The 72,089-nt window shown below is 40.7% G+C and overlaps 1 long non-coding RNA gene across 1 annotated transcript; it reads left to right on the top strand.

Annotated features, from left to right (window-relative positions):
• Window positions 1–26,431: 26,431 nt before the first annotated feature.
• LOC124289049 lies at window positions 26,432–44,123 on the top strand. Its single transcript, XR_006901576.1, has 3 exons — window positions 26,432–26,579; window positions 27,109–27,279; window positions 44,014–44,123. It is a non-coding gene; the product is annotated as an uncharacterized LOC124289049 (long non-coding RNA).
• Window positions 44,124–72,089: the final 27,966 nt, after the last annotated feature.

Here is a 72,089-nt window from a genome sequence, read left to right as displayed (position 1 = left end):
AAAGTAAGTATTACTTTAATTAACAGTTAATTTACTTTGCCACATGTTAAATGTTATGTCCAAGACCAATCACGTGTAATGTTGTAATTCAAGATGCTGCTGACCATGGCAGTTTCCTGTGTGGTGTCGATGCAGCTAATGTCAAACTGTCTTAAAAGGACTTTCATCTTTGATTGAGGTATCAATGAAACTTGAAGATGACATCCACGCTCATATTTCCATGAATAATGACTATTGTGTACATGAGAGTTGCAGAAACACATATACAGCAAATAAGAACATTTCCAAAGCTATCAAAACTCAGTCAGCTGCCATATGTCAAACAACCACAAGGGTTTTGCAAACACTGGACACAAATGTTTGATACTCGCTGTTTAATCTGTGCTGACGAAATTGGTCGTCGTTATTCAAGCCAGTCCTCTGCAGTAAGCAGTATTGAATATGTTCACAAGATTGGAAAAACCCCAAGCATCTTACAAAGTACACCGTTACAGGATTGTTATCAGAGATCTGAGCAGAAGGCAACAGAAATCAAAGCTAGGATTGCAACGGCAGGTGACATACGTGCTGTTGAGGCTAATTACCACAGAACATGTATGCAGAAGTTCTTGCTAGGACGTGGTAGAAGTGACACTTATACAAGACAAGAAGACACAGCTTTCATCATTATGCAGCTTGTTATCCTTTCCTTTAAAATACATCAGTGTACAGTCCAAACACAACTGATTTTAAATATTTTCTGACTTCTCTTAATAACATGCCCTGTACACATCCACTTTTAATCGAAACTGCAATATGAGCTTGCTTCTGGTCAATACCACAGCGGCACCTTCTTTTGTTGATTGCCGAGCCAGGCTGAGATCACTGGTAACAGGGTGGCGAATGCTGCAGCTAAAGCAGCACTCAACAAATCTGTGACACCACTTCTGATGCTTTACAGTGATTATAAACCTGTAATTAGTATGTATAAATAGATTACATGCAAAAAATCCTACATGTATATCAGTTACACCTACTTGGGTTGTCAGTCCGGATCTGAAGAGTTCATCATGCGACGATGTCGTACCTTCCTATGGTTTCTGACCTCGCTTTCGCTCGGTCAGATACCACAGGAAGGACACTCGTTTCGCATAATTCGTATGTAATGAGACCTCGTGTAGTATTCTCTATGTACGTTAGCGACAAATTTTATAATATAACATCATAAAGTATTTAGTATGAACCATTTTAGTCACGATATGTCTGAAATATTGTCAAAGTGACTTTAAATTTCAACTCGCTCACTCACTTTCAACAGAACAGTCAATTCACCATACAGCATTTGCAGAGCACTCTAGCATCCTATCTGGCAGAAGATGTGAAATCTTACAGCATCAAACATCTGAAGCGCCGACTCCTGGAACACTTGGGTGCAAAGGAAAGTTGCAAAGTTGATGGATGAGCAAATGTTGTTACTTCTGCTGACAGAGCAGCAACTATTCTGCAAAATTCCTATCATGAAGATGACATTGCCAAAGATGATACGTTGCAACAAGCCAGAAAATTGGGATGTCATATTAGAAAAACTTTGGAAGGCCTCAAGAAACCAGATTTGTTTTATCCTTCACCTGAAGACACTGACACACTTGAAAATGAGATACCTGATACATTGTATTTGTCAGAAGTCTGATGCGAAAGGTCACTACAGAAACTGTCTTGGAAAAACAACGACTGGAAGGTACTTTTCTTTGTCATGCGTTAATGCAAACGTCGGCTCTAAACCCGTATCTATCACCTCTGATGCTCCCCACAGGCCTTTTCATCCACCAAACAACAATATCTAGAGTACTGCTTAATATTTTGTCAAATCTTGGCTTTTCTCTGTCTGATTAGCAAGTAATGCACTTTGAGAAATCAGCTGTCGTGAGCAAATCTGTTGAGGATCTTCAACCTGGAATCGAGACAAAAGACTGACAACTTTGATTACAATGGAGACACTGTTACTGGACACAATTCAACTCATGTCATGGGTATTATTGCTTGACAAACCCCTGCTTCCAAACAAACAATAATTGTTCACAGCAAGAAGAAATCATATCATCTACTTAAGTTGCGTCTTCTGGTGACTTTGGTGATATAATACAGCCCTACAGACAATCTTAGAAGAACGTCTTATCCACAATAGTGTTCCGGCAACTTGAACCGGTTGAAGTTGCTTCTTTGGAAGTGTATATAAAGTTAGACACTTTATGGAAGCTGTCAAATGACCGAGCTGGCAAGGTTTCATGGCAGAAATCACAGATGGTGAATTTTTGTGCTCTTCAATTGTGTACCATCCAATGATACATCTAAATCCTCAAACAATTGAGGCTGCATCATAGCACTGGTTTTCAATGATAAACAGAGGTGGAGAAAATTCAGAGCTTGGAAACACTGCCACAGACCTGATTGCTGATGGTAGAGTCAACGTGGACAGCGTGATCGGAATTGGTAACTCCGCTCAAAACTTTGGAGATGTCACATTAAAGAAAAACAACCAAGCTGTTACATTTGAAAGACGGTGAAAAAATTCATATGTCTTCTGCTGAGATGTACCAACGTATGTTGACGATTGCTTATGTTTCCGGACCTCCACCTTCATCTGTATTCAGATTTGAGCTTGCAGCTGTCTCACCAGCTCTGTTCCATGAAGATGGCCACTGAATTTGTGAGCGTGTCAAATTATGTGCAGAACTTAACAAGTCACCTGATTCACGTCAGTCTCATGATTTTTGTCTGCTTTCATCCGTATGATTGTCTTTGGTTAATGTATTGCAGATGTCATGGCAGTTGACTTTAATCACAACTTGTATCCTACTTGTTGGATTTCAGACTCGGGCCTTCGATCTGACTACTAATCTACCCCGACATCCCTTGGTGTAGAAGAAGTGATTGACTGAGTTTAGTGCTTCGCCGCACACAGCAATATTCCAGCTATAAGGCGGCGGTCTGTAAATAATCGAGTCTGGACCAGACAATCCAGTGATCAACAGCTTGAGGAATTGGGATATGAAGACATGTGCCAAAAAAGTGAGCAAGCATGACCACCCTATCTTGTTAGTCGCCTCTTACGACAAGCCTGATCTAATAAATACATTTCTAACTCGCATCCTCTAGGGTGTAGAATGAAATTTCGCTGGAGCAGCGAATAAGCTTTTTGATGCAGAAGAATATTTATTATTTTCGTCCTATGAAACAAACTGAAATACTTGCACCAGAACATTGTATGAAATCTGAAGGACAGGGTTTCCATTCAACAGTGGGCCTATTGTTCTTAGAAGAGGTTGTTAAAGGGCAAGTTTACACGAAAATGAACCTTTTGTCTTGCCCTTTTTCATCATAAAAAGTGTTTGCCAAGTAGTTTTATAGCCAAAACAGTACAGATATCAGAAGTAACTAATTTATTTTTTGCGTTATATCGATTCATATTTTCCACCTTAACCGAGAGTTCTATGTCCACAATAATCACAATGGTTTGAAATGACGTCATTGGTGTCCACTTGATAAACGAATCATGTTCGACCTTATTAGACCCATTTTACGTGGTGCAGGTATAGGTGAGGCTCTTGTGTCTCGATGCGCAGACTACTGTTTTAATCCACCTGTTGCATGACCCTATCTGGCTATGTGGTCAGTTCCACACTGTGATGACGTTGCAGTCTATCTTTCCAACAGTATCTTCTTTCACCCAAACTGAAACGTATATGCACTACATCTACAGCTGGCCATCGGTGAATATGAAGGCATTCTACGTTTGTTACTTAAATCCTACCTAAATCGTTCAGTATATGTCCCTCTTCAACCCTCACTTTGATGTCGAAACCATATCCAAATGCATCACGAAGATAATTGCAATTCGCAGTTTTGAATTCTGTTTGAAATTCGTTTTTCTATGATATCATCGGATTTTATAGTCTAATAGTTTTAATCTAAATGTCGAAAAAAAACCAAATCACCCATGCTCGTTCTGAAACATCGTCGATGAACCAGGAATCGCTGAGAATGTTGTGGAAAATACGTAAACACGAACATTGAAGTGAACTTTCAGCCAGAGTGTTCATAAAATCACGTCACACGTACTGTATGTCGATATGTTATGTTTCGCCCATTACATCACAACTATGATTCAAATCTACCTTCCTTATATAAATCCCTGAATTCCTTAGACGGTTCAAAATAAAATGATAAATGGCCTTTGTCACCAATACCAAGTGTCTCAGTGAAATCTGAGCTAAATATATCAGATGCCGCGCGGGGAATGGACCACTTCTTTAAAATGTAAACAAAGCCCATATCAGATTTTACACTGAGTATCATTTTCTCATACTGCGAGAGATCCGTTCGTCTACTCGTTACATACACTTCCTCACGCATGTATCGTAGCAAGAGATAGTTAAATAAAAATAGGTGTATTCCAATTATTTCCCACATTCAACCCAATATATTACAGTTTCCGTAAGCGTGACGCCATGACTGACGCAAACTCACGCACAACGATGACGGTACTTCTCCTCATTTCCGACTATTTCCCGTGGTCACAATGAAAACAAAATAAAATAACAACCAGCAGATTGTCAGAATGTGTCGGACTACTTAATTACATGTCACATTTATGCATATACAGTGATGTGCCATAATTATGTCATAAAATGGTGGGTGGTCAAATTAAAAAGCTTGGTCCGCTACAAAATGATGGGAGATCAAATTTCACAGGGTACGTTTTCAGGGGTCACAGGTAATGTAGGGGGAGTAACTCTCGTCGTCTGCTTAATGTAAACAAGTTCAAGGGCAACTTCTCAAAATGGGGAAGAGAAGGAAAAGCTTGTCAGAGGAGGTCAGGAAATCGTCATTCTTGAGATGAATTTAGCTGGATTTAATCAGGCAGACATTGCAGATGCCGTCCAGAGGGATCAAAGCACCATTTTCAAGTTTTTAAAGAGATTTTAAGTGGAAAATAATGAAGAGAACATGCCCAGACGTGGTAGGCCCCCTGTTTTGACATATATGGGAGACAGGACACTTTTGAGAACTGTCAAAAACAACAGAAGAAGATCACTTGGGGATATTACATGTATATTGTAAATGAGGCATTACCAACTAAAGTACCCTTGCGATATATAACTTCGATCACATAAGCAATAAGCTAACATTTGCGGAAAACTAACTGATAAATACCATGCACGGGTATCTTACCTTCATAGAGGTTTATTCAAGGTTTCAATGTCCAAAATTGATACTAATCAATTGTGCGAATCTCGCACGGTGTGTCCGCCATTATGGAGGTCAAATCAGTGTTACTGGAAGTAACGTCACATAACTTCGATCATCTGATTGGCTGGGTTGCAACCTTCGCGGCTCTTGTTAAAAAAAATTAAAAATGTGAAATAACAAGTTTCCCAACAGAACGGCAAATAAGTAATGAAAAGTCACAAATATATATACATGTCTGAACACTCTTCGATCTGGTCGTGAAAGGCACCACAATTCTGAGTGTCGCTGCACAGAACGAACTGGGGTACAGTAACGAAGATGTACCCAGTGTTGACACGTAGTGTGTGTACACTGTGCCCAGGGAGTAAAAAGAAAGAGAGACACCATCTCGAGGTGCATCGTGTACAAATTTCTTGCATTTACAGCATGTCTGTCGACCACAGCGCTCAGAACTTTTCCTTTTTTAGTTTGCACAGATTTCTTTGAGAGTACATCTTCCTTGTCTTTGAAGAATTCCTCTGCATTTGCCTCATCTCGTTACCTAGATCCTTGCTTGTTGATTCCACTGACTTCATTGGGAGACATCCCAGAATCACTAACTGGCGACTTAAAAACAGGAGACTGCGCAAAGTTGATCGTAGCAGTCGTAAAGTTTGTCAAAGGGATATATACCACACTTCCTTAATGAAGACTGCAAGTTTGCTGGTGTTAGTGCAAGATTATATGCTCTACATCCCAGTTTACACACAGAAAACTTGTCAACAGAGCTTGATGCATGGTCCCTCATATGTTTGTGGCGCAGATTGTTATAAATCTGGGCAAAGTGTCCAAAGCAACCAACATCCATAGGTTGTAATACATGGGACGTATGTGCCGGCAATACAAACAGGATTATGTGATTATCACGTGCCCAGTTGATCAGAGGAAGAGATACGTGTGACTTATGGCCATCATATAGTACAAGTAGTGGGTAATCTGCAGATGCGGCGACAGCATGTTTCAAGAAATGGTCCGTCCTGTAGGTACTGCTGGAAAATCTCGCTTTTTGACCAACCCGAATCACTAACGGTGCCTGTTGATCCAGGTGTACATCCTGTCATCAGTTGAAGACAAAGTATGGTGGAATGGATTGTCCAGAAGCACTTCCGCAACCAATAACGGTAGTTGTACTTGATCGAGGGGATACAACTGCAACTGGTGTAGACTGGCTGGATGAAATGACTGATGGAGGAGAGTGGTTCTCGACAAGACCTTTCTCGTCAACATTGAAGATACGATGAGGGCTGTTCTTCAAGTTATATTTATTCATAATGTGTCCAAGCTCATCGAAGTAATGTGTTCAGATGTTGCTTTCGCCCGCTGTAGTTCGAGTGAACGTGGTTTCTTCACACGTAGGTCAGGCCATCTCTTCATGAAACTGTAAAACCACTGAAGTGATAGGGGCTTGTCGTCATGTGACTTCTTTCCCAGATGAATGGCAAGATCTGTAGCTAGAGTGGTAACTTCAGCTCGAGTGTACCCATATCCAAAGTTGGTCATAGCATCAATATGTGACACCAATCCCTGTTCCTCTTCCAAAGACAAAAGCGGGTCCCGTCCAGTTGTACAACAGTCAATCGAAATATTGCCATTTATACGACCATGAAGTATTGCAAAGGGAACACAGAATGTACTGGCAGCTTTCCTGATAGCTATGCATCCAAAACGGCAGTGTAGGCCTTATCAAGTGCTTCAGACAAATATTGCCTATATTGACCTCTCCCAGTCTTTTCTCCATTAACCAGAACCTGTAAAATAAACTTATACCAACCTGCATTCCTCGCGTGAAACGTATGAACTTTATGTAAAATAGGATTAGCGATGGCCCTACTGGGCTTCCATAGTTTTGAAATTCGGCAAGAGCTTCCGGACCCAGGTCACGTGACTTTTACAGTGACGAGATAAACAAAGCAAACGATTGGTCTCACACAGATTTACTTCATGTCATTACGTAATTTTTTACATTTTATATGGGTCGGAAAAGGTACAGTAGTGATCTATGATTGGTTATGTATAACTTGTAGTATATTAGCAATAACTTGCGTTGGTTAACTTGACACGAAGCATATTTCGGTCCAGGCGAACAAAATCGGTGTCGGCAGAAGATCAAAGCGCCAGGTAACGTCATATCTCGTCAGGTATCGCGAGAATAAGCATTCAAAATTGCCGATCGAAGATATGTTACGATCGAAGTTATATGATCACACAATAAGTAAGAGGACTGTTCAAAGACATCCCAACAAGCTGAATTACTGGAAAAGATTAGTGAGGAAGAAATTGACAGTAAGTGTTTTGAACAGATACAAGAGTATGCCATGGTGTAGGACACATTTTCCTTGGAAAACTCAAACTAATTGGTCCAAACTGATATTTAGTGATGAGAGTCAAATTGTTCTTGGGAAAAATAACAAAATTTCTGTTTGGAGAATGCCTGGTGAGGAGTACAGACCATATTGTGTTGGCAGCAGGTGCCCTGATTTTCAGCAAAGGGGAGGACTATCTGTGATGATTTGGGGGTGCATTTCCTGCCATGAAGCTGGTACACTAGTCCAAGTTGATGGTAATATCAACAGTGAGAAGTATGTAACTATTTTGGACGAAATTCTGTGTCCTGTCATTGCCAAACACTTCACATATGGTGATTATCTTTTCCAAGATGACAATGCCCCATGCCATGAGTCTCGTTTTACAAAAGATTGGAAAACTACGAATGAGATCAAATGTTTATCATGGCCATTGCAATCACCAGCCTTGAACATCATAGACAATCTCTGGTTGCTGATCAATATCAGGCTACAGAGACTTTCACACACCATCAAATCAAAGGAGGAACATTTTCAGCAGATTATCAGGATTTGGCAGTCAATACCTCTGCATCATATTCAGGCGCTATACTCATCTATTCCAAGAAGAATAAGAGCTGTGAGGATAAATAAAGGTCACATCACAAAGTATTAGTCATCTAAAGTTTATTTTAGGGGTAAGTAAGGTTTAATTTCTACTTTTCTGTGACCCTCTATTATTTTTGCCCCTAAACATGGCGGCCATTTTATGACATTATTATCGCACATCACTGTACGTTGCTTGAAACAACGAAATTTTTCTTCCAAATACCCTGCGTACTCTTGTCGGTGAACACGCCATTTTGAGAAAGTCGCTTCCAAAATAGTGATGTCATATGTACGTCAACATTGTTATACAAATTTGGTATTTCCTTTGAGGTGAGGTTATGAATGAAAATACACACGATCTTTCTTGCTGTTTACATTTTCAGTTCTAATGCTTCGTTCGTATTTTTACATACTATTTTTCACGTGATTAATGTAGTATGAATATCTTTTGCTTTGGAGACCAGTCTAAATCAATTGACACCAATGACGTTATAATCAAAGGGCAGTAACTCTGGCCTGTTTAGCTCTGCAAACAAAAGTCTCATAATGGCATAACATTTCAGCACTTATACTGAGGAGTGTACTTTCATTGTAAGAATGTTTTTAGTGTATGTTTTTAAACATACTAATTATTATTATTAACTAATTAAAAAATTTCATTTTGTTTCACATAAGAATAACCTTGATTTATACGTGTACACTTCCCCTTTAAACATGCCCAGGATATAGTCAAAAAGGACGAATCGGATTGCAAGTTAGGTTGAACCAGGATCGGTGAATGGGTACCCGGTGGAATGAGATAGTCTGTAACTTGTCTAGCGCCTCACAGGCAGCTTGGTTTGTAGTGCACACTGGCCCATTGGTACTAACGTTAGTGCTTTGAACATACACCTTGTGTGGAAGCTAGCGCAATACAAGTACGCACATTATTATTATTCAAGCAAGGTAAACCACAAGTTGGCATCACAGTAAACATTAATTTAAAACACTAACCTCTTTGAGACTGGTTCCTCCTTTGTTTCGTGTGCTGTTTAATCTTGTCAGTACAATGTAAAAGGTTAATTTACTCAGTCACTCACGAGTGTGTGGTTCTGTGGCGAGTGAGCTTCAGTACGTGTCACGAGTGTATTTATGCCCAGTCAGTTGGCACCGCAGCTATCGTCACAGTGAATTAGAATGTCTTGAAATAAAGGTAATATAATCATGGAATGACGCCTATTCGATGTGGACAAAAAGTCAATATAGATTTTGCTCTCCGTTAATGCATTCGAGAATATATATAATTAAAACATCATAAACGAGTAATAATTGTGTCTTTTATGTCCATTCAGTAGCACAAAAACCTCAAACCATGACATTAAAGTGTGTTTTCTCTTTCGTCATAGGGCGGTAGGGTAGTCTCGCGGTTAAAGCGTTCGCTCGTCACGCCCAAGCGAGGTTTCGACAACATCAAGGGTACAATGCTAGAGGCCAACCTCCGTTGTTACCAGCCATGACATTGCTGAATTGTTATACTGATTTTATTATTTTTATTTATTATAGGATATTTCTATAGCGCACATAAATCCGGCGTAAAATTACCCATACTCACTCTCGCACTCTAGATCAGGATACCGTTGTACAAAGCGATTAAGCGCTAAGGTGATCGTAATTCCCATATCATAACATAGATTTACGACTGGCGTAACGCTAAAGTTGCTTTGTACAACGGCACCCTGTTATCATAGATATACCGAAAACATTACTTTTCAGCATAACATCTGTAAGTTTACAACCGTCGATGCTCCCTGTGGAATGAGAGAGTGCACGAAGCAATGCAGGTGTTACATGTTTACCAATGTTGTGAAGGCCAGGATCACAGGTATGGCGTTAGTCGTGAAGATCCGTGTTATGACTGATCTTCAGTAACCCTTGCTTGTTGTAAGAGGCGACTAACGGGATCGGGTGGTCAGGATCGCTGACTTGGTTGACACATGTCATCGTAACCAAATTGGATCCTAGTCGTATCCCATACTGTTGATCACTGGATTGTCTGGTCCAGACTCGATTATTTACAGACAGCCCTCCTGTAGCTGGAATATGCTGAGTGCAGCGTTAAACAATAACCAACCAATCAACCGTTGGTCCTCCCTGCCTGTGCCTGCCTTCGTTAACGAATGTCTCATTTTTTAACCTTTAATTATTCACGTTGAAGCAGCACAGAATGTTTATTTTATCTGGAAGTGGAAACTGGGACTGACACGGCATGTTTCAGTATGTATATATAAATTAAACGCCAAATAAAACGGGAATTTGTCCCACGTCCTAAAACACCGTGTGTTTATAATTTACACAATGTTCAGGTTATGAGCACGTGTTTATCAGCTGAACAGTGGTTTAGTTTCTGAACGATACTGGTGTTTACAATGTAATCACATAATCCCGCATAACGAACGTCTCACCTTTTATAAACGCCAAAACGTATTTATATCATCACTTGTGCTGAATAAATAAACATCTTGCGATAATACACAACTAACGAAATACTAACAAGGTACATGTACGTGTATATGTGAGAGAGGGAGAGTGCTTGTAGACATTCTTGGTCAATTTTTATCCCTCTTGCGGTAAATATACCTCATAAAAAGGTTTGCCATGGTGAAGTTAGGTATGACGTCACATCTGACGAAGTATGACGAAGGTTGATGCAGATGTAAAGTAAGTGGAGGGAAATATTGTGGACATAATCATTTCGTATGAATGTATGAGTGAGTGAGTGAGTGAGTTTAGTTTTACGCCGCACCAAACAATATTCCAGCTATATGGCGGCGGTCTGTAAATAATCGAGTCTGGACCAGACAATCCAGTGGTCAACAACATGAGCATCGATCTGCGCAACTGGGAACCGAAGACATGTGTCAACCAAGTCAGTGAGCCTGACCACCCGATCCCGTTAGTCGCATCGTGCGACAAGCATGGGTTCCTGAAGATCAATATTCTAACCCGGACCTTTACAGGTCGTATGAATGTATGAATATTGCAAACACAATGACTTAGCTGTGAAACATAAGATCTTCTATTCAAATGGTAACAGCACAGACTCTCGTGTCTTTGCGAGGATTAAAGACTTTTAAAAAAATATAAAAGAGTTGAGATGAACCCTGACTCGAAATGCCTCCCATGCAATGCAATAAATCATGACAAGGCTAGACAGTTCGGTGTAGCCCAACAGCCTGTTTAGCCGTTCGCTACGCTACCACCGCATGCAGTCGATTAAAACTTAATGTAAATATAATCATGGATGCTTGACCTATCGATCACCACTCATGACACCTACCAATTCTTTATTGTTATTTCTGCAAGCCGACTGAGAGCTAAATTTGACCCTCAACTGAGCAAGTCTTGTCACAAATGGATGATGATTGGTCCGCACAAAACGAGTGTGTGGTGGAAACAAGCCCTCTGATTGGTCGACGCTTGTAAATCTGCCTATTCTTTATAAAGTCGCGGGAATTTTGAATTTCATCGCCTGCTTGACTTGGAAATGTAAGAATTTGATTTCCACTAATAGCTTCATAAAAGAATGCATCAGCTGTAAATGGCTCCTTAACAAGCATAAACCAATAAGATAGACTTTATATAGAGCCAAATGAGCCTTATTTAAAATACATGACATCAAACTAGTTTTTAAAATTTTGTGATAATCTACAGTGTCCACGACGACAGGATTTAATACTGTTGAAATATATTTGTCATTGATGGACATTGTTGTCTCCTCACGATATGGCTGAAATACTGCCGATGTGACGATAAATCACTTACTTCTTCAAAACAGGTCTGCATTAAATTATTTAAACGATATATTGCTAGATTACGTTCTAATCCCTCCATCCTGCTTATGGTTCTGTTTCTAAGCCCCTCTCTGCAGAATTATTTTAAAAGAAACCAAAACTGGCTACCCCAATTCCGATTTAACTTAAACCCCACAATATATTGTGGATGCAAACATTGATTTTGATGTCATTTCCCCAACCAGCTTCTGTCATTTGATCCTTGGCAGCTTAGCAAACCAGAAGTACAAGTTAAAACGTCTGATACAAACCAATTAATATATAAGCAGGAATACGTACAGTAAAGAAGTAAATACAATTATCAACGATCAATATTTACCAGTGGATCTAAGGATGGTGACAAAGTAGCTAGTGCCACCGTCACTGGGTCAAAACAATTATCATCTAGAAAATAGATAAATCTTTACCGATGAATCCAATTCCATCATTACCGCCTTGTTGTTCATTCAAAGACAGTGTGTATGTAGGCAATTTATAGTATTTTCAAGTTCTCTTTCATGTCTGCCGTCATTGAATATTTTGTCATCAACTCATCCACTTATTTCAGAAATGTTACAGCCAAACAATGATCTTTCAACTGGCCAATATGATATAGATTTTTGTTGGTTACCCAGTACTGTTGGCATAGCGGGTAACACAGTGGCTGGTGCAACCGCAGAAGCCGCTCTCAACAAATCTGTGACACTGGTTCTTATCCCATACAGTGATTATAGACCAGTCATTAGATGTAGGAAGGAGGCATAAATATATTACACCAACTATCCGTTACACCTAATTAGGTTATCAGTCCAGATTTGAATATGTCATACGGTGACGATGTTGCATTGGTCACACACACACACACACACACACACACACACACACACACACACACACACACACACACACACACACACACACACACACACACACACACACACACACACACACACACACACATTTAAATAATGAGTATTCATTAACAGGTGACAACCCCCCGTTTCGTATGCTAAAAGAATCACTGTCAAACATGTACTGCTTGATTTATGCTTCAAAAGGGATAAATATTCGAAAACATTATCTATGAAGGACCCTGTAGTGATGAATTTTGATGTGCATTGTAATTAGTAAGTGAATGTTAATTTGTTAGAATGAATATATACCTTTGACTGTTAGTGGCAATACCTTCAAAGGGGTAAGTTGCATAAAATAATTGTCCCATAAGAGGGTATGTAAGTCCCATTTAACTAAAGTAATGTTTATCCTTCGTGATTGTAATAGTAGAATGTATGTTCTTTTAATGGATGGATCATTCGCACAAAATTGCCATTGCCTCAAGGGAAGATGTAAATTCAGCTAGGGTCCATGCAGGTAGCCAAAGTACTGTAAAGTACTGTACGTCCCAATGGTTCCTAGTATGGTGATCTACCTTAAAGTGCTGGCGATCTATAGTCTGTTTCCATATTTCATGGTCCCAAGTATAAATAAATTGTTGAAAATACATGCTAGTTTAAACCTCTTACCTGTGATATTGTTCTTTGTCAACAATGTGTGTACTATAACTAACCTATTATTACCGTATAATCTGGTTTAGTCGCGATATAGCAGACATCTTCACGATGTGACTATAAATTTTAACTCACTCACTTTTGTTCTGTTCTGTTCAGATCTATTTACATTCTCATGTCAATGTCCCTATCTTCCAGTCTGGTGAAACACTAAAAATACCTCTAAAACGTTTTCCTGGTCCAAACGATTTTCTGTTTTACCATTCCAACTAACCAAATGATGTGCGTTTTTTCAAAGAAAATGAGGTGGAATATTTCCAAATGAGAAGTTGAAAACTAATTTGGTGTAGTTTTTCACGTGCGTTCCAACAGGAACAGAAAACTATTGGCAATGCATTCGGATTTTAGCTAAACAGTCTGGTTTCTTAGAAGAATGTGCCATCTTCTTTGAGAGTTGGAGTGGGTTTTTTTTTTGTTTTTGTTTAGTGGTCTGTAAATATTCGAATCTGGACCAGACAATCCAGTGATCAATGGCATGAGTATCGATCGCAGTTAGGATACGATGACGTGTGTCAACCAAGTCAGCAAGCCTGACCCTCAATCCCGTTATAGTCTCTTAACCGGATCTTCACGGGTTGAGAGTTGGAATACTTTAGGATAAGAAATATGAAGTAATAAAGAAGTTGCATATCCATATATGTTATCCTGGCTTCCAAAACCCGCACAAACAAAATACAAAGGAAAAAAACCATTCAAAGTCGGTGGGGATATTTTTTAGTATATATTCGGTCATTACTTTAAGAAGAACTGTTAAAGGGCGGATGAGCGAAGCCGTACATGCCCTTTTTCAAAACACCACTTTTTCAGAGCATCTAGGGATCAATTATGTTTGGGAAGAAACACCCGAGACAAAATAATCCCCATATGGGATACTATTACGTCAAGACAACGCCTAAATATTATCGACTAAATGTCATATAGCTTTTAATTGTAATGTCTTCCGACACTGTACGTAACTATATCATTCTCAGTGGTATTAATTTATATATAAAACATACATACGTTTTATGTACATTTATTCTACCTTGCAACTTTCTGTAGGTAAAACGTTATCCCGTTACGATAGGACACATCAATATATCGATGAACTGTTCTTGGTGTAGAAAGGTGATGGTCTTTAGAGTATTGTATATATCAGTAAGTATACTGATACAAAAAACGCGCTCGAAGAGAGAAATCGAAAACGTTAACGCACTCTGGTGAATAAACACGATAACAAAAGATCGTTCGTTTATGTATGATCAATTATCTGTCCTTTGCATTTGCAGTCAAGGATTTATAGATCAGATTACAATTACTGTATACTTTGGCTGTAACGAAAGATCATTAAATTCTTCGTTTAGATATCGATTTTAATATCGATTTTACTCGATATCTAAACGAAGAATTTAATGAGCATCGACATTCATAAAAAGATCCTTAAAGAGTGAGAGAGTTTAGTTTTTACACAATGTTCCAGCTGTATGGCACCGGTCTGTAAAAATAATCGAGCAGACCAGACAATCCAGTGATCAACAGCATGGGCATCGATCTACTCAATTGGGATACGATGAAATATGTCAACCAAGTCAGCAAGCCTGACCATCCGAACTTCGTTAGTCACCTGATACGACGAGCATGGGTTACTGAAGATCAATTCTAACCCGGATCTTCACGGGTTAGATCCTTAGCCAGGATGAATGAGAATAGATATCCTTAGCCACTTCTAGGTTTCATTATAACAATGACCGCACACACGCACACGCACGCACGCACGCACGCGCGCACTCACACACACACACAAACGATAAACGAGGAACCTTTCTTTCTTGGAAAAACAATCATATTTTATCATAGAACCAAATCACATACTCACTCGTACTGAAATGATCCTGTGTTGTGTACGCACGTGCAGTAACCCCTCAAAACTTGGAGACCAAAAACCTTCAATCGGCTGCATTCCCCAATCACCCGGATCTGTATGCGTTTTAAAACGCAGTTTAAAAATGTCGACGTTAAAATGTAGTTCTTTAATATCGATGTTTTAATGTATTGCCAATGCCTGTGCAGAAATCAAACAATGGTTTGAAGGAAACACCGGTAACAAACCTGTTAACAAAAATATAAAAATATAAAAATTAAAATAGGTACGCTCAGACATGTTTACACAATAACACCTTACTCGCTTATTTAAGTCAGGTATTTGAAGTTTGTACATAGGATAAATAGCAAGGCAGTTGACGTGGGTACAGGTAAACAAAAGCGCACCACGCAAGGCTTAGTGCAAAACCAGTCACTAAAATTATGACGTGCTGTTGATAACACTGATATGAAATCTTTAACCACCATGTATTGAATACATGTAAGTGGCTGTTAATGTTACCAGTGTTAAGGAAAATGTGATATCGATTGAATAGTTCAGAAACTTGCTGATATGTTTATTGCCACAAATATTTAGCGTACGTGAATTACCACAGATATGTTTTGGAGATAAAATCGATTTTATACTTGCAACATTGACTAGTCAACAATGACCACAGTTGAGCGCAGATAACGGAAAGAAAGGAATAACATTGTGATCTACACAAAGAACGTGATGACATGATTACCTTAAACGTTGCAGTGATATAAGTGACGCCACATTGCAGACAATGGGAAACAAACTCCCAGGGTAATGATAACAATGGTGAATTAATATTATGCTCCAGTCATCTGCGTACATGTCGAAAATCTGCAAATTCGTCGTTTTTAATATATATTTCTTTGAAAAATAAGATAAGTCGAACAAAAGCATCCATCATATTCGATACATGTCAAGCTCTCGCACCAGAACCAGAACCTCTGTAACTAAATGGAGTAAACAGAATGGTCTGTGAAAGAAACCATTAGCGGGTTCGCTTTAGCTGATTGAAGTTCATATATTACTTGACTGGATACCAACGTTAAGAAGACAATCTCAGAAGACTGGGTTTAAAACTGTAGGTGTATATAAGTGACGTGCACTTCAACAAAATTATGATTTTCATGAGATCCCACTCACGACGCTGAAGAATATCAGCGATGCTTTGTCAATTCGTACACTATCATATGTCAAAACCAAACCACATCTGTACTTTCTGTTCTACGTTCTACTAGCACTGTCCCTCTTAACCTTCCACACACACACACACACACACGCACACACGGTAGCATGATCACATATTATTACTTATAATACTTGAAATATACTCATGCCAATAATGGTTGTCACCCCCTTCAATTTTTTTTATTGGAGATGGGGTGGGTGTGTGGCGTGTGAGTGAGTCAGACAATGTGGTCACAAGGATGCGACATGTCAGACAATGTTGTCACAAAGACGTGACAAGTCAGACAATGTTGTCACAAAGACGTGACATGTCAGACAGAGTTGTCACAAAGACGTGACAAGTCAGACAAAGACGTGACAAGTCGAACAATGTTGTCACAAAGACGTGACAAGTCAGACAAAGTTGTCACAAAGACGTGACAAGTCAGACAAAGTTGTCACAAAGACGTGACAAGTCAGACAATGTTGTCACAAAGACGTGACAAGTCAGACAAAGTTGTCACAAAGACGTGACAAGCCAGACAAAGTTGTCACAAAGATGTGACAAGTCAGACAATGTTGTCACAAAGACGTGACAAGCCAGACAAAGTTGTCACAAAGACGTGACAAGTCAGACAATGTTGTCACAAAGACGTGACAAGTCAGACAAAGTTGTCACAAAGACGTGACAAGTCAGACAATGTTGTCACAAAGACGTGACAAGCCAGACAAAGTTGTCACAAAGATGTGACAAGTCAGACAAAGTTGTCACTGGGTCAACAAAGACATCAACTAGCAGAACCAGATTGTAAAACTGTTTTAACAGCTCAAACGAAATCATAACTCGGGAAAAGCAAGATAACTAGCTGCTAATAGGCACACCAGTCTGAAACTAACCCTGTCGTGAGCTTGTGGGTGGTTGATGACACGAATATATTCCAGATTTTCAGTCAATAAAACATTTTCGTTTTAAGTGAGTAAGTACATGCCATATAACTGATCGTTATGAAATATTTTCCCATCACATTAGCTTAATCGACACAATATGTGATAATAGATTGTCTTCTTAACGTTGGTATCCAGTCAAGTAATATATGAACTCAATCAACTAAAGCGAACCCGCTAATTGTTTCTTTCTCAGACCATTTTGTTTACTCCATTTAGTAACAGAGGTTCTGGCGCCATTCAGATTCCAGCCTATCCCAATATTGGACGGAATCCATTTACTGGACTAATTCGTCAAGATGAGGCTGTGATTCGGCGATGTCGTATGGGACATAGTTACAGTACACATTCCTTTTTATTGAAAGGAGAAGATCAATCACAACGCATCTCTTGCCATAGACTCATTTCAATCAAGCACATTTTGATTGAATGAGTTGATCTTTTTAAATATTAGACAACGTTTTCGTGTTGACGTTCCTACTTTATGTGAACCTTTTAGAAATGTTTCTAACCACTTGATTTAAACGGATTTAAAAGAAATCAAACTATGAAAAATATAGAATGTTATATGAGAGATCATATATTTAAATGATGAGGATTCGCAATCTTAATTTCACATTATTTTATTTACTTTTTAGCTTAAAGTGAAATTCATTGGTGCGGTTTTACTGCAAACAGACTATAATACCGGATCATTAAATTGCTAGTAGAAGTAACTGAAACGCACATATAATACCCACAAAAGTAAAAACAAAAACGCATAAACGCAGTACATCTTCCTCCTTCTGATTGTGGGAATGAGTGTGTGTGTGTGAGAGAGTGAATGGGTGTGTGAGTGAGTGAGTAAGTGAGTGAGTGAGTGTGTGTGTGTATGTGTGTGTATTTCAAGTTTATATGAAAATTATTTTTTAACAATTCGCTCCTGTGATCTAAGGGGCTGTGAAAGCTGTCCTGAAAGAAAGGATCTACAATGAAATATCGACTGAGATCATATCGCTGGAAAGAAGCAAGAATAAGATACCTATTTCTATACTTCTTTGACCATCGTCTCCGAAATAATCAACTATATCATTTACATAATATGAAAACAGAAATGGTGACAACTGGCATCCCTTCCTAACGCCTAAACTCTGCACAACCACCACTCAAAGATTCACAGGATTGAAATTAAGAAAAGAAACAACATGTTGTTATAACGCAAAAGTTCTACCTTTGATATTAGCGACTCAGAGTTTAGATAACAAACTACTTTAAAGTCTGCTCTGGTAAAAAGCTATAATGCTCTGTTCATTAGTTCAATGAAACTGTTAAAAACAACATTTGAAAATATTTCACTTGAAGCCTCTAGAAGCGTAATCGTTCTTCAGTTTAACGGAGAATTAATGTTTGGGTTTTTTATGAAGAATTGTTATTACTCCAAGTGTGCAAGGTTCGGCGTATATGGTAGTGGGTAAACTAGCGTTCAAAATCTTTCTCAACATTCTGCATAATAAGTGGGAGGATTCTTCAAGAAAGACTCTGCTAAATCAGTGTGTATGGTTTTACGCCGCTTTTATCAATATTCTAGCAACATCACAGCGGGGAACACCTGAAATGGGCTTCACACAATGTACCATGAGGGTAATGCAACCCTAAACTTAAGCGTGTTCAGCGGAAGCTTTAACCATTAAGGTTCCCCACCGCCCCTCAGCAAAATGGAGGCCCTTTACCATTATACATGCATCTCAACATCCTTGATCGAACCAGTTGTCCGCATTGGGGTACCGTATCGTGAAAAACCAGATGAGGATGATGATTTGGAGATTTTACGTGCCCTTTTCGACATGACGCGTATTTCGCAAACGGGATACTTTGGTGTCGACTGTGACCCCCCTGTAATTGTAGTGGAGTTACATCACGGTGGGTCAGCTTAACGAGGGGAAATCCCGAAGTGTTGCTGGTGTCAATCGTATACAACTTTGGTGAAACCGTGAACAGTGGTATAGAGGTAATCATAACAGCCTTGGGGGGCGGTGGGGTAGCCTAGTGGGAAAAGCGTTCGCTCGTCACGCCGAAGGCCCGGGTTCGATTCCCCACATGGGTACAATGTGTGAAGCCCATTTCTGGTGTCCCCCGCCGTAAAACTAAAAACTCACTGACTCGCTCATAAAAGCCGCGGACTGGGAATCGATCTGGTTACTCAAGGTTCGCAAGTCCGCACTGCGAATTGCTCACTTTGACAGAACAGTAAGTTGGTTGGTTGTTGTTCAGCCGTATTACAGCTATATGGCGCCGGTCTGTTAATAACCGAGTCTGGACCAGACAATTCAGTGATCAACAGCATGGGCATCGATCTACGCAGTTGGGAACCGATGACATGTGTCAACCAAGTCAGTGAGCCAGACCACCCGGTCCTGTTAATCACCTCTTACGATAAGCTTGGGTTACTGAAGACCAATTTATCTTCTCGGGTAGATAGAACAGTAAGACTGACATTCATTAGAAGACTAGCTCGAGTGTCAGTAAGGAGTGAGTGAGCTAGTGAATGAGTGAGTTTAGTTTTACGCCGCTTTTAGCAATATTCCAACAGTATCACGACGGTGGACACCGGAAATGGGCATGACACATTGTATCCATCACTCTCCTACCCAGAGTTCCATGCGGCAAGCCAGCATAGTACCTCTGCCACAGGCCAGAAAAATGTGACGATTCGTCACATCTAGCAATGTCCATTCAATATAATGTACAGATTTCTTTACTCTTTTATTTTTGACGAGTCTACACATCTAACTAAACATCTTTAATAGAATGGTTTAGTTTCACTGAGAAAATATCCAAAAACAGGTAACACTATTTCGATTTGCGTAGCGATCCTTTGTTTACATAGGTTGTACGGCTCCACGTGCTGTCATCGAACCCGTTGGAGGGCAAACGATGCAGCCAGTTTGATATCTAAATATGTACTGTCATAGACTTAACTGTCGCAGTTGTGGAAGAATATATTTGTAACAATGTAAAACACTATGAAGAGAGCGCCGAAAAACTTTCGTGAGTCCTGTCTCTTCTTCTTATTAATATGCGCGTTTGATTACAAACAAGAGAAAAGTCTGGTCACGTGATATGCAAATTAGCCTGTGGCAGTGATGTTATGTTAAGTCATCGCTGTGCCGGAGTGTGTGTATCCATGTGGGGAATCGAACCCGGGTCTTCGGCCTGACGAGCGAACGCTTTAACTACCAGGCTACCACCCCCACCCCCCCTCCCAGTGTTGAATGTTAATACGTTCTCTTGATTTTGTGAAGAGTTATCCCCCCTTTGTTTACTTGCTAGCAGACGACATTTTCAGTGATCCTCAGTATGGATGATTTAGAAAAGAGGAAGTTGATTTTAGAGTGTTATAACAAGGACATCAGATCAGCTAAAGTGATTTCAAGTAGAACAGGCATCCCTTTATCCACTGTTTATCGTGTTTTGAAAAATATTGCAAATTGATATAGCACTGAGCACCAGGGAGGCGCAGGTAGGCCCAGAAAATTGACTGTCGGTGACAGGAGGCGGCTTGGTATTCTTGTTTCTAAAAACAAACGAAGGAGTTTAGAAAACGTAAGGCTGGATATGATTGATAAAGGAACTGTGGCTGTCTGTAAGGAGACAATTAGAACTGAGCTGCATGCAATGGGTTGGCAGAAAAGTCGAGGAATTCCATCACCGATCATGAAACCTGAACGGAAGGAGCGAAGGTTGAACTGGTGCTTACAGCGTAGAAATTTAAACTGGAACAATGTGATTTTCTCAGATGAAAGTTCTGTGTGGCTGTTTCCTAATACACTGAAATTCTGGACCAAACAAACTGAAAAACCTTTGTATCAGCGCCCAAAGTACAGTCCGAAATTTAACGTGTGGTGTGGCATATCTGTGTGAGGGGCAACTCCCCTCTGTGTATTTGAAGGAAATATGAACAGTAAGCGGTCCACAGATATTCTCGAGGGACATTTACTTCCATCTGCTCACGTGTTCTATGGAAAGTTTTGGATTTTCCAGCAGGACAACGACCCAAAACATCGTTCAAAGCATTCACAGGCCTGGTTTCGGACCCAAAATATGACATTAGTAGATTTGCCAAGCTATAGCCCTGACCTAAATCCAACAGAAAATGTTTGGGGACTTATTAAGGAAAGTGTCAATAAGAAAAATCTGACAAATATTGCTGAAATGAAAGAAGAGGTGGTCCGATATTGGGGCAGCATGGACCACGACTTTCTAACTTCTTTGATCAGTAGTATGCCCCGCCCCATCGAAGCCTGCATTGCTGCCCATGGTGACTTGACAAAATACTAACTGTTCACCTGTCTTTGAATCTGGAGTTATGTTCTGCTAATATTCACATTTAATACGTGAGTAATGAGTGAAAAAAATAATAAATTACAATCTTAAATTCTCAATAATTCTGGTTGTACTGTATATCGCATCATATACGACATATCAGATTATTTATAGTGCTACGTCTGACATATCATGTTGTATATTGCATCATATCCTACATATCATATTGTAAATTGCATCACATCACATCTGGCATACCATGTTGTATGTTGCGCCACAGCTGATCTGTATTTGATTTAAAGGACCAAATTTACATGCTGATACGGCTTTCCTTCAGTGTTCTGATAGTTCATGCTAACAGTTAATCTTTGACCGACCGTCTGGTTAACAGACATGAACAGGTCTGACCTCTGTTGGAGTATATTTCTTTGGAGACTGAGAGTGTTAGCTGTTCTCCTCTTTCTTAAAGGTGAAAAGCCTGGAAATCTCTCTTGTTGTAATTCTGACTTTCGTTACCATATACAGACAGTTTATCTGTAAATATATCCATAACAGCGTTAATGAAGACAATGTATTGAAGTAACGTGAACACAGCTATATTGACATTAATGTACCAAGATATTAGGGGTCACGAGGTCAGCGTAAATGTTGGATTCGCCAACTTAACGAGCGTATCTTGTCATGGCTAGGAACAGCTCTGCATAGCGAGTTGATATGCTTGGCCAAAATGTCACAGGTTAATTTCGTATGAGAAGGGCTTTTCCCTTTTAGTTTCATAAACTCAAAATTAGACTCAAGTCGCAGATGTTGGAGAGGTAGTTCCCACGAACTCTGTCATGTCCTGGCATATCCCATACACTGTGGTATTCTTCGTTGTCATCAGCAGGTCCTTCCAGACAGCACCAATCACAAGACGTACGCTTCTCTTTCAACGTCAGGATCTTGATGGATGGCTTATACACGATTCGAATGCTGTCCGTCCTTCGTCCAGTGTAGGTGACTGCGCTGGTATTTGCTCTGAAGACAACGACTGTTTATCTGTATCCTATAAACCGATGTCAGGGAAGTGCGTTTTCTACCAGAGGTTGGTTTCAGCTTCTGATGACTTCTCAATATCTGCTCCTGTTAACGTTTATGGTAAGTACATTACAGCATTTGTATTAAATATTTCATGACTACACAGACTCAACATTCTCTTTTTCTTCTCTGCATTTCGTTTTTGAAATGTGTACAGCGATGTTTTGCACGAACATGTCTTGGAAAGGAAATTAAAAGCGGAATGCGCATCACAGTTATGACAAGTATGTGCAGTGACAATGAATATAAAAGGTCAAACCTCTGTCAACATTTTGTCATCCGTTTTTCAACGTATTTGAAGTGGGGAAGTGCCGAGACAAGGGGCATAACTGCCAAATGGGCCAAAAGGGAGTCGCCTACACATAATGTTAAAAAAACATTAGTAAACTTTGTGGCTGTTTGAAATTGTGCGCTTTGCGCCATTGTCGATTCATCTCAAAATGTGGCTATACACCGCTAATTGCTTTGTTACGCACTGCTCAACTGATTGTTGCTAATCGTGACATCGCCATACGCTGTCTTGAATGTCAGTCTGAAGTTGCATGTTTTTTCCCTCGTACACCAGACCACTGTGCCTCGTTTGGGGTCGGTACAGCCGCCTCAATTCAAACCAAAATCATCCGTAATATATAAGAGTGAGGGTCGATACATCAGGGTCGATTTTCATGGTTATCGATCACTTGATTGTCAGGCTGTAATTATTTACTTGTTTAGGCAAAGTGTTAGAATGGCGGTGCCCCCTGTAGGGAAGGATATACATACCCCTTCACAAACACCTGGTGTCATCACTTATTGTCAGTATTCCAGTCATGAAATTTCATAGTTATTTTGCTCTTCACAGAATCTAAAGATTCTCAAGACTATATTTACAGATCGAAACAGATCATTTTAGCAGCGTTATGGTATCTAATAGACTTATAAGGTCATCGTCAGTTTTAATGACTGGAGACGGGTATCCATCACAGACGTGCAGGATTTTACAGGTGTTATACTTTAAAGTGCTGGCTGACATAACATTGATCTAGCCTCTCTCTCTGTGAAGAAATGAGCTATTCTGCACCCTTTCTCCACTGAGTGACTGCATGAGAAAAATGAAAATTGTGCACGCTATTTCATGCACTGATCGTATCATGAACTAATTGATAAAACCCAGGCACATTCTGCTACCCATCTGGGTATGGACCAAGATATATACTAGCAGAATAAAGTAACTGTGCATTATTTGATGTTATGCCATATTTTCATGCAAAAATATAATATCATGATTTGTGGTATTTTCCTTCATCACTGTTCAACAGTTGACAGGATAACATCGAAATCTGTATGACTTGACACTAGGCATCGTGACACGTCCTTCAAAAGATGTGGTGTTTACAGTCACTTCACCCTGTTTGCCGTGGGTTGCGCCCCTGTGTCGGTGGAGGACGGGAGTCTGGTGGTTGAGGGCACTGGTTCCAGAAACAGCGTTCCTTTGCCCAACACACCACTTCGCCCCTTACTTTACCTTGACGGGTGGTAGAACAAGACACATCTTTTCCGATTCCCTTTCTTGCCTTCAGGCTATCAAACATCCTTCTTCCAAACATCCACTTTTAATCGAAATTATTGAATTAAATAATGATCTTGTTACTGGCCAAATCGACATCGTCTTCTGTTGGTTACTCAGCCACGTTGGCATTTCCGGAAACACAATGGCTGATTTTGCTGCCAAGGCAGCACTGAACAAATCTGTGACACCACTTCTTATTCCATACTCTGATTACAAAGCTAGCATTAGAACTTACATCCGTGATCTGATTCAAAAGAAGTGGGACACCCAAGTAGGCATCAATAAATTACATGGAATAAAATCAACTATCGGTTACACCTACTTGGGTTGTCAGTCCAGATTTGAAGAGGTCATTATACGACGATGTCGTATTGGCCATACAAGATATACTCATGAATACCTGTTAAAAGGTGAGGATCCTCCGTTTTGCATCCCAAGTGATGAAAGAATCACGGTCAAGCATGTCCTACTGGACTGTATTGAATATTCCATCACAAGGGATAACTATTTCCAGTTAAGAACGATGAAGGATCTTTTTGATAATATTAGTCCTCATTTAGTTATTGCATTTTTAAAAGAATTAGATTTGTTGAATGAATTGTAAATAGATAAATATTTAAAATTGGTAGTTTAACTGAGCAGATGAGATTGTTAGTGGCTGTATCCTCACAGGGGGTTGAAGCATTTTAAAATTATTGTCCTCCTGTGGGGTTATGTAAGTCCCAAAACTTTCAAAGTAAATTTAAACATACCATTATTTTTAACCGTAGAATATGTGTTATTAAAACTTATGGCTAAAATGTCTAAACTTGCTGACAGCTGAAGGGATGGTGTAAATCCAGCTAGGGTCCATGCAGGAAGCAAATGTACTGTAAGTCCCCATGGTCCCTAGTATGGTGATCTACCTTCAGTTGTTTGCGATCTATAGCCCGTTTTTATATTGTATTGTCTTCGTAAATAAAATAGTTATACATGTTCATGCTAGTTTTAGACTCCATCTATGATACTCTAGTTATTTTACAGTCCTTCGATGACTGATTATTTAGCAACATAAATTTATTGTTTATGTAAAACATGTCTCGTCACTTTATGGCTGAAATATTGCCGAGGTGACGTTAAATTTTAACTCGCTCACTCACTTTACATCAGATCGTTTTTTCTGAACATGTCAGTAATAAACATTTGGTCATTTAGAGTAGTAATGAAAAGTACACGACACTGTTCCCCGCAAATTGTCTAATTAAAACATATTTACAACACAGAAATAGCTTACATTGCTGTAAAACCTTCACAAACATGCCACATCAGGAACAAAAAATGTTATATTTGCATACACCTGATTCATCATCCACTATCTGGAAACTTACTGAATTTACTGATAATTGGCCTGTAAAGACGAAAGTCAGTAACTAGTAATTACATCGATTCAAGTATCACAGATCCACAAAAGGTAGGTAACAATGCGAAGTAGAGGGAAAACGATTTTTTAATGGAAGCACGCTCCTGGTGTCCATATTTTTTTGACTTTCCAACTATGTATTTTGTAGCATTGTCAGCATTCTAACATTGTGCAGTGACTTAGACTATGGAACATTAACTCTACTATGACAGTTTATTGATAATATGTCAGTTGCTCACATGTAAAAGTGCCCGTTATGTTTTAGCACTTGGTACTTTAAGGGCATGAAGTCCAATCAATTCATACTTTTGTTGTTCGCAGCCACGCCATCAGACATTATCTAAAGTTGATGAAATAAGACGGCCATCTGGGCAATCATCGGTCAGTTGTAAAGCTATATCGAATGGATGAACATACGGCACAGATGGAGCTGACAAACTTTACTCTCATAGCATGCATGTTAATTGCCCAGTCGGGTTCTGTTTATTTGGTGAACTGTAAAGTCTCAAAGTTTCAACAGGGCTCAGTCAGACTTAACGCAACAGCCTCGTACAAAACATTATCCTCTTCGAGCCGCATTGAGTGTGCTCAAATATGTGCGTCAGAGTCTGAGTGTCATTCCCTTTCGTACAGTGAGGCAAGTAAACTCTGTCATATGATGTCATACACTGTCCTACCCCAAGATGAGCCTCTCAATGAAGGGGGATTGCAATCATACACGAAGGAGGGTGAGTACGTAAGTTCTTTTAAATAGCGTTTCACTAGTTTCCCATTCACTCCAAATGGAATGTATTTCGGCAGATAATTAAGGCGGATTATTCTCTGGGAACGACGGTATATTACCACAGCTGTTTTGGTATCTTGCCCGCTTATCCAGAGACGAAATACTCTTGGATCTATAGCCTGTTTTTATATTGTATTGTCCCGAATAGTCAAATAATGTTTAAGCCAAATGCTAGTTTTAATATTTCTAGTTGTTTCACTGTCCTTTGTCGACAGATTGTATACTCCAATATTAACTATTGGTAACGTATTACCTGTTTTAGTAAATTTAAACTCACTCACCAATACTCTTTGTATATTCACCCGTAAATACTTATCGTAAATCGACCATACCAGTGAGGTCTAATTAACTTGTCTTATGGAGTGTGTGATATATTGGTGTGTCACCGATAGGCCACAATACGATCATGCTCGTGATATTATTGAAATCACACAAGGAATTCATTTGGATGTTGAAATATTTCTAACCTACAGGGACTTGTCCTCCTGGGTACACCTTCATCGGCTGGACTTGTCTGAAAATGTCCAGTGTATACAGTAATTACACCGCTGCCTCAGACGCATGCCTCAGTGATGGAGCAGTCCTGGCTCAGATGACGCCTGTCAGGTTATTTGACGAAATCGTCAGACACTTGTTCATTAATGGTAGGTATATGTCTCACTAAAGTTAATGTCGTTGAAAATTTATTTCACGTTTATTACAACCATGTAGAAATAGTTTCACGGCATTGAGCGACCAGGCGAATGAAGGTGAAGTTGGTGTCAAAACTGTGTGTTGGGCAAAGGAAGAACGTTACTGCCGCTAATGCCTTCAATTACCAACACAAGGGCACCCGTGAAGAGCCACCTCCTCGTGGTGGGTGCTGGGTAACGCTAAGCGCTCTTCGACCCCCCGTTGTGGACCCGGGGGTATATTTGGTCCACCAACCCGTTTGCCGTGGGTTGCGCCCCTGTGTCGGTGGAGGACGGGATTCTGGTGGTTGAGGGCAATAGGATCCTGGAACCGTGTTCCTGTTGCCCAACACACCACTTTGGCACCTAGACGGGTGGTAGAACTGGCCCGGTTCTATCAATCGGCTGGTCACGTCAAGCCCTGTGCATGGTGGTTATATTTGCACAATAAATTATGATTGGGTCTTGGAAATTTTGATTTTCAATGTTTAAATTATTAATAACTTTAAATTGCCTAGAGTCCTATGCCAGAAGGCGGTGGCTCATGGGCCAATCTGGTGATGTTGACCCCTGGGTAATGTATGTCTCCAATTTCTTGTCAAGGGCATTAAATTGGTAGATAAATACAGCTATTCATGTCATATTCTCTGGAGTATAACACCCCTGTATCCCTGGTGTCAGCATCTTGGATATCCGATGCATATTGACACCGTCCTTGTTGACACTCCATGGTGGGTCGGGAGCAGGGGTGTCGAATCATTTCCTTTCACCATGGCACTACCACATGCAGGTTCATCTCGTAGTGAAAAGAAAAGACGTTTTGAAGATTTAGATCCCACATCTGTAACAAATTCTTCTGACAGTGATTCTTGGCCACGATTTTTAGTCATTGAGGCTGCAGATTTCCTGCCAATCAAATTAAATCCGTTTGCCATTTCAAAGGCTGTATCTGGTATTTGTGGTGAAGTAAAGAATGTCACCCGTCTTCGTAGTGGTTCACTTCTTGTGGAGAGTGCACGGAGACAGCAATCTGTCAATTTGTTATCCATCAAAACATTTGCCAACATTGAGGTTGCTGTGTCTGTGCACAGAACGTTAAATTCCTGTCGCGGCATCGTTCGTGACAGAGCCAGATGTCTTGCTGACATGAGTGAAGAGGACATTGCCACAGAACTAAAAGAACAAGCAGTGACGGCAGTAAAACGTTTTACAGTCAAGAGAGATGGTGTTATCATTAACACCAATACGTATCTTTTGACGTTTGCTCGGTCTCATATTCCAACATCAATTAAAGCAGGATATTTCAACATCGGAGTGGAGGTGTATGTCCCCAATCCACTCCGGTGTTATAAATGTCAGAAGTTTGGCCACGGATCACAGTCTTGTCGTAACTTTCTGGTGTGTCCCCGTTGTTCAGACCACCATGAGGAAACAGATTGTCAGAAAGATCACAAGTGCGCAAACTGTGAGGGTCAGCACCCTGCTTCATCCAGGGCATGCCCTGTGTGGCAAAAAGAGTCCAAAATCATGAGATTTAAGTGTGAAAACAATATTTCGTACTTTGAGGCAAAAAAAATGTTATCAAGCCAAACATCAACTCCATCCACTGTCACATATTCTGCTGCAGTTACACGCTCTGTAGCAACGGCCTCTATTTCCTGTCAGAAAAACCTATCGTGTCAGCTACTCTAACTACGGCTGCAGTCACTCCAAACCCCGGTCACTACATCTACGTCGGGAAGCCAAACAGACCGTCTGCCTGGCAATTCATCTCAAACGTCTTCGTCTCAACCATCAAGTGCAAATACAAAGAAAAAGAAAGAAAGGAAACTAAACAAAAAAACCCCTACCATCCCTTCATCTTCAGCGGTTCCTCTAGAAAACTCTTTTGGGCCTCTAGATATGGAGGTTACTCTGTCTACACAAGACAGACAGAGGAACAGTTCCTCCTCACATTCACGGGAACGATCGCCAATTGAGCCACCATGACTCAGTTGTCGACTTTAATGGAGTGGAATTGCAGAGGATTGAAAAAAAGACTTCAATGAGATTCACTTGTTGATACAAGATTGTAAACCATCAGCATTATGTCTTCAAGAGACTTATCTAAAAAATACCGATAACTTTAATCTGAGACAGTATACTGATTATCACTCCTTTTCTCCTCCAGGAGATAAAGCAACTGGGGGTGCTACCATTTTGGTGCGCCAGGGTATTATTCATAGCCCTGTATCTCTGAATACCAATCTTAAAACTGTAGCTGTTCGGCTGACCTTGCACATTGCTTTGACTCTGTGCAGCTTGTATACTTCTTCTGACATTCGACTGTCAGATCTTCAAAATTTATATGATCAACTTCCGAAGCCATGTCTCATTATGGGCGATCTTAACGGACACAACCCGCTTTGGGGAAGTGCCCACATTAATACTAAAGGTAAAATACTCGAGGATTTCATTTCCGATAACAGGGCCACCTCCTCGTGGTGGGTGCTGGGTCACGCTAAGCGCCCTTCAACCCCCTGTTGTGGGACCCGGGGGATATTAGGTCCACCAACCCGTTTGCCGTGGGTTGCGCCCCTGTGTCGGTGGAGGACGGGAGGCTGGTGGTTGAGGGCACTGGTTCCAGGAACAGTGTTCCTTTGCCCAATACACCACTTTGCCCCTGACTTCACCTAGACGGGTGGTTGAATGGGCCCGGTTCAATCAATCGGCTGGTCATGCCAAGCCCTGTGTATTTGAAATTGTACTTTATATCTCTTGAACTACTTTATTATTTTCGCTTCAAGGAACTGTCTTGGCATCAATTACTTTCCATATTATAATTTTGCAAAATGTTCAAAATCAATTAATTATTTTGCCTAGAGTCTCAATACCCAGAAGGCGATGGCTCATGGGCCAATCTAGTAGGATATGTCTTTTCAAGATATGTTTCTGCTTGAGTATATCCACCTGGTATCCTTGGTGCCATCTGTTGGAGATCCACAGATGTAAGGCATCGTCCTTGTTGACACTCCATGGTGGGTGGGGACCCAGGTGGATGAAACATAACTCACACTAACATGGCACCCCCTTACAAAAAACGTACTCATGAACCAGAAGATTCACCCTCTTCGGAGGATGATGATCCTTCAATACAAACAATCAACTCTGATCACTGGTCTAGATTTCTAGTCATGTCTTCCACTGATGGATCTGCTCTAAAGCTGAATCCTTTTGCCATTGCAAAGGGTATTGAAGGTTTAGCTGGAGAAGTTAAAGAAGTTAAAATGTTACGTGCAGGCTGTCTTTTGATTGAGTGCAAGAAACACATTCAATCACAGATTCTCCTTTCAACTAAATCTTTAGCAAATGTCCCTGTGCAAGTTTCTCCTCACAGGACTTTAAACAGCAGCAAGGGGATTGTGCGAGATGCAATACGTTGTCTCTCGGACATGACCGAAGCTGAAATTGTTGCTGAATTAAAATCACAAAATGTCACTGACGTAAAACGTTTTACAATGAAGAGAGACAATGAAACCATCATGACAAACACTTATCTATTTACATTTGGTCTTCCTGCTCGTCCTGAATCACTTAAAGCTGGCTACTGTAACTTACGGGTTGATGCTTTCATCCCGAATCCCCTGAGATGTTACAGTTGTCAGAAGTTTGAACACGGATCTAAGTCATGCCGTAATGCAGCCGCTTGTCATCGATGTGGTGGAGCATGTGAGGATGGCAAGTCATGTACCAATCCCCTTCTTGTGTCAACTGCTCAGGTAGTCATCCGTCCTCGTCAAAGGAATGTCCTACATGGAAATTTCAGTCGAAAATCTCTCGAATAAAGCATGACCGTAATGTAAGTTTTCTGGAAGCAAGGAAGATTGTTCTTGCTCAAGAACAGCCAGGATCTAGTTATGCCACTACGGCCTCTGTACGACTTCCAGAGCCGAAGACAAAACATGTATCTCTTCAGACAATTGCTTGCCAGACTGATTACACGTGGACAAAGACATCTGCACCTACTTTGATATCTACGGCAGTTCAAGTGAGGCCTCCTCGACAGAGCTCTTGCTCACAAACCATTCCTTCAAGTCAAACAATCATTCAGTCTCAGGCGTTTTGTGATAAGGATTCATCTTTACCTCAGGTGCAATCATTATCACAATCAACTCAATTACCCAAATCTGACACAAATGTGAAACAACTTGCAAACACTAAATCCAAATCTAAAGCTGAACCTACAAAGAAGAACCTTAGTGGAAGAGCCCCCAAAGGGTCCAGTAACCAGGTCCAACTGTTTAATAAGTTTGGATCACTCGAGGACATGGATGTGTCTGAAAGCAGCCATTTTCGGTCGCATAGCTTGTCACCCTCCAGAAAAGTGAGGGGTCATTCTCCTGTTAATCCCCCGAAGAGATAGTTTCTTCACCTCTAGTACAATGGAATTGCAGAGGACTCAGGACGAATTTGAATGATTTACATCTTTTAGTCCAAGATTTTAAACCGTCAGCATTCTGCTTACAAGAGACATATCTGAAGCAGACAGATCATTTTGCCTTGCGTCAGTATAGTGCATATCACTATTTTTCTCCTCCAGGGGACAGGGCCACTGGAGGATCGTCAATCCTTGTTAAGAATGATGTAATCCACAGCCCCGTTATACTTAAAACAAATCTGCAGGCCGTTGCAGTACGACTCACTTTACATGTTGCAGTTACTTTGTGCTCTTTGTACACTCCGCCTTCATCAACTGTCCAACTAGCGGAACTCCAAGCTCTGTACGATGAATTGCCTAAACCATGTATAATCATGGGGTGATTTAAACGGACACAATCCACTCTGGGGTAGTGCAACAACAAACGCTAAAGGCAAAATTCTGGAGGATTTCATTATGAATAACAATTTATGCATTTATAATAATGGTTCCAATACATATTTACATCCTGGCACAGGAACATATTCAGCTCTTTGATTTGTCAATTACTGACCCCAACCTATTGAATGAATTTGAATGGTCAGTCCATGACGACCTCTGTGGAAGTGACCATTTCCTACAATACTAGAACCCGTGCATCCATCTGATGTTCCTCAAGTGTCGAGATGGAATTTTAAAAGGCCAATTGGCACTTATTTGAAACTCTCTGTACTGACAAGCTTAGACCTGAAATTTTCATTAATGTCCCTGATGCCATAAAATGCTTTTCTGATGAATTGCATACCATAGCTGACGAGTGTGTCCCAAAGTCCTCTGTAATTCCTCACGTACGCAAACCGTGGTTTAATGATAACTGCAAACAGGCTTCGTAAGGCGCGGAAAAAGGCTGAGCATTATTTCCGTCGCCATCCCATGGTCCATAATTTGAACAAATTTAAAATTTTAAATGCTAAAGCAAGGCGTACGTTTAAGCAAAATAAACGTCAATCTTGGCGAAACTATGTATCTAAAATACATGCACGTACGCCGATTTCGAAGGTATGGAATATGATCCAGAAAATCAAGGGTAAGGGCTCTAGATCTAGCATTCACCATCTGAAAGATGGGAATCAGTTATTGACTGATATATCGGATATTGCAAATAAGCTTGGTGGGACACTGGCTAAACATTCTTCCTCCTCTAATTATGTACCTAAATTTCAAAAGTATCAACAACAGAAAGAACGGAAATCTATTAATTTCAATTCAGATAATGGGGAAGATTACAATGAAATATTTTCGATTCATGAGCTCCATACTGCTCTTGACCAGGCCCACGATACTGCTACAGGAGCTGATAACATCCATTATCAACTCCTAAAGCACTTACTGGCATCATGTTTAGAAACCCTTTTGAATGTTTTGATGACATTTGGACGTCTGGAAAGTTTCCTTCCTCATGGCGTGATGCTATTATTGTCCCCATACCTAAACCTGGACGTGATCATACCGATCCTTCGAATTATCGACCTATTTCTTTGACAAGCTGCGTTTGCAAGACCATGGAACGCATGATTAATAATCGTCTCTGTTTGGTACTTAGAAACTAATAACCTACTCACAGATGTTCAATGTGGTTTCCGCAAAAACAGAAGTACCATCGATCACTTAGTACGTTTGGAAACATTTGTGAAAAACGCTTTAATCAATAAACAGCATGCAGTGTCTATCTTTTTGATCTCGAAAAGCATATGACACAACATGGAAATATGGCATTTTAAAAGATTTACATGGTTTTGGATTGAGAGGTCGTTTACCTCAGTTCATATCCAACTTTTTAAATGACAGACAGTTTCAAGTCCGCGTGGATCTACCCTGTCTGACCATTACAATCAGGACCAGGGTGTCCCACACAAGGCAGTATTTTTTCTGTCACTCTATTTAGCATTAAAATAAACAGTTTGGCAAGTGTTTTAAATGATTCAATTGATGGATCACTTTTCGTGGATGATTTTAATATATCTTGCCGTGGGAAAACATGCATACTATTGAAAGGCAACTACAGCTTTGTTTAAACAAGATCGATCAATGGTGTTTGGAAAATGGCTTTAAATTTTCAAAGTCAAAAACTAATTGTATCCATTTTGCCGAAAATACAAGCCTCACAAAGATCCAGATTTATATTTAGATGACACTCCTATTAAGGTAGTAAAAGAAGCGAAATTCTTGGGTTTAATTTCTTTGATGAGCACTTGACCTTCCGACCGCATATTAAATATTTAAAAATAAATGCCTGAAGGCCCTTGATTTGCTGAAAGTTGTCTCTAATACAAAATGGGAGGGGATCAGAAAACCCTCCTCCAACTGTACCGAGCACTTATACGTTCGAAACTGGATTATTGATCCATCGTGTATGGTGGCGCCTGCAAAAGCAGCCTTCAACTTCTTGATTCTGTCCACCATCAAGGTCTGAGACTATGTCTTGGATCTTTCCGAACTTCTCCTATTGACAGTCTTTATGTCGAAGCTGATGAGCCTTCTTTACACCATCGCCGCATCAAATTGTCTTTGCAATATATCACTAAACTTTATTCTAATGAATCCAACCCTGCTTATAACAGTGTATTCAATACTCTTTATGAGGATCTGTATAATAAAATCTTCTCTTATGCCACCATTAGGAATAAGAATGAAACCATTCCTTACTGATGCTGGCATTGAGCTAGATAATATAGCTCCTTACCGTCTTCCTTCTTCTCCTCCTTGGCAATTAGTAAGACCACAAGTTGACCTCACACTGACAAAGTTTAAGAAAGCAGAAACTAATGAATTACAATATAAACAAGAATATAATCAATTAAAAGTAAATATCATACATACAAATCCTTATTTACAGATGGGTCCAAGGATGGTGGCATCGGTGGCATGTGCCACTGTAATTGGCTCCCGAACAATATCTTCTCGGCTACCAAATAACAGCTCCATTTTCACAGGAGAAGCTAACGCCATATTAACAGCTCTTAAATATATTAATAGACACCGTAAGTATAAACATTACATCATCTTTTTCCGATTCTCTTTCTTGTCTTCAGACTATTAAAAATCTTTCTTGCAAACATCCACTTTTATTAGAAATTATTGAATTGTATAATGAGCTTGCTACTGGCCAATGCGACATCGTCTTTGTTGGTTACCCAGCCACGTTGGCATTTCTGGGAATACACTGGCTGATCTTGCTGCTAAGGCAGCCCTCAACAAATCTGTAAAACCACTTCTTATCCCATATTCTGATTACAAAGCTAGCATTAGAACCTACATCCGTGATCTGATGCAGAAGAAGTGGGACACCCAAGTAGGTATTAATAAATTACATGCAATAAAACCCTATATTGGTTACACCTACTTGGGTTGTCAGTCCAGATTTGAAGAGGTCATTATTCGGCGATGTCGCATTGGCCATACTAGATATACTCATGAATATTTATTGAAAGGCGAAGATCCTCCGTTTTGCATCCCTTGTGATGAAAGGATCACAGTCAAGCATGTCTTGCTTGACTGCATTGAATATTCCATCACAAGGGATATCTATTTCACATCCAAAACTCTGAAGGATCTTTTTTAATAATGTCAGTCCTCATTTAATTATCGCATTTTAAAAAAAATTAGATTTGTTGACTGATTTGTAAATAGTTAAATATTTTATTATTGGTAGTTTATATTAGTAACTGAGATTGTTAGTGGCTGTACCCTCAAAGGGGGTTGACGTAGCGTAAAATTATTGTCCTCCTGAGGGGGTACGTGAGTCCCAAAACTTTCAAAGTCAATTTAAGAGTACCAGGTTTTTAATCGTAGCATTCTTGTAATTTTAATTGTAGCTAACATTCCTTACAATCGCCAGCAGCTGAAGGGATGGTGTAAATCCAACTAGGGTCCATGCAGGTAGCCAAGGTACTGTAAGTCCCCATGGTCCCTAGTTTGGTGATCTACCTTCTGGTGTTGGCGATCTATAGCCCATTTTTACATTGTATTGTCTTCTTTCATTGGAATATTTTAGCTTTGTTTGCTAGTTTTATATTTTCATATCTGTGATTATCTAGTATTTTTACTGTCCTTCGTCGGCAGGTTTTCATAATATCTATATATATATTCTATTTCTTACTGTCAAATGTTCTCGTCACGATATGGCTGAAATATTGCCGATGTGACGTTAAATATTAACTCACTCACTCATTTCCGATAACAATTTATGTATTTTCAATGACGATTCAGCCACCTATTTACATCCAGCTACGGGAACATATTCTTCCCTAGATTTATCACTTACTGATTCAACCTTATATAATGAATTCGAATGGACGGTACATGATGACCTATGTGGGAGTGGATCACTTCCCAACCATTCTCAAAACATCAACCCTGGTGATGATCCACCTGTATTCAGAAGGAACTTTGCCAGGGCTGATTGGTCATTATATAAAACTCTGTGTGTTGAACACATTAAGCATGATCTTTTTAGGAACAGTGAAGATCCTATACAGTCTTTTTCGGATATTTTAAATGACATTGCTGACAAAACAATTCCACAGTCTTCTGCAACTCCACACATTCGTAAACCATGGTTTAATAATGAATGTAAACAGGCCAGAAAGTGCAGGAAGAAAGCGGAAAAATATTTTCGCAAACATCCTACCGTCCATGATGTAGACAAAGTTAAAATATCAAATGCCAAGGCTCGACGTGCCTTTAAACAAAATAAGCGTCAGTTTTGGAGGAATTATGTTTCCAAAATAAACTCACGTACACCTATGTCCATGGTGTGGAACATGGTCCAAAGAATTAAGGGCAAAGGTTCTAAATCTACTGTACACCATCTGAAGGATGGTGATAATCTCTTAACTAATAAAACTGACATAGCAAATAAAATTGGCGAAACTCTTGCCGAACATTCTTCATCATCAAATTATGTCCCTGAATTTCAGAAACAACAGGAGAAAAAAAGAATAAATTTTAACTCAGACAATGGTGAAGATTATAATGAACTATTTTCACTCCATGAGCTACATACCGCTCTTGAGCAAGCTCATGATACAGCAACAGGGGCTGATGATATCCACTATCAGCTCCTAAAGCATTTGCCCGAATCGTGTTTGGAAACATTGCTAAATATTTTTGATATGATATGGACTACAGGGAATTTCCCACCTTCCTGGCGTAATGCCATTGTAGTCCCCATTCCAAAACCTGGCCGGGATCATACTGATCCGTCTAATTACAGACCAATCTCTTTAACGAGTTGTGTCTGTAAAACCATGGAACGAATTGTAAACAATCGATTAACATGGTATCTTGAAACCAATAACCTTATCACCAATATCCAATGTGGTTACCATTGATCATTTGATACGTTTAGAGTCCTTTTTCAAAAATGCAATAGTAAATAAACAACATGCAGTATCGATATTCTTTGATCTCGAGAAAGCATACGATACCACCTGGAAGCATGGCATTTTGAAGGACTTACATGATTTTGGTTTGAGGGGCCGTTTGCCTCTTTTTATATCACAGTTTCTAAAAGGCAGGCAATTTCAAGTCCGAGTGGGTTCAACCCTGTCTGATCATTATAATCAGGATCAAGGTGTCCCTCAAGGCAGTATTTTTTCTGTCACTTTATTTAGTATCAAGATTAACAGTTTATCCAAGGTTTTAAACGATTCAATCGACGGATCACTTTTTGTGGATGATTTTAATATTTCTTGTCGTGGTAAAAATATGCATACTATTGAACGGCAATTGCAGTTGTGTTTAAATAAAATAAATAAATGGTGTCTTGAAAACGGCTTTAAATTTTCCAAGTCCAAAACTAATTGACTACACTTTTGTAGAAAATATAAGCCGCATAAAGACCCAGAACTATCTTTAAATGGCATTCCCATCAAAGTTGTAAAGGAGGTCAAGTTCTTGGGTCTAATTTTCGACTCCAATTTAACTTTTTTGCCGCATCTCAAATCCCTTAAAGCTAAATGCCTGAAGGCCCTTGATTTGTTGAAAGTTGTTTCAAACTCAAAGTGGGGAGGGGATCAAGCTACCCTCCTCCACCTATACCGTTCATTGGTCCGCTCGAAACTTGATAATGGCTCCATCGTATACGATGGAGCCTGCAAAAGCAACTTAAAACTTTTAGATTCTGTCCACCACCAAGGTCTGAGACTTTGTCTTGGGTCTTTTAGAACCTCTCCTATTGACAGTCTCTATGTTGAGGCTGATGAGCCTTCCCTTACCCAACGTTGTATCAAACTATCTTTACAGTATATAACAAAACTCTATTGTAACGAGTCTAATCCTGCATTTAACTGTGTTTTCAATCCTTCTTATGAGGAGTTGTACAACAAAAAGCCTTCTCTTGTTCTGCCTCTTGGGCACAGAATTAAACCATTTCTTTCTGCTGCCGGCATTGAACTGGAAAATATATCTCCTTCCCGTCTTCTTTCTTCTCCTCCTTGGCAACTGGTAAGGCCCCAAGTTGACCTAACTCTGACAAAGTTTAAGAAATCTGAAACTAATGAATTACAGTATAAACAAGAATATAATCAATTAAAAATCAAATATAATACATACAAATCCTTATTAACAGATGGGTCCATGGACGGTGGCGCAGTGGCATGTGCCACTGTCATTGGATCCAGAACAATATCTTCTAGAATACCTGATAACAGCTCTATATTTACAGCAGAAGCAAACGCCATCTTAACAGCTCATAAATATATTCAAAGACATCCCAAACATAAACAATATATAATATTTTCTGACTCTCGTTCTTGCCTTCAGGTTATTAAAAATATATCTTGCAAACATCCACTTTTAATTGAAATAATCGAATTATATAATGATCTTGCTACTGGCCAATGCGACATCGTCTTCTGTTGGTTACCCAGCCACGTTTGCATTTCTGGGAATACAATGGCCGATCTTGCTGCGAAGACAGCTCTCAACAAATCTGTGACACCACTTCTTATTCCTTACTCTGATTACAAAGCTGCTATTAGAACTTACATCCGTGATCTGATGCAGAAGAAGTGGGACACCCAAGTAGGTATTAATAAATTACATGAAATAAAACCCTATATCGGTTACACTTACTTGGGTTGTCAGTCCAGATTTGAGGAGGTCATCATACGACGATGTCGTATTGGCCACACTAGATATACTCGTGAGTACCTATTAAAAGGTGAGGATCCTCCGTTTTGTATCCCTTGTGATGACAGAATCACGGTCAAGCATGTCCTGCTTGACTGTGTTGAATATCCCATCACAAGGGATATTTATTTCAAAGTAAAAACTATGAAGGATCTTTTTAGTAATATAAGTTCTCATTTAATTATTGCCTTTTTAAAAAAATTAGACTTGCTAACTGATTTGTAAATAGATATATATTTTATTATTGGTAGTTTAGATTAGCAATATGGCTGAAATATTGCCGGTGTGACGTTAAATATTAACCTCACTCACTCACTCAATTAGATTAGCAACTGAGATTGTTAGTGGCTGTACCGTCAAAGGGGGTTGAAGTAGTGTAAAATTATTGTCCTCCTGAGAGGGTACGTAAGTCCCAAAATGTTCCAAGTCCATTTAAACTTGCCAGGATTTTTAAACGTAGCATTTTTGTCATTTTAATTTTGGCTAACATTTCTTACAATCGCCAGCAGCTAAAGGGATGGTGTAAATCCAGCTAGTGTCCATGCAGGTAGCAAAGGTACTGTAAGTCCCCATGGACCCTAGTATGGTGATCTACCTTCTGTTGTTGGCGATCTATAGCCTGATTTTATATTGAATTGTCCCAATAGTGCTATTAGTTTTAAACTTTCCACGCTAGTTTTAATTCTAATTGTGATAATCTAGTTGTTTTACTGTCCTTCGTCGACAGGTTTTTATAATGTACATGTGTTTCATTTCAATATCAAATGTTCTCGTCACGATATGGCTGAAATATTGCCGATGTGACGTTAAGTATTAACTCACTCACCAACACAAGGGCGCCCAATTCAGCTGCGTCTTACTATTTATCAACAAGAATATGATCAGTTACAAAGCTGAATCAGACATGCCCATATACACTGATGGATCCTAAGATCTTTTTAAAGCAAAAATCCCCAAACCAAACATGCATACTGTTGAAAGGCATCCATGTTTAATTGTAATTATACATGGTGTTTGGTGTTTCGCTTTTGTCGAAAATATAAACCTTACAAGGACCCAGATTTATATTTAGATGGAAACTCTATTATAAAGTTAAAGTTGTCCAGGAAGCTAAGTCCTTGGGTATTGTTTCTATCAACATTTGACATTTTGGTCACATATGAAATATTTGAAGAATAAATGCAAAGACATTTGATATATTACGAACTGTTTCAAACTCGAGGGGATATGTTGAATATGTTGTTCTGACTCTCCAGACCTTCCTTTAGTTCTGATCCATCATAGATACTCTCGTCATTGCGTCATCAGAGTCAACATCAATCCACAGAAACGTGTAGTCTGCGTCGACTACGGTCATGAGCACAACGGAGAAGAAGCCCTTGTAGTTTCTGTATTCAAAGCAAGCCTTCAAGGGACAGATGACTGCCACATGTTTGCCATCCAGAGCACCACAACAGTGTGGGAACTGCCATCTCTTCTCAAACTGTTCAGCAATAACAGCCAACTCTTCAGTTGTAGTTGGGCACTGAATCACCTCAGCAGCAAACTCAGCTTTGATGGCATCGCAGACTTCACTGGTGATGAGTGAGATTGTATTTGGAACAATTCTTGTATTTGGGACATGCTCGGATAATCATCACCGCAGACCAGGTGTCGGAGAGTCATTGTCAGCTTGAGACCAGAGGGGAGTGACCTTCGGTTCTATGCGTCCTTCTTGATTATTCTGTCCTCTATCCTTCTGAGCACGTCATAGAGCCCTCTGGGAATCCTTGTGTAATTGTAGAATACCTTCTCCTCTTCAGTTCTCAGCTCATAAAGTGGAGTTGTGTAGTGGCCAGAACTCTTCTCTCCTTTTGTCAGACAACCATTTCATGACCCACACAAACCTCAGTTTCCTCCTACGCCTCTGTTTGCCCCAGCCCTGGAAAAAAAAGTGCAATATCACAAATTTTACCTGTAAGAGGAGGTGCTCGGCCTGCAAGAGCTGCTCATCATGCTCTCCGAGGTGCATTATCAGTATCAAGGCTTTTGCCTTCTTCTTTCTGATTGTCTATCTTCATATGCCATAGTGTGAGGTCTGTGGATTCAGGAAAATACTTAGGAGTAATTATGTTAAATGCTGAGGAGTAACACAAGCCTCTGGTCTGTAAAGATGCTCAAGAAAGACTGGTTGGAGTCGCCCTGAGGGTGCCCTTTTATATGACCACGTTACCGTCACAGCTGAAACACACTTGAGCTACTCAAACTCAGCCTGCTTACCGACACCGTGGTCCCACTGAAATGGAATCGTAATGCAATACGATTGCTGTACGCAGGTATCACGAGGAGTGTGAGAGAGTGAGTGAGTTTAGTTTTACGCCGCTGTCAGCAATATTCCAGCTAGATATCGAGTCTGGCCAGGCAATTCAGTGACCAGCAGCATGAGCATCGATCTGCGCAATTTGGAACCGATGACAAGTGTCAACCAAGTCAGCGAGCCTGACCACCCGATCCCGTTAGTCGCCTCTTACGACAAGCATGGGTTACTGAAGATCAATTTTCTAACCTGGACGTTCACGTGTACATGAGGAGTGTACGCAGTCACGTTAACTTCTTTTGACAATTGGGCATCTTGTTGCCTTCGTATTATCTTCGCAAGGTGAAAATTGCCCGATGGTACCGGTGGACAGACGAAGGCAATAGGATGATGACATGAATTCACAAGGTGGAGACACTTAGGCATCATGAAAATGAACCTTCCCAAAGGGTATCGGAATTTTTTTTGACATGCCAAACATTTTGCCCACTCCTCCCGATGTTGCTGTCGAAGCCGGAGAAACTACCGGCAGCCAAACAATGGGTTAACATTCCCTTACGAATGGCCTGATTGCTTTACGACCCCTTGCGAAGTTGCACATTTTCAAATTCGCGTTTCCTACTTATGTAAAATCGGCACAGTCTGACGCCTGCATACATAATAAACTAAACAAGAAGACAAAGTCATCAATATCTCCCAGAATGCATGGCAAAATACTCCTCATGAATATGTCTATTAGTTATGATTATGTCGAATGTTTTGGCGTGTATAAAGTGGAAGGAGAGTATTGAAAGGTTTTTAAGTTCTGCTACAGAAAGGAGCACTACCACCAGATTCAGTCGAAGTCAAACTTGTTGCCATGGAAACGCAAAAAATATTTTATTCAGAAATCCTAAACTATCAAAACGCACCAGTACACCACAGTCCTATCTTTGTGAGAAGTCTGGAGAAGAAAGAAGAAATAGTTAACGGTTTTAAAGTTCTGATCCGAGTTCATTTAGTACCCCCGCAAAACGCGTTGCGGGGATAAATATAATAAAAGTATTGTCGACCGATGACACCTGTGTGATATTCTTTGAAAGGCAAGGGCCCAGTGCTCCGTGACTCTCTCAGGAACCAACTAATGACTATTTGATGGTGACACGGTAGAGATGTTTCATCGTGCCCTGATTGATCAATCGTTGCATATACTAGGCTTCATTTTTCTCTCACGCTTCTTTGTCCAGATTGTAGCATATCTGTGACATTGCTGAATGTGACGTGACATCACACACTCACATCTACTGAAGAGTACGGCACCTTTATACTTGTTTTAGGCAACAACAGATACAGAACAAATAACAGTGCGTTGTATTCGTGAAGACAGTATTCACGATGCCAAAAGTTAAATAAATTATGATATGGATAACGTGTTAGATGGAAAAACTGTTTTTATTGAAAATGTACACCTAATACAGTATAACAAGAAATTATTGAGAATTTAAAGATTGTAATTTTTAAAAAAAAAATCACTCATTACTCACGTATTAAATGTCAATATTAGCAGAAAATAACTCCAGATTCAAAGACAGGTGAACAGTTAGTATTTTGTCAAGTCACCATGGGCAGCAATGCAGGCTTCAATGCGGCGGGGCATACTACTGATCAAAGAAGTTAGAAAGTCGTGGTTCATGCTGTCCCAATATCGGACCATCTCTTCTTTCATTTCAGTAATATTTGTCAGATTTTTCTTATTGACACTTTTCTTCATAAGTCCCCAAACATTTTCTATTGGATTTAGGTCAGGGCTATAGCTTGGCCAATCTAATAATGTCATATTTTGGGTCCGAATCCAGGCCTGTGAATGCTTTGAACAATGTTTTGGGTCGTTGTCCTGCTGGTAAATCCAAAAATGTCCATAGAACACGTGAGCAGATGGAAGTAAATGTCCCTCGAGAATATCTGTGTAGCTCACTGTTCATATTCCAATAATCCCTTCAAATACACAGAGGGGCGTTGCCCCTAACACAGATATGCCACCCCACACCTTAAATTTCGGACTGTACTTTGGGCGCTGATACAAAGGTTTTTCAGTTTGTTTCGTCCAGAATTTCAGTGTATTAGGAAACAGCCACACAGAACTTTCATCTGAGAAATCACATTGTCCCAGTTAAAATTTCTATGCTGTAAGACCAGTTCAACCTTCGCTCCTTTTGTTCAGGTTTCATGATCGGTGATGGAAGTCCTCGACTTTTCTGCCAACCCATTGCATGCAGCTCAGTTCTGATTGTCTCCTTACAGACAGCCACAGTTCCTCTATCAATCATATCAAGCCTTACGTTTTCTCAACTCCTTCGTTTGTTTTTTAAAAAAAGAATACCAAGCCGCCTCCTGTCAATTTTCTGGGCCTACCTGCGCCTCCCTGGTGCTCAATGCCATATCCATTTGCAATATGTTTCAAAACACGATAAACAGTGGACAAAGGGATGCCTGTTCTACTTGAAATCACTTTAGCTGAACTTCCTCTTCTCATATTCATCCATACTGAGGAGCACTGAAAATGTCGTCTGCTAGCAAGTAAACAAAGGGGGATAACTCTTCACAAACTAATGAAAAAGGATTAACGGAGTTGTCTCTCTTGAATGAAACCAAGCACTTGATAGCTGATCAATGTTGTTTATACTAGAAATCCAATTAAACATATTCCTAAAATTCTCAATCATTTCTGGTCATACTATAGTTTCAGGGAGATTATAGGACTGACAAGAGATACCTTTTCAGTACGTCGAGGTGCATTTTTCTATTTCAGGTTGGGCTTCTGTTTCAGGCGGGATTCCAACAGGATATATCTGGGTTGGCTCAGATGACTTACAGGAGGAAGGTACCTGGAGATGGATTGATGGTACCTTGATAACACCCTGGTGTGACGGGGAGCCAAACAACTTGGTTGAGGAGGACTGCCTTTGCCTCTCCGTGACTACTAATGCTGGAACTTGTCTCAATGACTGCGTTTGCACGATGCAAGCGCCATATATGTGCCAGAAGCTGGCACTTGGTGCTACCACTTGTTAAGATTCAAATGACTGCAGCCTTTGTGAACGTGTAACCGCTGATGGTTTCTTTAGGCACAACAACGGTTCAAACAAGACTGGCTTAACATTTTCTCCTGTAACACTGACACATTACTCGGAAACATCTGCAATTACTTTGCCATTTCCGTGGCTACGTAATGTGTACTCTTATGACACTATTGGCGCCGAATTTACGAGTATTATACCATGTAAAACTCCTAAAAAATATTGCAATTTATCTAAAACTATATTTAACTGTATAAATTGTAAATTGTTCACCTGCCCATGTGTTATATTATGTGTATTGAATTGTACTCTTGGTCGTGTGATCATAAATACTGAATAAAGCTCTTCTTCTTCTTATACAAATTAACATCAAACCATAACCAGTCAACAGTAAACACACAAACATTATAGAGAATAACCCTGGTTGACAAGCACCCACTCCCTCATCTCTAAATCTGCCAGTGAACGTTAACTTAAAATCGGTTGTCTTTCCCATGCTAGTATCAATGTATGGCAAGTATATAGCATTGTGCAAAAATGCGGAAAAAATACACGTTTAATTTAAGTGTGTGTGTTTTTTAATCAAAACTGCATAGAATTGGAAACGTCTTCAGTGGTGCTGCTTTGGTTCTCTCCTATTTTGCTATGTCAGGTCACGTGACCACACAGTAGTAGATTATGTCAGTGTTTGCCATGGCCACATTACATAGCCATAATCTATATTTTGTCAAATAACGATTGGACAACCTCTCGTCAGCAGCACATTTTGGACAAACGTTTTGGTCTGAACCTTGCTGATGCCATTTTCACGGACGAATCTGTTTTCAAACAAACAGGTGGCCCTAGGGTGGAAACTCAGAAAATGGTTCCCCGTTTTTAACTAAACCTGACATTTCTAAGATGGGAGGGGCGGTGGGGGTAGCCTAGTGGTTAAAGCGTTCGCTCGTCGCGTCGAAGACCCGGATCCGATTCCCCGGATTGGTACAATGTGTGAAGCCCATTTCTGGTGTCCCCCGCCGTGATATTGCTGGAATATTGCTAAAAGCGGCGTAAACCTAAACTCACTCCAGTCTAAGATGGGAATAACGCCAAATCAGAACAATACTTTGAATCTTCAGACGAGACTCTTGGAACCAGTACAGTACGGAATTGCGGACGCATATGCTGGAACCATATGCATGCTGGAACCGTCAATCTTTGACGACCATGTGTGTGCAGAATGGCGTGTTGTTCTAGGATCTGATGGCCGCTAGTGGACTTGATATACGCGCAGGAGCCATCCTTCTGCCATGGTTCCCAGTGAGTAAGTAAGTGAGTTTAGTTTTACGCCAAACTCAGCAATATTCCAGCTGTATGGCGGCGGTCTGTAATAATCGAGTCTGGACCAGACAATCCACTGATCAACAGCATGAACATCGATCTACGCAACTGCGATGTGATGACATATGTGTCAAACAAGTCAGCAAGCCTGACCACCCGATCCCGTTAGTCGCCTCTTAGCATGGGTTACTGAAGATCAACTCTAACCCGGATTTTCACAGGTTGAGACAGGCAAAGTGAGTGAGTTAAAATTTAAAGTCACTTTGGCAATATTCCAGTCATATCGTGACTAAATCAAGTTATAGATTAATAATAATCTAAATTAAATTATAAAAAAACCTGTCAACGAAGGACAGTAGAACAGCTAGATTATCACAGATATGAATTTAAAACTAGTAATTAAATCTAAAACATTTTAACTAAACATGACAATACAATATAAAAATAGGCTACGGAAGGTGGATCATCATAATAGGGACCATGGGGACTTACAGTACATTTGCTTCCTGCATGGACCCTAGCTGGATTTACACCATCCCTTCAGATGTTAGCAACATGGCAAGCAATGAGCCCAGGCCACGATTTCGCCAAACAATCAAACTTTGCAGATTCTGATACCTTTCGGTACGGACTTACAGTAGCAAATTATCAATAATGCAAATTCAAGTTGAAAAATCAAGCGATGGAACACACACACACACACACACACGCACACGCACACGCACATGCACACGCACACGCACACACCACGAAATCGGAGTTCAAACGATTCACTAAATTCACCCCTCTTTGGGTGAAAAGTGATTTCAACAGCTGTGCTGCGCTGCGCTCAAAGCGCATGCGCAGTGAATAGGTTCGCACAGCCTGAAGCAGGATGCCCGAATTATAAGGTCGTGACAAAACTCATTATCTTACCTCCATGTAAAATGCTTTAATTTCATTGGTCAATGACGGTTTAACAACTTGGAAAAAATATTACCCGCTGTCATGGTAACCGCCAAGCTCTCCGCCGAGAAGCTGAAGCGCTAACAATCGTATGAGGTCATAATATGACGCATGCAGTGACCGGAGTTCGAAATCCGTTCGATCAGCTGTTTTTGTGTTCATTTTGTACAGATTTATTTTACCGACTTTCACAGCTTTATTAAAGGTATTTTATACATTGAGTGGTTTGCACACTCAGCTTAAACATAATTGACATTTTTTTGTAGCAGTTTTATGCTTGTCAGAATATGTTTCACTGACTCGGGTAACACTGCTACAAAGAGGCGTACATCAGACCGTATTACCCTCGACTTATAATGTCTGTTGTATTGACACTTATGTGTCTTCCTGCCTGTCTGCTAATGACAATATGCAAGATCAACTTCGATCACTGACCACATGCAATTTGAACGTAACACCTATCAGGCTATCCACCATAAACAAAACGCATTGATTTATGGTTCGTGCACCCGAGTTGTGTCTCTGTCACATTATGTAATTACACAGACAGGCAGGTGTGATACTTGTACACATGACATGTTATGATGTCTGGTGATTGCAAATTGTTATACACCTAAAATGAGCATGTATTTTCAAAACTCAACATCTGTATACAAACACAAAGAACCCTGAGTGTATCGGCCAATGAACCAGCCAATAAAGTCTTCGTTACATTTAAGTGCACGGCCACCCGCTCTGACTGGGTTCGGTATCCCGGGTGCTTCGTTTCGCGGGGAAGTAAACCCAAGTACAAAATGGAGTTCGGTCTTGACTGCCGTCGAGTACGGACGTCTTTTGCTTGTGAGCAAATTGAACAGTGTCATGGCGTTCTTGGTTGTTTATGGTTGTTCCCTTTTTGTTGTTGTTTTCTGATTTTCTGTTCTGTTGGAGTGTATTGAAACCTCTACGTTTATTCGTTTTCGAGGGTTAATCAGTCTGTTGTTGGGGATTTTCCTCGGCAATGGCTGATAACAGAATGCACTGTGAGGATGGCTTCAAAGTAGTGTCCTCTGGGAGGAAGGGAATCGGTCGCATTCCAGATGGTACTTCTAAGAAAGCTTGTGTTGTTAAGCAACCTCCTACTGCCACTCTTTCTGCATGGTCTCATCTTACATTTGTTTATGATGAGCCAGTTCAGGTGAAGCCAACCGCTGTCATAATTAAGGCAGATGATGATGATGATGATGATGATGATGATGATGATGATGATGATGATGACACTTCGCCAACCCTTTGTCAACTGATGATCCAGCCAGCGGGCTTTGGCGAGAGCATTGGCTAAGGTTACTACTGACATAGTCAGTGTTACAAATTCCTACTAAATTTGTTTTGCTTTGTTGACATTTACTGGTCAGTCTTTACCAGATCATGTTGTTATTTTCTGCCAGAGATTTCCAGTTCGGATATACGTCCCCCCCTGCTCTGTGCCGCTTTAAATTTCAGTCCTTTGGACATGTCTCTGCTAAGTGTAGGAGCACTCATCATGTTTGTGCTAAATGTGGGGGGAAGCACAATGAAGAGGAGTGCAATGAAAGTTCTCTTAAATGTAAAACTTGTGGTGAAGCTCATTCTGCTGCCTACAGAGGATGTATTAAATATCAGGAAGCGGTCCAAATCCAGAAAGTTAGAGTTGAGGGTAAACTTTCCTATTCTCAGGCTGTTCGGAAGGTGCGTGGAGATTCGGATGTGGTTAAGGTTCCCTAGCTTCATTCACCATCACCCATTGCTCCATCACAGTCTCCGGTATCTCCGGTTCCCAAGGTTCATTCACCACCACCCATTGCTCCATCACAGTCTCCGGTATCTCCGGTTCATTCACCACCACCCATTGCTCCATCACAGTCTACGGTATCTCCGGTTCCCAAGGTTCATTCACCACCACCCATTGCTCCATCACAGTCTCCAGTATCTCCGGTTCATTCACCATCACCCATTGCTCCATCACAGTCTACGGTATCTCCGGTTCCCAAGGTTCATTCACCACCACCCATTGCTCCATCACAGTCTCCGGTATCTCCGGTTCCCAAGGTTCATTCACCACCACCCATTGCTCCATCACAGTCTCCGGTATCTCCGGTTCCCAAGGTTCATTCACCACCACCCATTGCTCCATCACAGTCTCCGGTATCTCCGGTTCCCAAGGTTCATTCACCACCACCCATTGCTCCATCACAGTCTCCGGTATCTCCGGTTCCCAAGGTTCATTCACTCACCACCCATTGCTCCATCACAGTCTCCGGTATCTCCGGTTCCCAAGGTTCATTCACCACCACCCATTGCTCCATCACAGTCTCCGGTATCTCTGGTTCCCAAGGTTCATTCACCACCACCCATTGCTCCATCACAGTCTCCGGTATCTCCGGTTCCCAAGGTTCATTCACCACCACCCATTGCTCCATCACAGTCTCCGGTATCTCCGGTTCCCAAGGTTCATTCACCACCACCCATTGCTCCATCACAGTCTCCGGTATCTCCGGTTCCCAAGGTTCATTCACCACCACCCATTGCTCCATCACAGTCTCTACGGTATCTCCGGTTCCCAAGGTTCATTCACCACCACCCATTGCTCCATCACAGTCTCCGGTATCTCCGGTTCCCAAGGTTCATTCACCACCACCCATTGCTCCATCACAGTCTCCGGTATCTCCGGTTCCCAAGGTTCATTCACCACCACCCATTGCTCCATCACAGTCTACGGTATCTCCGGTTCCCAAGGTTCATTCACCACCACCCATTGCTCCATCACAGTCTCCGGTATCTCTGGTTCCCAAGGTTCATTCACCACTCACCCATTGCTCCATCACAGTCTCCTGTATCTCCGGTTCCTAAGGTTCATTCACCACTACCTATTGCTCCATCACAGTCTCCCGGTATTCTCCTGTTCCTAAGGTTCATTCACCACCACCCATTGCTCCATCACAGTCTCCGGTATCTCCTGGTTCCCAAGTCTTCATTCTTACCACCACCTATTGCTCCATCACAGTTCTCCGGTATTCTCTGGTTCCTAAGGTTTATTCACCACCACCCATTGCTCCATCACAGTCTCCGTATCTCCAGTTCCTAAGGTTTATTCACTCACTCACCCATTGCTCCATCACAGTTCTCCAGTATCTCCTGGTTCGCAAGGTTCATTCACCACCACCTATTGCTCCATCACAGTTCCCAGTATCTCCGGTTCATTTCACCATCACCTCTATTGCTCCATCACAGTTCTCCAGTATCTCCTGGTTCCTAAGGTTCTATTCACCACCACCTATTGCTCCATCACAGTCTCCATGTAGTATCTTCCGGTTCATTCACCATCACCCATTGCTCCATCACAGTTCTATGTATATCTGGTTTCCCAAGGTTCATTCACCACCACCCATTGCTCCATCACAGTCTCCCTGTATCTCCTGGTTCCTAAGGTTCATTCACCACTCACCCATTGCTCCATCACAGTCTCCTGGTATTCTCCGGTTCCCTAAGGTTTCATTCACTACCACCTATTGCTCAATCACAGTCTCCTGGTATCTCCTGGTTCCTAAGTTCATTCACCACCACCTATTGCTCCATCACAGTCTCCGGTATCTCCGGTTCCCAAGTTCATTCACTCACCACCATTGCTCCATCACAGTCTCCGGTATTTCCGGTTCCTAAGGTTCATTCACCACCACCTATTGCTCCATCACAGTCTCCGGTATCTCCGGTTCCCAAGGTTCATTCACCACTCACCCATTGCTCCATCACAGTCTCCTGGTATTCCCGGTTTCCCAAGGTTCATTCACCACCACCTATTGCTCCATCACAGTCTCCGTATCTCCTGGTTCCCAAGGTTCATTCACCACCCATTGCTCCATCACAGTCTCCTGGTATCTCCTGGTTCCTAAGGTTCATTCACCACTCACCTATTGCTCCATCACAGTCTCCTGGTATCTCCTGGTTCCTAAGGTTCATTCACCACCACTCATTGCTCCATCACAGTCTCCGGTATTCTGGTTCCCCAAGGTTTATTCACCACCACCTATTGCTCCATCACAGTTCTCCGGTATCTCCTGGTTCCTAAGGTTTTATTCACCACCACCTATTGCTCCATCACAGTCTCCGGTATCTCCTGGTTCCCAAGGTTTATTCACCACCACCCATTGCTCCATCACAGTCTCCGGTATCTCCTGGTTCCCAAGGTTCATTCACCACCACCCATTGCTCCATCACAGTCTCCAGTATCTCCGGGTTCATTCACCATCACCCATTGCTCCATCACAGTCTCCAGTATCTCCGGTTCCCAAGGTTCATTCACTCATCACCCATTGCTCCATCACAGTCTCCAGTATCTCCGGTTCATTCACACTATCACCCATTGCTCCATCACAGCTCATGGTATTCTCTGGTTCCCAAGGTTCATTCTACTCACCACCCATTGCTCCTATCACAGTCTCCTCTGGTGGTATCTCCTGGTTCCTAAGGTTCATTCACTATTCACTCACTCACCTATTGCTCCATCACAGTCTCCCGGTATCTCCGGTTCCTAAGGTTTATTCACCACCACCCATTGCTCCATCACAGTCTCCTGGTATCTCCTGGTTCCCTAAGGTTCATTCACTCACCACCCATTGCTCCATCACAGTATCTGTGCATCCCAAGGTTCATTCACTCATCACCTATTGCTCCTGGTCACAGTCTCCAGTATCTCCGGTTCATTCACCATCACCTATTGCTCCATCACAGTCTACGGTATTCTGGTTTCCAAGGTTCATTCACCACCACCCATTGCTCCATCACAGTCTCCTGGTATCTCCGGTTCCCAAGGTTCATTCACCACCACCCATTGCTCCATCACAGTCCTCCTGTATCTCCTGGTTCCCAAGGTTCATTCACCACCACCTATTGCTCCATCACAGTCTCCGGTATCTCCTGGTTCCCAAGGTTCATTCACCACCACCCATTGCTCCATCACAGTCTTCGGTATCTCCGGTTCCCAAGGTTCATTCACCACCACCCATTGCTCCATCACAGTCTCCCGGTATCTCCGGTTCCCAAGGTTCATTCACTCACCACCCATTGCTCCATCACAGTCTCCTGGTATCTCCTGGTTCCCAAGGTTCATTCACCACCACCCATTGCTCCATCACAGTCTCCCAGTATCTCCGGTTCCCAAGGTTCATTCACCACCACCAATTGCTCCATCACAGTCTCCCATGGTATCTCCTGGTTCCTGCTGTTCATTCACCACCACCCATTGCTCCATCACAGTCTCCGGTATCTCTGGTTCCCAAGGTTTATTCACCACCACCCATTGCTCCATCACAGTCTCCGGTATCTCCGGTTCCCAAGGTTTATTCACCACCACCCATTGCTCCATCACAGTCTCCGGTATCTCCTGGTTCCCAAGGTTTATTCACCACCACCATTGCTCCATCACAGTCTCCGGTATCTCCGGTTCCAAGGTTCATTCACCACCACCCATTGCTCCATCACAGTCTCCAGTATCTCCGGTTCCTAAGGTTCATTCACCATCACCCATTGCTCCATCACAGTCTCCAGTATCTCCGGTTCCTAAGGTTCATTCATCACCATCACCCATTGCTCCATCACAGTCTCCAGTATCTCCGGTTCATTCACCATCACCCCCATTGCTCCATCACAGTCTACGGTATCTCCGGTTCCCAAGGTTCATTCACCACCACCCATTGCTCCATCACAGTCTCCGGTATCTCCGGTTCCCAAGGTTCATTCACCACCACCCATTGCTCCATCACAGTCTCCGGTATCTCCGGTTCCCAAGGTTCATTCACCACCACCCATTGCTCCATCACAGTCTCCGGTATCTCCGGTTCCCAAGGTCATTCACCACCACCACCCATTGCTCCATCACAGTCTCCGGTATCTCCGGTTCCCAAGGTTCATTCACCACCACCCATTGCTCCATCACAGTCTCCGGTATCTCCGGTTCCCAAGGTTCATTCACCATCACCCATTGCTCCATCACAGTCTACGGTATCTCCGGTTCCCAAGGTTCATTCACCACCACCCATTGCTCCATCACAGTCTCCGGTATCTCCGGTTCCCAAGGTTCATTCACCATCACCCATTGCTCAATCACAGTCTACGGTATCTCCGGTTCCCATGGTTCATTCACCACCACCCATTGCTCCATCACCGTCTCCGGTTATTCCCATTTCTGGTGTGGTAATTCGTCGTGCCATGGTTACGCAGATTCAAACCCAAGAGGTTGAATGCCAGACCGATCCTCTTACTTACCTTATGCCTGACGGATCTTGTACACGTCTGTTCAACAATATCTCCCCAGTTGATCTTCTCAATTTTGTTATTTGCATAGTTGCCAACATTGCAAGAAATCGTGCCTTCAGGTCTGATGGTCTACAGACGATAGCATCAGCTGCACATTCTCTACTGGGGTTAAAGTTGTCATCTGATGATCTAACGAGCATGGTTAAGGGTCAACAATGGAAGTCATAATCCTTATTGTGGCTCTCTTAATCCTTCAGTGGAATGCTAGATCTATAAATGCTAATGGCCCGGGTTTTAAAGTTTTTGTCAACAGTCTTGACCCCATGCCAGATGTTATATGTCTTCAGGAGACGTTTTTGAATCCTAATTAGCGATTCCGTTAGGAAGGGTATGTCTGTATACGTAAAGACCGTCCGTTCGGGTTTAGAGGTGGTTATGCTATACTCATACAGGATTCGTTGTCATTTAGTGAAATATTGTTGCCACAGTCTGAAATAGAAGAGAATGCAGTCACTATCCATTTGAAGGAAACGAGATCGGTCTCGATTTTTAATATCTACAATAAAGCTCTTGCTTCCAGCGATGATTACACTTCTCTTTTGAATGTGTCAGATAATCTTAATGTATTGTGTGGTGATTTTAATAGTCATAATCCATTGTGGGGAGCTGTTAAGTTGGATGTTGGAGGTAAAGCCATTGATATTCTCCTTGATGAAAAGAATCTTTTCCTTCTGAATGATGGTTCCATGACCCGGTATGACTTGGCTTCTGCTTCATTTTCCGCCCTGGATTTGACCATTGTCAGTCCATAATTAGGTCCACACTGTGATTCGGAAGTGTATTTTCAGGATTCTTTTGGCAGTGATCATTATCCTGTGTTTACCAGGCTTCAACTTGACCCGATAACTGAACTAAGAGAAACAGCTCTGCTGTGGAATTTCTCTAAAGCTGACTGGTCTGCATTTACTGCTGTGTGCTCTGACACTATCACGCCAGCTATAAATTCGATCGACATTGACCAGTTTCATAACTGCTTTGTGTCTAACATTATTAATGCAGCTACTAGAACCATAGGCAGAAGTTCAGGTAAACGTCCTCTTAAACCGCCAGTCTGTTGGTGGACGGATGCGTGTCAATCAGTACATGATGCTAGGAAGAGGGCAAAGAAAATGGTTAAAAAATCAGAGTTTTGGCGCGCTTCCGTTTTCCTCAAACGAACTGTTACTGAAGTCAAATGCTTCTCATGGTCTAAGTACACAACTTTCATTAATAAAAATACACCTCTTTCTAAGGTATGGAGAAAAGTGAAAATTCTTTCTGGTAGTTCATGTTCCAAACCGGCTATTCCATCTATTGGTAAAGACACACCAGCAACAACAAATATTGACTTGAGTAATGCACTGGCAAAAAGTATCTAGTACAGATAACTTTAGTTCAGACTTCCGGCTCATTAAGGAGCCACTTGAATCAGAGTATTCAGATATCTTACATTGTCCCACACATCATATCCCTGACTACAACTCTTTATTTAGTTTACAGGAATTAAGGGACGCCATTTCTGGACGAAAACATACCTCTCCAGGTGACGATTTATTGTGTTATGATATGTTCAAACATCTGCCAATTATCAGCCTTGAAACCGTGCTTTTACTTTTTAATCACATTTGGGATGAAGGCAAGCTTCCCATTTCTTGGAAAAAGGCAATTGTAGTTCCTATTCCAAAGCCTGGTAAAGATCCTACTCAAGCCATATCCTACAGGCCTATTGCTCTTACCTCCAACATGTGCAAACTAATGGAGAGAATGGTAAATAACCGTCTGGATTACTTCATGGAAAAGAACAATCTCTTTTCAGATGTCCAGTCAGGCTTTCGAAAAAACCGATCTTGTGCTGATCATTTAGTGCGACTTGAAACCGAAATTAAAAAGGCACTAGGAAGCACTGAATATCTACTGGCTGTTTCCATGGACTTTGAGAAAGCCTATGACATGTTATGGAGGGACGGTTTGGTAATAAAACTGTATAAGCTTGGAGTTTGTGGCCGCATGCTTGACTGGATAAACGATTTCTTGAGGGACAGAACTATACAAGTTCGCATTGGAACTTCTCTGTCGGACATATACATGTTAGAGAATGGAACACCTCAAGGTAGTGTACTCAGCCCAACCTGATTTAATGTTATGATTAGTCCCCATGGTCTCTGGTATGGTGATCTACCTTCAGTTATTGGCGATTTATAGCCCATTTCTTAAACTGTATTGTTTTCCCCCTATAGTTTAAACGTTTTAGATTTAATTACTAGTTTTACATACATATCTGTGATATTCTAGTTGTTTTACTGTCCTTCGTCGGCAGGTTTTTTATAATATACATATATTTCATTTCAATATCAAATGTTCTCGTCACGATATGGCTGAAATATTGCCGATGTGACGTTAAATACCAACTCACTCACTCACTCACTCACTAATGTTATGATTAATGACCTGTCTGAGAATATCAATGTACTGTTTGCAGATGATGGAACGTTGTGGAAACGGTCCAGTAATTTTGACACTGTCTTTAATGGCATTCAACAATCTCTCCATCTTGTACAGACTTGGTGTATCCATTGGGGTTTTAAGATTTCAGCTTCTAAATCGAATGCAATCATTTTTACTCGGAAGAAGATTCCTCATAATTCAAAATTGGTTTTGTGCGGTTCTCATTTGGAGTTTGTGGATAAGTCAAGTTTTTGGGACTTAAGCTTACCTGGAAACCTCATATAGAATATTTGATTCAGAAATGCACTAAAGTCTTGAACCTTCTGAGAAGTATTTCCAGTACCAAATGGGGTGCAGACAGGAAGTGTTTATTACTGTTATATCGTGCCCTCATGAGATCACGACTTGATTTCGCCTGTCAAGCCCATGGATCTGCATTTGCTACACAAAAGGCAAGACTAGATGTTGTTCAGTCAAAAGCCCTACGAATATACTTAGGAGCATTCAGAACTACCCTTGTTAGGCTCTATATGTTGAATCGGGTGAAATGCCATTAGATCTCAGACGTGAACTGTTACAAGTTCGGTACATGCTAAAATTGAAATCTTTTGGAATGAAACACCCTACTTCAGCTGTATTGGGAGATTGTCTTGAGTATTTCCTAGATCCTTGGAAAGACGGTATGGGGCCTTATGGGATGCGTTCTAAGAGAACTGCTTTCCATCATAATGTACGTGATGTTGCCATAGCTGATGTTAGTGTTCTGCCAAAGAAGCCACCATGGTTGCTTGACCTTCCATCAGTTTATCTTGATGTCCTGGAACAAGCAAATAAATCTGAGACGGCGCCTCGTGTTAAAGCTCTTGCCGAGGAACATCTTCGAAGTTTACAGTGGATCAATGCAATGCAGATTTACACTGATGGATCTAAGTGCCCAGTGTCCAGTCGTGTTGGTGCCGGTATCTTCATAGTCACTGATAAAGGAGAATTTTCTATACAATTAGCTGATCATTTATCTGTATTCTCTCCTGAACTTGCAGCAATCATTGAAGCTTTGTGTTGGATTACTTTTTTGAGACCTGTTTCAGCGGTCATTTTCAGTGATTCTGTCAGTTCTTTACAGGCAATTCGGACAGGTGCCTCCTCAGCAAGACAAGATTTGATCAATATTATACTCGACTTTTTAATGAATTAAGTAAATTGCACAGTGTGTAATCAGCTAGATGATTTTGCTCATTTTTTACTGCATTGCCCAAAATATGTAACTCAACGTAAGGCGACGGTGGAATCTTTGACAGCGCTTAATATTGACATCCCATTGACTGGACTGTTGTGTTCAAGTATATCAATCGCAATGATGTTCAGAATGGGATTCTTGCTTACATTAAAGCGTGTGGCCGCTTAACTACTTTATAAAAATGTAGAAACTAAGCAAACCTTTCTGATGCAAGGTGTAAATGGGCCTAGTTGCCTGAACACCTATAAAACTTTCAATTATCTATCTATCTATCAAGTACAAAATATTGCACTTTTGATTTCCGATTGAACGCTTATATATTTGTTTATTTGATCCTTCATAATCAGCAATGTATATTACCGGGGTATATGCCATTACGATCGCCGCTTCAGCATTAATGGAACAGAACCACCCCCACCCCATACTCAGTATGCCTCTCTTCTGTCGCAAATGGCTGAGGGGATGGTGTAAATCCAACTTGGGTCCATGCAGGTAGCAAAAGTAATGTAAGTCCCCATGGTCCCTGGTATGGTGATCTACCTTCAGTTATTGGCGATTTATAGCCCATTTTTATACTGTATTGTTTTTCCCCTATAGTTAAAACGTTTTAGATATTAATTGCTAGTTTTACATACATATCTGTGATATTCTAGTTGTTTTACTGTCCTTCGTCGGCAGGTTTTTTATAATATGCATATATTTCATTTCAATATCAAATGTTCTCGTCACGATATGGCTGAAATATTGCCGATGTGACGTTAAATATTAACTCACTCACTCACTCAGTATGCCTCGTCGTCTGAATGAATGTCTGACCCTTCGTGGTGGAATCACACACGACTGAATGAAAATCGTGCACATGGAAATTTCACATCTTTCAAGAGCAGTTACTGACTGTACAGACAACTATGGTCATAATGAAGTGCAAGTGGTGATGCACTCTCAAAATATTCATTATTATCAGATCAACATTGATTGACTCCGATATATCTCCATTTTTTTTCAAATTGTTAATTAAAAATGAAGTTCCTCAACTTTTTTTTATAAATATATATAAGCAATACTTTGGCTTAGTTCAACCAAAATCAGCAGCCAATAGAAGGAAACGGGGAGCTTTTAATTCCTACATTAACATTTTCACAGGATACTGATATCAGGAATAACCATTGTGTAAGCCTTTTAGTGTTTTTAATTTCTTCTTATCTGGGAATGTCAAGGTACATGGTAAGATAAGATTTTTTATAAATTCAAAATATCTTGAACATTGAACATATATGACTTGCTTGATATTGGTGCAACTTCGCACTCATTGAAAATTAATAAAGAAGTTGACCATCCATAGAACTTGGTTTTCCTTCACCTGTACAACTTCTAAATTGCCTCTCAAAGAAGGCATTGACATATAACTTTTAAAAGCATACATGAATCCTCGTTTTTCTATATTATGTACCCTTCTAGCAATGCCAGGATGATTATGATAACAGATAATTAGAGAAACACAAAGTGATATCGAGTGATGGTAATGGATGGATATAGAAAGGAAGTAGGACTAGGTGTAACATGGCAGTCAATACGACGTGTTAGCAGTGTATTGTTTACATGCAAACGAGAAGAGTATGTAGTCTATGTAATATGGAACGTCAGCGCATATCCGTTCGGTGTACAGGGGCAAACAGCTGTGGAAATTATATGAATGTATCATGAATACACACACACCAAATTGCGACCTGAAAAGTAGAAGCCTAACGTGTTACTGTTACATTCAAACCTTACCTATGTCTGAGAGCTCTTTGATAACCTTTCACTGGATTGTCAATATCTAAAATGACCCGGGATCCGGTTCTAGTTAGGCAGTCATTTATCAAATCAGATTTTGCATTAATGTTTCAGCATCTCCAACCTTTTCTACATATATTTCATTTCAATATCAAATGTTCACGTCACGATATGGCTGAAATATTGCCGATGTGACGTTAAATATTAACTCACTCACTCCAACCTTTTCTGGAGAGTATAATACACAAACGACAACCACGGCATGCTTTTAGTTTTAGCAAATTTACCCTTGCAAGGAAGTCATGGTTACAGACAAACAAAGGCAAACAAAGGATAAACTAATGGCTGATATCAAAGAAGTACTGTTGTATCGATACTGCAGCCAGGGCATTACTTGAGCTTTTTCACTGGAGTCATTACTATTGTTAAGGGTGAATATGTCACTTACTGACTATGAATCGATTAAACAGGCTGGTTTATATTCCATTTCTGCATTGGCCTCATTTGTATAGGGAAAATTAGGGATTTGTTTCACGTTACACAATATTTGCATACTAGTATTTTGTTTTAAGATACACACATTGTTCTGCGAAGTCCAGTTTTAGTCTAAGGTCCATGGATATCATGACTGCCCGGATGAACGCCAGTGAGTTTCCGGTGGACTCTAGATGACATAAACGAAGAAACCCCAAACAAAACAAATGATACCCTTTAATGATGAACAACAAAATAGATAAACTTAGCCTTATTGAGAAGAGCATGATACTGACGTCACCGACATCTCTCAAATCAAGTGGGAGAATAGATACAATTTCATTTCGTTCCCTCAAGCGTTGCAAAGATGTCCAGCTCTGTCATGTCCTGGCATATCCCATACACTGTGGTATTCTTCTTTGTTATCAGCAGGTCCTTCCAGACAGCACCTATCACTAGACGTACGCTTCTTTTTCGACGTCCTGATCTTGATGGAAGACTTGTACACGATTCGGATGCTGTTCTCGCTGCGTCCACTGTGTGGGACTGCGCTAGTATTTGCTCTGCAGACAGCGACTGTTTGTCTGTATCATTTAAACCGATGTCAGGGGAGTGTGTCATCTACCAGAGGTTGGTTTCAGCTTCTGATGACTTCTCTGTATCTGGTCCTGTTAACGTTTATGGTAAGTACATTACAACACTTGTATTAAATGTTTTATGACTACATAAACACAACATTCTCATTTTTTTCTATACACTTCGTTTTTGAAAGGGCGGTGGGATAGCCTTGTGGTTAAAGCGCTCGCTCGTCGCGCTGAAGTCCCGGGTTCGATTCACCGCATGGGTACAATGTGTGAAGCCCATTTCTGGTGTTCCCCGCCGTGATATTGCTGGAATATTGCTAAGAGCGGTGTAAACCTAAACTCACTCAATCGTTTCTGAAAAGTGTACATGGAGGGGAAGCTTTGACTGAACGATGTTACTCACAGGTTATTGTACTACTGTTGTGCACAGACGCATGCGTTTTAAATATTAGCTTCATACAGCAGTGTTCTGCACGAAAATGTCGTGGAAAGCAATTAAAAGCAGAATGCATATGGAAGTTATGACAAGCATGTGTGGTAATAGTGGCCATAAAGGGTCTAACGGCCGTCATTTTTTTGGTCATACATTTGTCGAATATTTGAAGTGGGAACATGCCTAGACAGGCTGCCGAAAAGGCAATTGCCTGCACATATATGTTAAAAAAATAACATTGGTAAAATGTGTGGCTGTTCGAAATTGTGCGCTTTGCACCATTGTCTATTCATATCACAATTTGGCTGCACATGGCTAATTGCTTAGTTACGACCCTGGAGACCGAATGCTGGTAATCGCAACATCGCCATGGGCTCTCTTGAGTGTCAGTCTGAAGTTGCATGTTTTTCCCACGCACATCAGAGCACCGTGTCTCGTTTATGGGATCGGTACACCCGGCTCAATTCAACCCAAAGTCGTCCGATATGTAACATACCAAGAGTAAATGCCCCTGCCCAGAGCCGTCATCTACGTCATGGTTCTACCATCAAGATGGGGTGGGTATGATCGGACCCCACAATAGCATATGTCTGGAGAGAGGTCTGGAGAGAGGTCTGCCGAACAGAGAATTGCGTCTCAAAATAAGCCTCTGCGTTTCTTATATGGTAGACATTGTTTTTAACTATGATTATAAGGGGAACTTGGCTCAAATCAACTTGTAGTTCGAATCAGCGGTTGGATATGCTTAACTTAACCCTACTGTATTGTATTAGAAACATATTTCAAAAACGTTTTTCGTTACTTGCAAGAAGCGGAATCTCATTTTACACAGATTACGCAATTCAAAATGGCTGGATTTACATGGTTATCGATCACTTGATTGTCAGGCTGTAATTATTTACTCTTTTAGGCAAAGTTTGAGGATGGCGGGTGCCACCAGTAGGGGGGGATACATACCCCTTCACAAACACCTGGTGTCATTACTTATTGTCAGTATTCCAGTCTTGAAATTTCATAGTTATTTTCCTTCACAGAATCTAAAGATTCTCAAGACTATCACACAACACAATCTCAACACAGTCGCTTCCCTCCCCTTTCAGATGAATCAGTGAAATTAGTATCCTGCAGAAAATACGTCATTTTTAGGAAAGTTATGGTATATATTAGACTTACGAGGTTATTATCAGTTTCAATGACAGAAGAGGGGCATCTGCCTACACGATAGCCGTCTTATACGTGTAGGATTTTACAGGTCTATAGCTCTAAAGTGCTGGCTGACATAACATTGAAATAGTCTCTGACACTGTTGGCTACAAATTCATACATGCAGATGCTATGTTGGATACAAATTCATACATGCAGACACTGTTGGATACAAATTCATACATGCAGACAATCTTTTGCATACAAATTCATACATGCAGACGCTCTGTTGGATACAAATTCATACATGCAGACGCTCTGTTGGATCGAAATTCATAAATGCATGCACAGGTATATATATCGTGGCAACCATACTGATTTTAGTGGAGATTGTGCGTACTTACGTACGGTTTTATTGTTTTTATGTAGTGAAATGAAGAAAAGAGCTATTCTGCACCCATTCTCCACCGAGTGATTGCATGGAAAAAATGAAGTGTTTGCACGCCATTTCAAGCACTGATCGTATCATGATGAACCGACTGATAAAAACCAGGCACATTCTGCTACCCATCTGGGTATAGCCTAAGATATATCTTAGAAAAATAATATTATATGGTAATTTCTTTACATGATGACCTGATTCATTCAAGTCGTTAAGATGAATTTTGGATAAATACCTATCCCTTCCTATTGAGAAGAGATAAGAGTAGTAATTGACTATGCAGAACCTTTTGTTGCAATGTCCAATGTCCTTTTCGAAAAGTCGCCCTTCGCTGTGCATAGTTTTGTTGCGCACTTCAGAAACCTAAAAAATGTTAATTTCAATCCCGTCATCGTCGGGATCTCTTGTCATACAGTCTTGTGCAGCTAATGCAATTGCTTCTCGCGTTCACAAGATCAATGATAAATGTCAAAGACCTGCAACACTTTAGCTTTCCTCCAGTAATAGGGTGTACTCGATATTCTAGCTCTCTGGGCACCCGTGAAGGGCCACCTCCTCGTGGTGGGTGCTGGGTCACGCTAAGCGCCCTTCAACCCCCCGTTGTGGACCCGGGGGGGGATATTTGGTCCACCAACCCGTTTGCCGTGGGTTGCGCCCCTGTGTCGGTGGAGGACGGGAGGCTGGTGGTTGAGGGCATTGGTTCCAGGATTAGCGTTCCTTTGCCCAACACACCACTTCGCCCCTTACTTCACCTAGACGGGTGGTAGAACTGGCCCGGTTCTATCAATCGGCTGGTCACGCCAAGCCCTGTGTATAGACTATATCTATATATGTCATTGCACAAATTACATTTGGAATTGTTTTAATTTCGGGCTTACTTGTTTATCTAAAACGTTTGTGATTTTGAATTATTATGTTATGAACTTTGCCTAGAGTCTTATGCCCAGAAGGCGGTGGCTCATGGGCCAATCTGGTGGAATTATTAACCTTTTAATTCTTCTGCTGGAGTATATCATCCGGGTATCCTTGGTGCTGCAAGTTGGAAATCCACTTGTTTTTAGCATTGTCCTTGTGATACTCCATGGTGGGTGGGGAGCTCGGATGACGAACCTTGAAAAATTAACCATGGCTTACGAAACCCCATAAAAAAAACCAAACGTCCACTAGACACTGATCCAGTTGATACTGATCAAAGACTGTCCACGTCCATTGAATACTGGCCACGATTTCTTGTCATCGAAACTGTTGATAAGACTCCATTGAAGTTGAACCCTTTGCGATATCTAAGGGTATACAGGGCATTGCTGGTGATGTCAAGAATATTAAACGTTTACGTTCCGTTGCTCTGTTGGTTGAGTGTGGGAAAAGGCACCAAGCCACCAACCTCATGAGTACAGAATCGTTTGTGAACATCCTGGTCACCGTCACTGCTCATAAAACTTTAAACACGAGCAAGGGGAATCATCAGAGACCGTGATCGATTGTTTGCAGATATGTCTGAACTTGACATCGTCTCTGAGATGAAAGAACAAGGCGTACTCTATGTCAAACGTTTCACGACCAGGAAAAATGATACTGTTATACCTGTTTTCAAACCAAATACCTACCGTGATATTGCTGGAATATTGCTAAAAGCGGCGTAAAACTTTTCTTTCACCAAATGCTCCAAAATCTCTAAAGGCAGGATATTGTAACATCAATGTTGACACGTACATTCCGAACCCTCTACGGTGCTTCAAATGTCAAAAGTTCGGTCATGGCGTCAATACTTTCAGACATTGTCTGTTGTATGTGCTCACTGTGGTGGAAAGACACATACAACAGAAGATTGTGACAGTAATGTAAAAAATGTACCAACTGTGAAGGGGATCATCCATCTTACTCTAAAAACTGTCCTGTTTGGAAACATCAAATGGAGATAAATAGAATCAAATTTACCCAAAACATTAGTTTTGCCGATGCAAAAAAGCTCGTTCAAAGTTCAGAGCATAAGGAGAGTTATGCTTCTATCACCAGAACACCGTCAGAAGCAAACACTAGAATAACAAAGTCAACTGCATGCTGTCAGACAAACCTGACCTGGGTTAAATCTGAATCTCCTGTGATATTCTCACCTGCAATATCGACCCAAACAACTGAATCAGTTCCTAGTACGTCTCAAAGCCAATGTGAAACATCCTCTGATCTTGACGCATCATCTCAGTCGACATCAAAGTCTACACAGCCCCTTAAAGGCAAAGGTAAGAAGCCAGATTCTTTCAAAAAATTCAGTGGCAGAGCCCCAAAAGGGTCAGAAAATCAAATCAACTTGTATAACAAATATGGTTCCCTTGAGGACATGGATGTGTCCGAAACTGTCCGTTCTAGGGCGCACAGTTTGTCGCCCAACAAGAAAGTACGGGGAAGATCCCCAATAAATCCCCCAAAAGATAGTTTATCACAATCATATTATACAGTGGAATTGTAGAGGACTGAGGACTAATTTCAGTGAATTACAACTTTAGTCCAGGATTTAACTCCATCAGCGTTCTGTCTGCAGGAGACCTATTTAAAACAAACAGATGCTTTTGCCCTGCGTTCTTTCAATGCATATCATTATTTTTCACCTCCGGGTGATAGGGCCACTGGGGGATCTTCAATCCTAGTCAGACAGAACGTTATCCATAGCCCTGTTGCTCTTACTACTAATCTTCAGGCTGTTGCAGTGCGACTAACTTTGCACGTTGCGTTTACATTATGCTCTCTCTACATATCTCCGTCTTCAACGTTTCACAAAACTGATCTTCAAGCTCTATATGACCAACTCCCGAAGCCCTGTATTATTATGGGAGATTTAAATGGGCACAACCCACTCTGGGGTAGTGCAAATACAAACGCTAAAGGTAAATTACTGGAGGAGTTTTGTTCAGATAATGATTTATGTCTTTATAATGATGGTTCCAACACATATTTACATCCTGGTACAGGAACTTATTCTGCTCTCGACTTGTCACTCACTAATTCAGAACTACTAAATGAATTTGAATGGTCAGTTCACGATGACCTATGTGGAAGTGACCATTTCCCTACCATACTAAAACCTGTAACTCCATCTGATGTACCTCCATTATCAAGGCGGAATTTTTTTTAAAAGGCTAACTGGGCCTTATATGAAACACTGTGTGCTACAAAACTGAAACCTGAACTTTTTAGTGACGTTATGGATGCTATTAACTGTTTTTCCGATCAACTGACTACCATAGCTGATGAGTGTATACCACAGTCCTCTGCAAATCCACATATCCGAAAACCATGGTTCAACGATGAGTGCAAACAAGCTAGGAAGGCAAGGAAAAAAAGCAGAACATTATTTCCGTCGCCATCCTATGGTGCATAATTTAAATAAATTTAAAATGTTAAATGCTAAAGCGCGGCGTACCTTTAAACAGAATAAACGCCAATCTTGGCAAAATTATGTATCCAAGATAAATTCTCGAACGCCCATGTCCAAGGTTTGGAACATGGTCCAGAAAATTAAAGGTAAAGGTACTAAATCTAGTGTCCATCATCTTAAACATGGAGATCAATTACTTACAAATAAATCAGATATTGCGAATAAACTGGGTGAAACTCTCGCCAACCACTCTTCCTCTTCTAATTATGTGCCTAAATTCCAACAATATCAAAAACAAGAAGAAAAGAAAACTATTAATTTCAATTCGGATAATGGGGAAGATTATAATGAAACATTTTCTATTCATGAACTCCATACTGCTCTTGAGCAAGCTCACGATACTGCTACAGGTGCTGATAACATACATTATCAGCTCCTGAAACACTTACCAGAGTCATCTTTAGAGACGCTCTTACACATTTTTGATGATATTTGGACGTCAGGGAAATTTCCTTCCTCATGGCGTGACGCTATAGTAGTACCAATACCTAAGCCTGGACGTGATCATACGGATCCGTCTAATTATCGACCGATTTCACTAACAAGCTGTGTTTGCAAAACCATGGAACGCATGATAAATAATCGACTTGTTTGGTACTTGGAAACTAATAACCTTATAACAGATATACAATGTGGTTTCCGTAAAAAACAGAAGTACTGTCGACCACCTAGTGCGTTTGGAATCATTTGTAAAAAATGCGCTAATTAATAAACAACACGCTGTGTCTATCTTTTTTGATCTTGAAAAAGCATATGACACTACGTGGAAATATGGCATATTAAGAGATTTACATGGCTTCGGATTGCGAGGCCGTTTGCCTCAATTTATAGCTAACTTTTTAAACGACAGACAATTTCAAGTCCGCGTGGGTTCTACCCTGTCTGATCATTACAATCAGGATCAGGGTGTTCCACAAGGCAGTATTTTGTCTGTTACCTTATTTAGTATCAAGATCAACAGTTTATCCAAGGTTTTAAATGATTCAATCGATGGATCACTTTTTGTGGATGATTTTAACATTTCTTGTCGCGGTAAAAATATGCATACTATTGAACGGCAACTGCAGTTGTGTTTAAACAAGATAAGTAAATGGTGTCTTGAAAACGGCTTTAAATTTTCTAAATCCAAAACTAATTGTATTCATTTCTGCCGTAAATACAAACCGCATAAAGACCCTGAACTATCTTTAAATGGCACACCCATCAAAGTTGTGAAGGAAGCCAAGTTCTTGGGTTTAATTTTTGACTCCCATTTAACCTTTCTTCCGCATATTAAATCCCTTAAAACTAAATGCCTGAAGGCACTTGACTTGTTGAAAGTTGTTTCAAACTCAAAGTGGGGGGAGGGGATCAAACTACACTCCTCCACCTATATCGCTCATTGGTCCGCTCGAAACTTGATTATGGCTCCATCGTGTATGGTGGAGCCTGCAAAAGCAACCTAAACCTACTTGATTCTGTCCACCACCAAGGTCTGAGACTTTGTCTTGGGTCCTTTCGAACTTCTCCTGTTGACAGTCTCTACGTTGAGGCTGATGAGCCATCTCTTACACAACGCCGTATAAAATTAACTTTACAGTATATTACAAAACTTTATTCCAATGAGTCAAACCCTGCATATAACTGTGTCTTTAGTCCACTATATGAAGATCTGTATAACAAGAAGCCTTCTCTTGTTCCGCCTCTTGGGATAAGAGTGCAACCTTTCCTTTCTGCAGCTGGCATTGAGCTAGAACATATAGCTCCTTCCCGTCTTCTTTCTTCTCCGCCTTGGCAATTGGTTAGGCCACAAGTTGACCTAACATTAACTACATTTAAAAAAATCAGAAACAAATGAATTACAGTATAAACAAGAATTTAGTCAATTAAGAAATAAATATACTACATACAAATCCTTGTTTACAGATGGGTCCAAGGATTGTGGCGCAGTGGCATGTGCCACTGTTATTGGATCCCGAACAATATCTTCTAGAATACCGGATAACAGCTCTATATTTACAGCAGAAGCAAACGCCATCTTAACAGCTCTTAAATATATTCAAAGACATCCCAAACATAAACAATATATAATATTTTCTGACTCTCTTTCTTGCCTTCAGGCTATTAAAAATCTCTCTTGCAAACATCCACTTTTAATTGAAATAATCGAATTATATAATGATCTTGCTACTGGCCAATGCGACATCGTGTTTTGTTGGTTACCCAGCCACGTTGGCATTTCTGGGAACACGATGGCTGATATTGCTGCTAAGGCAGCCCTCAACAAATCTGTGACACCACTTCTTATTCCATACTCTGATTATAAAGCCAGCATTAGAACATACATCCGCGATCTAATGCAAAAGAAGTGGGACACCCAAGTAGATATTAATAAATTACATGCAATAAAACCCTACATTGGTTACACCTACTTGGGTTGTCAGTCCAGATTTGAAGAGGTCATTATGCGGCGATGTCGCATTGGCCATACTAGATATACCCATGAATATTTGCTTAAAGGCGAAGATCCTCCGTTTTGCATCCCTTGTGATGAAAGAATCACAGTCAAGCATGTCTTGCTTGACTGCATTGAATATTCCATCACAAGGGATATCTATTTCACATCCAAAACACTGAAGGATCTTTTTAATAATGTCAGTTCTCATTTAATTCTTGCATTTTTAAAAATTAGATTTGTTGACTGATTTGTAAATAGGTATATATTTTATTATTGGTAGTTTAGATTAGCAACTTAGATTGTGAGTGGCTGTACCCTCAAAGGGGGGTTGACGTAGCGTAAAATTATTGTCCTCCTGAGGGGGTACGTAAGTCCCAAAACTTTCAAAGTCAATTTAAGTGTACCTGCTTTTTAATCGTAGAATAAGTGTGTTTTTAATTTATGGCTAGATTTCTCTTCTGTCGCCAATGGCTGAAGGGATGGTGTAAATCCAACTAGGGTCCATGCAGGTAGCAAAGGCACTGTAAGTCCCCATGGTCTCTAGTATGGTGATCTACCTTCAGTTGTTGGCGATTTATAGCCCATTTTTTACATTGTATTGTCTTCTTTAATTAGAATGTTTTAGCTTTGTTCGCTAGTTTTATATTGATAGCTGTGATTATCTAGTATTTTTACTGTCCTTCGTCGGCAGGTTTTTTATAATATACATATATTTCATTCTAATATCGCATGTTCTCGTCACGATATGGCTGAAATATTGCCGATGTGACGTTAAATATTAACTCACTCACTCACTCTAGCTCTCTGCCCAAGGGGGTATAGTGCTCTGGGCAAGCGATGCATCAAGGTTGTCGTCAAAGCAATGGACCAGGCTTCCGCCAGAGAGATCTGTAGAGTTGACCATGCCGATTTGATTACCCTTGACAGCCAGGCATGGATTGGGGACTTCTGGAACTTCATGGTAGCAAATGGTAAGCAAACATTTATGAACTTAAGAAAGAATGTATACTGAACAAACAAAAGAAACTACACATTTGGAGAAATGAATTATATTGATAATGGGTACTACAAGTTAGTTCAAATGGGCGAATACCATAATGGCCAGTAATCGCATATTTCAAGTGTGGTGAACCACGTGGGGTGCATGCAGCACGCTCGTTTTGTGAAATTACCTGCAACATGCGGGTATTGACGTCATGGTTTGGTCGAGTGAGTGAGTTTAATTCCGTGCTGCTTTAGCAATATTCCAGCAATATCACGGCGGGTTGCCATCGATACAAACTGACCTGACACATTTTGTTCTATATGGGACATAAAGTCACAAATTATGAAGTTTCATTTTTTGGTTCAGTATTGTTAAAAATATCCATGACAGTATTATTTGTGTATTGATATTTGTGGACTTCTTTCATCATTAATAAATGTGCAAATATGCATATTGCTTTGTTTCTCCCGTACCTCATTGATGATGATCTGCAGGGCAGACTGGCTGATAGGATGCCATCGCAACCCGATTGCGTTAATCGTTGTCCATAACATCAACACTATTTTAAGAGGTCGTACTCGTGATTATTCCAGGACATACCAGTGGCAATTGGTGCTCAGCGTCAAGAGTCAACGGCGAATGGCAGTGGTTTAACGGAATGCCAGTGTCATCCAGTTCCTGGTGTACCAACGAGGGAACTAACACTGCAGAGCTGTGTGCTATTGTCAACAACAAGCATGGAATCACCTGCTTGAGAGACATCGTCTGTAGCTACAAGAGGAGCGCGGTGTGCGAACTTCAGCAGTGAATTAGAAGAATCTTTGACAACGTAACGTTCAAAATTCGATTTCTTCATTGACACTTTATAATTAAGTGTTACGCCCCAAAATATGATATGTAAGCTGTTCTGGCTGAAAAAAACCATTATATTTTTATCAAAACGAGGGCAATGTTAAGGTATTAGTATTGATGTATTTGAAGACAGACAAGCATTCATCCTGTAAATCTCAAGCAATAGTGTCCCTAGTATGGTGACCTACCTTCAGTTGTTGGCGATCTCTAGCCATTTTTGAATATTGTATTGTCCAAATAGTGCTATTAGTTTTAACTTTCTAAGCTAGTTTTAATTCAAATTGTGATATTCTAGTTCTTTTTATAATATCTATATATATTCTATTTCAATGTCAAATTTTCTCGTCACGATATGGCTGAAATATTGCCGATGTGACGTTAAATGTCACTCAAGCAATAGTGATAGTCATTGATTGTGTTTTAGCTACTTGAGATGTTGCGTTTCATTGCTATGTCACAACAATCACGATTGTTTATAACATTCCCTTTCCGTTATCTGATGTCTTCAACGAATGCAAATCTAAATGTATTTAGATGTAAGAAATACCTGCAGCCTTATACTGTTATAATACCTTATGTATATAGGTGCACGACCCAACACACTATGTAATATTGTGAAGAATACAAATCTGTGTTGGCTTTATTTATCATGGTTGTTTAACACAACACGACACATTTATGGAATGCCTGTAGGTTTTGAAGGTGAATAGTACTTGCTTCGTAACCATGTCGAACGGGGAAATATGTCTTTGTCGGCTGTAGGTGTTTTGTCAATTCCACGGAATCAAGTCTTTTTTATATAACAGTTTTTGTGATAGGTCAATAAGACTAATATGTTATATGCATTCGCGTAGAGGTGTGACCATTCGGCGAGCAAGGACTATTCATATTCCTTCAACAGAGCATCACTTGTTGGCTATAGCTTTCCTGGGCTTTTCTTCAGTGATCCACTTTGCTCGCTAGTTTTATATTTATATCTGTGATTCTCTAGTCTTTTTACTGTCCATCGTCGGCAGGTTTGAATCTTCAAAATGTTTCCACTTTTTATTGTATTGATTGTTTTCGTCACGATAGGGCTGAGATATTGCCGATGTTACGTTAAATAGTAACTCACTCACTCACTCTTCAGTGATCCTATTGACTTTGAAACACCCAGCATTCAGAACTACGTTTATATGCACGAATTTAAGCACGTTTGTTTTGAATGCGTTACTAGACATGATAAACGAATCGCTTTATCCATTGAAAATAAAATTGTAATTAGACAACGACAAAACCTCCGCATTCTGTTTTCGTCACACGTTTGTTTGTTGTTGTTTAACGCCACATTTCAGTATATATGGTGGTGGTCTGTAAATGATCGAGTCTGGTCCAGATAATCCAGTGATGAAAACATGAGCGTCTATCTACGCAATTGGGATACGATGACACGTGTCAACGTCAGCGAGCCTGACCACCCGATCCTGTTAGTCTACGACAAGCATGGCTTGCTGAAGATCAATTCTAACCCGGATCTTTACGGGTGGCCCAAGTAAGGGTAACAGATAGTTAGTTTAAGTTTTATTATTTTATTTACTACTTGGGTGTTCAACTTCTTTTGCATTTATTTTAAATCACGAATGTAATATCCAATAACAGCTTTGTAATCGCTGTATGGTATCAGAAGTAGTGTCACAGATTTATTGAGTGCTGCTTTAGCACCAGCGTCAACCACTGCGTTCCCAGTAATTCAGACATGGCTAGGTAACCAACAGAAGATGATGTCCTGGACCCGATGACGGTTGCGCTGACAACATTATCATCGTCTTTAGATCCATCGGTAAAAATAGATTTGTGCGTGTCGAGTTAGATCCACCTCTTTCTGTACTAACTATAGAAAAGGTTCTTGTGGGGACTATGTTTTCAAGATATATTTTAGTAGCAGAAATTTCATCAGACTGGATTCGTATTCCGAGTGGCGGAATAAGAGGTCTTTTCGAGTAGAGTTCTTTATACAAAGGATTAACAATACAGTCATATGCAGGGTTGGATTTTGCAGAAGGTAATTTCGAAACATACTGAAGGGGTACTTTAATCCAACGTTGTTTCTGGGACGGTTCATCAGCCTCCATATAAAAACTATGAATTTGGGATGTTCTACAAGCTCCATTTTAAAGCCTCAGGACTTGATGAAAAATTGGATCCAATACTTTTAAACTGCTTTTACAAGCTCCACCATAATTGATGGAACCGTAGTGAGGTTTTGAACGGATGTAGTTGGAGATTTTTCTGACCCCATCCCCACTTTGAGTTTGAAACAATTTTCAATATATCCAGTGCCTTCAAGCATTTACGTCGGGTTAGAATTGGTCTTCAGTGAGTGAGTGAGTGAGTTTTAGTTTTACGCCACACAGCAATATTCCAGCAGTATGGCGGCGGTCTGTAAATAATCGAGTCTGGACCAGACAATCCAGTGATCAACAGTACAAGCATCGATCTGCGCAAATGGGAACCGATGACATGTGTCAACCAAGTCAGCGAGCCTGACCACCCGATCCTGTTAGACGCCTCTTACGACAAGCATGGGTTACTGAAGGTTCATTCTAACCCGGACCGTCACGGGTTGGTCTTCATTACCAAATCTTGTCGTAAGAGGCGACTTAGGGGATCGGGTGGTCAGACACTACACGTTGAAAACAAATCCCGCGTATTAAGATGCTAACAGAAATATTTTACTCTGATTAAAACAAAACTGAAATTGCCGGACAATGCCGGAAAGTATGGTCACCATGACTACCTCACCAATCCAATTGTCAAACAGTTCTCAAATGATATAATTGTTGTGATTGCATGAACCAACACTGGCAACCGCATCAGTACTTGGTTTTGCCAACCCTCGCACGGATAACATCTGTCTGTCTCCTCCTCATACTGACAATCACGCCTCGAAGTCTCAGCATCGAAATCCTCTGCCATTCTTCATGGAGTGAGTGAGTGAGTTAATATTTAACGTCACATCGGCAATATTTCAGCCATATCGTGACGAG

This window comes from Haliotis rubra, unplaced genomic scaffold (assembly GCF_003918875.1).
Source record: "Haliotis rubra isolate DU_JTF1 unplaced genomic scaffold, ASM391887v1 Scf430, whole genome shotgun sequence".
Lineage (NCBI taxonomy): Eukaryota > Metazoa > Mollusca > Gastropoda > Lepetellida > Haliotidae > Haliotis > Haliotis rubra.
Note: the sequence above shows the minus strand (reverse complement) of the source record. Positions and strands in the feature narration are given on the sequence as shown.